Raw genomic sequence first — 72,089 nt, forward strand, 5'->3', positions numbered from 1 at the left:
AAATAATGGCATCAATTACATAGCTGTTAGAGAAAAAAGGAAAAACATATCCAACAGTTAGAATAGCATGCACTGCAGCAAAAATAAGTGGACAAAAATGAACAAAATAAGCACGCCCATTACTTTCCAGAACAAAATTAATGAAAATAGTCGCTTATTTTCCTCCACTTCGCCTGCACAATACGGACATGGCAGCCGGATAAGCTATCTGTAGCTTTGTTGTCGTGGACGTCCATTGCTCCTCACTCCTCACGTATTTCACAATCACTTGCCAAAGATTGGTGAGAGGGGTATGGACTGGGAGAAGGAGTTTGTCAACAGCATCCTCTAGCTCCGCAAAATCTTGACAGTGTAACGATAACGGCCGTGCCCGCGTACATACTGGATTTAATTTGGTCTGGTGCGGTTATGATGTTAAACCGCCATCACTTGTATGTTTGTCTTCTCTCCTTATAAATTTACTGGTAAATTTGTTTGATATTCGGCAGAAACGCGTACGGCGCGGCTGGAGATACTACGCCGGGATCTACTCGCTGGGTTACCAGACCGGGCCAGGCTCTAGTCACTGGGTCACCGGGCGCATAAAAATATGAAGGTCTGGACCCGGGTCGGGCCGAGCCATTTTTCGATGCGCAGGGCTCTACTGGGCACTACCTGAAACTTTCGTTAATGCGGGACTGCATTTTAAAAACTGTTCGCTGTTAAGGGTGGGCAAATGCATTGGACTCTATGGGTATTTGCCGGGGGCGCCGGATTACTTTGTTGCTAGGAGAATATCGTTCTTGCGGGCTTTCGTTATTGAGGAGCTTAACTGTACTACTATAGTGCCTAGAAATACTGACACTATATTGTAGGCACTCTAATACTACTGTAGCGTACCCTGCTCAGTGACGATGATAGTGCCACCATACCAGATTGGTATCCATATATTCCTATACCTATTACCTATATTCAGGACTCCTTTGCCAACCTTCTCTGGCCCCGCCCACTTCAGCAAGGTTGACCTTACTAAAGTCAATTACCAGATACCCACCCGTGCCTCCCGAGGATGTACCTAAAACAGCAATTACTACCCCATTCGGTCTTTTTGAATTTACCTGGGTGTCCTTTAGTTTACTTAATGCAGCTCCAACAATCGTTAGTAATCAGACGATAGATGACACAATCATCAGCACAGAGACATACTTACGATGTGAGATCATTTGGAAGTCGTGAATGTATATGAGAAAGAGACGCGGGCCAAGGACGGCCCACATTGCGTCAGGACAGCCAATGGCAAGCCTGCCTCATCGTCCTGTGCGAGGAGGAAACGTCTTCTTACTTGTATTGTTTTTTGTTCCATGTTTCAGCTGGGTTTCATGTGGAATCTTTCGGTGCTTTAGGGTTTGTGTGAGAGCCAGTAACTCCAGTTGGCTGTGGCATCACGTGGCAGGTGCAAGACACTATCGATCGGCACCAAGAATCCCACCGCTGTCTTCTGCGAGGGTCGTTCAATATGGGGTGCCGTGTGATTAGCTTTCATCGCACGTTAAAGAACCCTCAGGTGGGCAAAAGCAATCCACAGACCGACACCTGTCGCTTATGATCTCAGCTGTATCGCGACGTAAACACCCAATTATTAATTATTACGAGAATCCCAGCAGATAGGGGTCCCAATTTCAGGGTGGCAGCTATGTTGCCAGGTTTGTTTTTGTCCTAAAGATGATGGCCTTGGCAATAGCCCATTTCTTCATCAGAAAGGACAGTGCTGCCAGATGCTAGATGCAAACGTGTCATTCTTCCCACAAAAAGTCACTGGTTTCCTCATTTATTAAAGGGGCACTAAAATGCAAAAACATCCTGCTCTGAAATGAAAGTCCGTCACCGGGACTGCTCCATTGCATCGCACGCGCAGTATGAGCTAAAAGTACTGCTGCACAAGCTGAAGCGTCGCTTACTGCTTAGTGCCGAAGCAAGAAAGAATGCGGTATACTTTTGACTAAGTTCATAACGCAAGTTTCGAATGATGACAGGAAGTACGAAATTAACGTAACGTGTAACGTAATTTGAAGTGAACTTGTTTTTGCATTTTAGTGCCCCTTTAGTCAACACTGCTTAAGTGGTCGATGACGATAAAATAAACAGACCGCACAGTGACATGGGTGACGGAGTACATACCTCTCTTGGCATCACCGGAGCAGAAATTTGCAGCATGCAGACCAACTATGCTGACCAACTAACGGTGGAGCCCTGTTGCCGACTGAGAGTTGCACAACGGGAATCACGGTACTGGTCCACTATTTCATAGAGCTTTTGTTGAGGGTCGACACTGCTGATTCGAGCAAACTCTTCAAAGATCTGAAGCGAGATAGAAATTAAAGGAAGACACGAGAGATAAGCTGAATGTGTACGCAAAACTTTCAACTGACCAAAACCTCAAATCAACTTGAATAATGCTATATAGTCAAATACAGGCAGGCTCCCCGATTCTCATGAATTTGATTTATTAATGCGTCAGCATTAGGAGTGTCAAAATGGTAAAAGCTGTGTGTGTGTGCCCGCGTGCGAGATGGTGATGCCTCACTGAGGCAGAAGTATAAGTGAACATGTAAAGGGCATATAAGAGGGTAAATGTAAATAGAGGTAAGTTATTGGAAATTTAAGTAATCGAAGGTAATTAAGAGGGAAGAGTAATATAAGGTAACGAACGGTAATTAAAGCAAGAATAGGTAATGGATGTAAGATATACGTAATTAAGAGAAGGATTAAATGAAATTAATTATTGGATAATAATAATATATGAAATCAATTAATGGATAATTGAGAGTAATTAGTAAATGTAATTAAATGGTAATTGAGAGTAATTAAAGCAAGTAAACGGAATTAAAGATTACCTTAGGTAGCCTCGGTTACCTTTGGTAATTAAAGAGTAATTACAGGGTAACTGAAAGTAACTGAGGTTCATTAAAGGCTAATTAAATGGACTTAGATATAGTAACTGAAAGTGTTGAACCGGAAGTCAAGTGTACACTGGAGGTGGACAACCGGAAGTCAGGTTAGACAAGTGGATACTAGAAGTCATGTATAGACGGTAAGTGGACAACCAGAAGTCGCGTTTTTTTTTCGGAAGTGAACCGGAAGTTGGGTTTAGACCACGACCTACTCTATAAAAACATGACCATGACACTTGCGCCTCTCTCCAGCGCCGGAGAAAATGTTTCTCTTAGTGGCCGCAGCAAGGTCGTGGTGCCACAAGTAACCCCCACAGCAGATGCCGCTCCACGTGTTGATACGGTAGTTTTCGTTCCTTACTTGGATGCCGTTTTCTACCGTGTGAAGTTCTGGTTAGTCGCACGTCGTCCATTGAGTGGTTTGTGATGGTGTACTGCACCGTCCCACTCTGCAAGTCGAAGCAAGGAGTGTCGGACCCGAGTATTTCGTACCGCGAAAGGCCCTGAAGGTGTCGAGTGTATGTGCAACGTGATTGTAATGAAAAAGCAAAGTAGATGTGGTGATATTTCTGCCAAATAGTCAGCAGACAAAATTAAATGGAATAAAATGAAGTGTCTGTTCAGTTATGTGTGCTGTGTTCTTATTAAAAGTTTGAATTAAAACCAACTAAAACTGCACGCTGTCCAGTAGTGACAATGAAATGACAGCTAACATACTCATTCGCAGAGTCAAGTAACTACGGGCCCACGCATAAATTTTGGAGCACGATCGCGCATGGCAATATCCACGTACATCAATTGCTACATCGTTTGTGGCGCTATATGGCCGCTTTTGCGGCGCTTTTTTGTGCCGCTTTTGTGCTTTGTGGCGCTTTTCCGCCACAAAGCGCACAAGCACTCATCTGGAATTCAACTTCGTATTATCATCGGTTGAAGCACAGTGTGAAGCGATGAATGTTTTACCAAGGATCCAAGTATATTCGTCAAATGGGGGCCCACGGTATACCACACATCCTGTACAAGCACTGTCCCAAGCAAGGCGGCTCTAGACGCGAAAATTCATGTATTTTGCGTAAAGTAGAACTAACTTGCGTTGAGCACACATTACACGTTTTTCGCATCAGGATACACGAAGACAACGCGTAGACACACGCACAAAACAATGCTAATAAACATTGCCGATATTACAGCAGCCGTCTCCCCTTCGCTTGTGGGGTGTGCACGTGGTGCCCCTAGCGAGCATGTTGAGCGCGAAACCGGTTTTCCCCGCTTCGGGCCGCGGACAGCGGACCCATAGGGGGATCGGCGAGTGTCATGGTCGTGTTTCTATAAAGTAGGTCGTGGTTTAGACCGAATGTGGATACCCGGAAGTAAAGTATGGACTGAAAAAATTGCCCAATGATAACGCATTTCTCTCGCATTTACTGTTAACTAAATCGTCACTGAATTTCTGCTCCTCCCCCTAAGCATTCAAACTGATGTAGACAAGAATAGCACCCACTGCAATCACTTCCTAGGTGACGGGTGTAGGCACATGCATACTACCCAATGCATCGATTCCAGTTTCGGTTTCACAGTTGCCTGCATAGCATGTTCTTCAAATTTCGTAGTGGTGTTACTGTGGCATGCCAAAGGCCCCGAAGAGGCATGTCCAAAGGTAGCTGCCCAATGGCTACTTTTAAAAGTACTAATGCGTACAGAAACATGCGTATGAAACACATACAGTAATATCTGGCACCACTTCACCAGCCTACTTGGCCAAGATTCTCTTTCAAAAGCAACTTGCATACCAAATGGATTGGGACACTTTGATAGATGTACAGTAGACTCCCGCTGAGCCGAACTCGCTTACCCCGAATTCTCGGATATGCTGAACAGAGTTAAAACTTCGGACATTAATAGAGATATGACAAATAAAAGACGAAACTCTGGATCATCGGAACATAATGAACTCTGAAAAGTTGTCGTGTTGCGACATGGCCAGGAATGTAGCAGGATGTAACTAAGCATGTTCGCACTTGTCCCGTTTGCCAGAGAACAAAACCTCGTGGTGGTTTACCCCCTGGGCGCTTACAGCCTATTCAGAGCAATAAGCCCTGGCAGATGGTCGCTTGTGATGTGATGGGACCGTTTCCACGTAGTCCTAGAGGTAACCAGTATTTGTTTGTGGTTACTGATCACTTCACGAAATGGGTTGAGCTGTTTCCTCTCAGGACGCTGACTTCCCAGACAATGTGGGAAAGACTACTCGACACCTTTTGCCGGCTCGAGTTTCCTGCTCAGCTCATCACAGATAACGCTACCTACTTTACAAGAAAGGTGTTCTCATTTGATTTGATTCGGGTTTTTTTTGGCGCATCAGCTACAAAGGCCATAATGCGCCAAATACCACTGAAGACTAGTTAGTTAAAAGGTACATGTGTAGGACTAAAATGAGTAACTGTGCATTAGTATTTAAAATCACAGATGCGTTAAAAACCCAGTATCTTTAAAAAACCTATACACGTTCTCAAAAGGAACAAAGCTGCCATCACCCAGCAGAAGCATTGGGTGGAGGGGCAAGAAGGTTCTATAAAAGGGAGCAAAATGACGTTGACGAAGATGTTGGTAAGCTGGACACGTGATCAGGATGTGAATGATCGAAAGCTGTTCCCCACAGTGGTTGCATTCCGGTGGGTCTTCTCCTCGTAGAAGATACCCATGCGTCAAGTATGTGTGCCCCAAACGAAGGCGAGAGGATAGCACTTCATATAGTCGACTGGACATACCAGGTGAACTAGAGCCTACATATGGCTTGATACTGTGTAATTTATTATTGGTTTGCCGGTACCAAGATGTCTGCCAGTCGTTATTGATGCATCTTTTTAGACATAGTTTGAGGTCTTGATATGGAATTTCGAAAGGGGTTATGTCACTTGTTAGCGCAGCCGTAGCAGCATGATCAGCTCGCTCATTGCCAGGTATCCCAACATGACTGGGTACCCAGCAGAAGAGTAGCTGATCATGAAGTTAGCTATAGTGCTTGCCAGGCTCCTTGCACGAGCAACTACCAGGTTTTTAGTGGGGTGTATGTTACAAATAGCCTGCAGAGAACTGAGAGAATCTGTGTATATTACTGATGATCTCATGTGATTTTGTAGGATGTAGTTGAGGGCTAAAATTATTCCATACACTTCAGCAGTAAAAATAGACATGGTGCTCTTTAGACGGTGTGAACGTGTAACTATTCCAGTAACCATAGCACATGAAACCCTGGTATTTGTTTTTGATCCATCAGTGTAGAATTCAATATGGCTGCCAAAGGTTTCCTTTAGGTGCTCAAATTCCTGTTTCAATACAATGCTTGGCGTATCACGTTTGTCGAATCTGGTCAGTGATTTATCACATTTTGGATAAGGTTGCCATGGTGAGATTTTTTTTGCTGCACTCAAGGATCATTGAGTTATATTCTGAAAAGCCATAGTGCTCAATTTCCCGCGACATGCGCATACTAAATGGCAATACCGCTGAAGGTCTGTTCAAAAAGAGCTGTTTATATTGTGTGTCTTTTATAGCAGGGATCGCCGGGTTTTGTGGGTAGCCTCTAATCCTTAATGCATACGACGTACTCAGGTAGAACCGCCGTCTTTCGAGAGACCACTCATTGGCTTCTACATAAAGGCTCTCGACTGGCGAGGTCCGGAACGCTCCAAGGACCAGGCGTAGTCCCAGGTGATGTACAGGGTCCAACATTTTCAGAGTAGAAGGTCGTGCTGACCCATACACCACACAACCGTAATCAAGTTTTGAAAGGACAGTGGAGACATAGATCCGGTGTAATGTATCGCGATCTGCGCCCCATGATCGGTGTGAGAGTACCTTTAAAATGTTCAAAGACTTAATGCATTTTTTCTTGAGAGTTTTCAGGTGGGCTGAGAAAGACTGTTTTTCGTCGAAAATGAGACCGAGGAATTTGTGTTCAGGTTTCACGCTTATACTTTGGTTGCACATAGAAAGGGTGGGCTCTGGAACATTCCCCGAACCTTCGAGAAACGAACACAAACTGTCTTGTTGGGAGAGAATTTGAAGCCATTTTCCTGAGACCATCTAACCAGCTTATTTATTGTTAGCTGTAGCTGACGTTCGCACACCGATAAGTTAGAGGAGCAATAAGAAATCTGAATATCGTCGACGTACAATGAATACTTGATTGATGTAGGGATAACACTTGCTATAGAGTTCATTTTTACGATGAAAAGGGTCACGCTAAGTACGGACCCCTGCGGGACACCATTTTCCTGGATGAATGGACGAGATAGTGTTGTCCCAACTTGTACCCTGAAAGATCTCCCCTGTAGGAAATTGGTAATACATTGGAACATTCTGCCACGTATACCAAGTGCATGCAAGTCTCGAAGGATACCATATCGCCATGCTGTATCGTATGCCTTCTCTAGATCGAAGAAAACAGACATACAGTGCTGTTTCCTGACGAAGGCTTCTCTAATGGTAGTCTCCAAACGCAAAAGTTGGTCGACTGTTGAGCACGCAGCTCTAAAGCCACACTGATATTGATCTAAACAATTATTTTCTTCCAGAAAATACATAAGACGGTTGTTGACCATGCGCTCAAAGGTCTTCCCCAGACAACTTGTCAGCGCTATGGGTCGGTAACTGCACGGATGCGAGGGATCTTTTCCTGGCTTCAGCAGTGGAACTATGATTGCCTCCTTCCAGCCAGAAGGGAGAACACCTTCTAGCCAGACAAAATTAAAGAAATCCAGGAGAGAATTTAATGAAGTTAACGACAGATGTTTAAGCATGGAGTACACTATGCGATCAGGTCCAGGTGCTGAGTTTTTAGGGGATGACAGAGCCCTTTGTAGCTCCGCCATTGAAAAAGGTGAGTTGTAACCACACCTCTCATCTAACCCACTATCAAGTGTTTGCCTTTCAGCAGATGATTTAATCTTTAAGAAATCTCTGCTGTAATGGGATGAACTTGGCACTCGTTGGAAATGTTCCCCGAGGGCATTGGCCTGCTCCTCCATACTTTGACACACGGTACCATTTATTTGTAACAGTGGTACACAGAAACTTGTATAGTCGCCCTTTATTTTCTTTAGTCTGTCCCATATTATTTTTGATGGAGTTGTAGCATTTAAAGATGATACGAAATTTCTCCAAGATTCTTTCTTTGCTTGCTTTCGCGTCAAACGTGCTTTCGCTCTAGCTCTCCTGAAAGCAATTAGGTTTGTTATAGTGGGGTGTCTTCGAAAGACACCCCACGCTCGGTTTTGTTCTTTGCGTGTGCTTTCACAGTTGCTCGTCCACCAAGGCTTGGAGCGCTTGGGGAGTCGGCCGGATGTTTGCGGAATGGACTGTTGAGCGGCATTTATAATGGTATGAGTGATCAACTTATTTGCATCCTCAACATTCAAACCCTCAAAAGCAGAAGATAGGAAATTGGCTTGTCTTTCAAATATGTCCCAATTTGCCTCTTGTAATTTCCACCGTGGTGGACGTGTTCTTATGTTGTTGGTGTGACCGTGAAATTTAATAATGAGCGGAAAATGGTCGCTACCTCGGGGATTCTGTTCGACTGTCCAGTCAAGAAGCTGAAAAATGGATGGGCTGCATAGTGAGATGTCTATGCAAGAAAAATTTTGTGTCGAAGAGTTCACATAGGTAGGTAGCCCAGTATTCAGAAGACAGAGTGACCCCGAAAGGAGGACCCTCTCCAACATTTTCCCCCGTGCATCTAGTTTTGCACTTCCCCACAAAGGATTGTGGGCATTCAGGTCGCCTAAAATCACAAACGGCTGGGGGAGTTGATTGCATAGATTTTCGAAATCTCTTTGCTCTATTACCACTGATGGGGGCAGGTAGAGTGAACATACTGTCAAAGTCCTGTCGAGGCACACTTCGACTGCTACTGCCTCCAAGTCTGTAACGAGTGGAAAGTGTTTTACGGGTATGCACTGCGGAAGGACTACAGCCACACCACCAGATGCACGTGCGCTGTCTGTGCGGTCCTTCCTGAAAACATTATGGCGACGGAAAGGGTTTAAGTTTTCTTCGTGTAGGTATGTCTCTTGTAGGCAGAAGCAGACAGCTCGGTACTTTTCAAACAGATCGTGTACATCATCAATGTTACTGTAGAGGCCTCGACAATTCCACTGAAGGAATACCTGTCCCATAATTAGAATGGAAATAAGAAAGAGCAAAGGGAGTCTGCACATTGGGCGTTAAGGGGGTGTGACCCTTGGCGGGGGAGGCCTCTGTTTCTCCCTTGACTTGCCTCTACCTCGACCTCCACGTTTTTCTCTTTGCTCCTTCCCTTGCGAAGGAGCTCTCTGGTCCAGTGCACATGGAAGACTTGACGATGATTTCTGCGACATGCAGTCATCATCGTCAAGCTCCATTGAGTGTGTGGCAGTCTGCGATGAGCTCCCAGTGAGCCCATCCCACACTGAAAGCCCGCCATCAACCTCCGTGGAGATTGTGGAGGGAGCCTGCGGAGGCGAACTCTCCGTAGACTCCTCTTGTGTTTGGGGAGTGTGGAGTGGAGGCCCACAGGTTTGGGTCCCCACGGATACTCTGAGCGATGCCACTCCCCGGCGCACCGCTTCAGAGAAAGATCCTCTTTTCTGAAACTCCATTTGTGTCTTCGCTGCTTTGTATGTCAGCTTCTGTACAGTTTTAATTCTCAAGATTTCTTTCTCGTCGCTAAAGCGTGGGCAACTTCTTGAATAGGATGGATGATTGCCTTCACAGTTGACACAAGGTAAGGTGTTTTTACACGACTCTGGAGTATGGTCATTGCCATCCCCCGCGCACTTGGGGCAGATCAGGTGCCCACGGCATACTTGGGAATGGTGGCCAAATCTCTGGCATTTGAAACATCGACGCGGGTTAGGTATATAGGGTCGGACATGGCAGTTTACATACCCAGCCTTTATTTCTGTAGGAAGCGTGTGCAACTGGAAGGATAAGATGATGTGCCTGGTTGGTATTTCTTTGTTGTCCCTGCGGATGGATATCCGTTTGGCACTGATCACCCCTTGGTCTTTTAAGCCGTCCTCGATCTCTGTTTCGGAGCACTGCAGTAACTCCTCGCTAGAGATAACACCTCTGACTGTGTTGAGGGTGCGGTGTGCAGTTACTGAAACTGGAATACTACCAATCTGTTTTACTGACAATAGTGCTGAGCTCTGCTGCCTGCTCTGGACCTCAATGTGGATGTCACCAGTTCTCAATTTCTTTGCACTGTACACTTTACCAACTACTTGTTCTAGAGTTTTAGCGACGAGAAAGGGAGAGATAGTAGCTAGTGGTTTTGTCTCATCTTCAGCATGAATGATCAGTATCTTCGGGAAATACGGTTCTGGAGAGGAATTAAAAAACTGCAATGTTTGCACATCGGTGCGGTGCCTTTTGTGCGCCGATCATGTTTTTTAGGGTTTGAATTATCCATAAAGGAGGGAAGTTATTCGGTGCAGAAGTGTGTCACCCACCATGGAGCCCAACGAGGGAACGTGTCCCACACGTTAACACTGCCTCTACACTATACCCGAGTGCAGTTTTCTAAAGGAAGAAGTACTGCCCAAGGTTGACCCTTGCCGCCAAAGAAGGTGAAAGGGGAAAAGGAGAGAAAGAAGGAGACCAAGGAAGAGAAAGTAATGAAAAGGGAGATGACGACTAGCTGAATAATCCTGGCCGGGTATTCCAGGACCACCCGACTATGGGAAGCAGGGGCCAAAGCGGTGTGTTGCTTTCCCGGAGGGGCCCCGAAGGGTCCTAACCAACCTCCGGGTCCGCTCAACCACCAGGATCCCCTTTTCCCCAGACACGGGAAAGCCACGCACAGCTATACGTGGGGGTCTCCCTCCTGCGGCGACCCAACCGTGAGTGCAGGAGGGGGCTACTGCGGCTGCTGCCGGGCGATGGGGGCGCCAAGTTCCCGACGCCGGGTCCAGCATTAACGTTGGAACACTACCAGCGTGATATTAACTTCGGTTTCCTTTCTTCGGACCTTTCTTAAGGCAGTAAGTCTCCATGTCCTCATTGTAAGTCGTCATGTCCTTATCGTAAGTCCCCACGTCCTCATTGTATGTCTCCATGTCCTTACTGTAATCCTCTATGTCCTTACTATGCCAGTCTGCCACTAACATCTCCATAACTAATTTGCCCTAGATTTCCCACTGTTGAGAGGAGCAGGAACCCAGAGATTCTCTCCGCAGTGACAACAGTGGACTAATTGCCCTAAATTTCCCAGTGTTGAGAGGAGCAGGAACCCAGAGATTCCCTCCGCAGTGACAACAGTGGACTAATTGCCCTAAATTTCCCACTTTTGAGAGGAGCAGGAACCCAGAGATTCCCTCCGCAGTGACAATAGTGGACTAATTGCCCTAAATTTCCCACTGTTGAGAGGAGCAGGAACCCAGAGATTCCCTCCGCAGTGACAACAGTGGACTAATTTGCCCTAGATTTCCCACTGTTGAGAGGAGCAGGAACCCAGAGATTCCCTCCGCAGTGACAACAGTGGACTAATTGCCCTAAATTTTCCACTGTTGAGAGGAGCAGGAACCCAGAGATTTCCTCCGCAGTCGCAAGAGCGCAGTAGCATAGCGGTATGGCATGCAGCTGGTAAGGCATATACAGTAAGGCATGTAGCTGTGAGACGTATGGCAGTAAGGCATGCCGCTGTGAGGCATGTAGCTGTAAGACCTTTCTTAAGGCAGTAAGTCTCCATGTCCTCATTGTAAGTCGTCATGTCCTTATCGTAAGTCCCCACGTCCTCATTGTAAGTCTCCATGTCCTTACTGTAATCCTCTATGTCCTTACTATGCCAGTCTGCCACTAACATCTCCATAACTAATTTGCCCTAGATTTCCCACTGTTGAGAGGAGCAGGAACCCAGAGATTCCCTCCGCAGTGACAACAGTGGACTAATTGCCCTAAATTTCCCACTGTTGAGAGGAGCAGGAACCCAGAGATTCCCTCCGCAGTGACAACAGTGGACTAATTGCCCTAAATTTCCCACTTTTGAGAGGAGCAGGAACCCAGAGATTCCCTCCGCAGTGACAATAGTGGACTAATTGCTCTAAATTTCCCACTGTTGAGAGGAGCAGGAACCCAGAGATTCCCTCCGCAGTGACAACAGTGGACTAATTTGCCCTAGATTTCCCACTGTTGAGAGGAGCAGGAACCCAGAGATTCCCTCCGCAGTGACAACAGTGGACTAATTGCCCTAAATTTCCCACTGTTGAGAGGAGCAGGAACCCAGAGATTCCCTCCCCAGTGACAACAGTGGACTAATTGCCCTAAATTTCCCACTGTTGAGAGGAGCAGGAACCCAGAGATTCCCTCCGCAGTGACAACAGTGGACTAATTTGCCCTAGATTTTCCACTGTTGAGAGGAGCAGGAACCCAGAGATTCCCTCCGCAGTGACAACAGTGGACTAATTGCCCTAAATTTCCCGTTGTTGAGAGGAGCAGGAACCCAGAGATTCCCTCCGCAGTCGCAAGAGCGCAGTAGCATAGCGGTATGGCATGCAGCTGGTAAGGCATATACAGTAAGGCATGTAGCTGTGAGACGTGTGGCAGTAAGGCATGCCGCTGTGAGGCATGTAGCTGTAAGACCTTTCTTAAGGCAGCAAGTCTCCATGTCCTCATTGTAAGTCGTCATGTCCTTATCGTAAGTCCCCACGTCCTCATTGTAAGTCTCCATGTCCTTACTGTAATCCTCTATGTCCTTATTATGCCAGTCTGCCACTAACATCTCCATAACTAATTTGCCCTAGATTTCCCACTGTTGAGAGGAGCAGGAACCCAGAGATTCCCTCCGCAGTGACAACAGTGGACTAATTGCCCTAAATTTCCCACTTTTGAGAGGAGCAGGAACCCAGAGATTCCCTCCGCAGTGACAATAGTGGACTAATTGCCCTAAATTTCCCACTGTTGAGAGGAGCAGGAACCCAGAGATTCCCTCCGCAGTGACAACAGTGGACTAATTTGCCCCAGATTTCCCACTGTTGAGAGGAGCAGGAACCCAGAGATTCCCTCCGCAGTGACAACAGTGGACTAATTGCCCTAAATTTCCCACTGTTGAGAGGAGCAGGAACCCAGAGATTCCCTCCGCAGTGACAACAGTGGACTAATTGCCCTAAATTTCCCACTGGTGAGAGGAGCAGGAACCCAGAGATTCCCTCCGCAGTGACAACAGTGGACTAATTGCCCTCAATTTCAGCAGCAGCCAGCAGCAGCCAGAAGCAAGCAGCAGCCAGCAGCAGCAAGCAGCAGCCAGCAGCAGCCAGCAGCAGCCAGCAAGCAGCAGCAAGCAGCAGCCAGCAGCAGCCGGCAGCAGCCAGCAAGCAGCAGGTAACAGCAGCAAGAAAGCAGCCAGCAGCCTGCAGCAGCAAGCAGCCAGCAGCCAGCAGCAGCAAGCAGCCAGCAGCAGCAAGCAGCCAGCAGCAGCAAGCAGCCAGCAGCAGCAAGCAGCCAGCAGCAAGCAGCAGACAGCAGCAGCAAGCACCAGCAAGCAGCAGCAAGCACCAGCCAGCAGCAGCCAGCAAGCAGCAGCCAGCAGCAGCAAGCAGCAGCCAGCAGCAGCAAGCAGCAGCCAGCAGCATCAAGCAGCAGCCAACAGCAGCAAGCAGCCAGCAGCAGCCAGCAGCAGCAAGCAGCAGCAAGGAGCAGCAAGCAGCAGCCCCAGCAGCCAGCAAGCAGCAAGCAGCCAGCAGCAGCAAGCAGCAGCCAGTCAGCAGCAGCCAGTCAGCAGCAGCCAGCAAGCAGCAGCCAGCAGCAAGCAGCAGCCAGCAGCAGCCACCAGCCAGCAGCAGCCACCAGCCAGCAGAAGCCACCAGCCAGCAGCAAGCAGCAGCCAGCAGCAGCCACCAGCCAGCAGCAGCCACCAGCCAGCAGCAAGCAGCAGCCAGCAGCAGCACCACCACCACAACCACCTATGATTAGGTTGCCGCAGCACTCGCTAACCGGGGCCCTATATGAGGGGTCCCAAAAATGTTTTTACAATATGCAAGTTACCTTGATTTGGATATGTATATTTCTGGCAGAGATGGGCATAAATACTGCCGCTGTGAGGCATGTAGCTGTAAGACCTTTCTTAAGGCAGTAAGTCTCCATGTCCTCATTGTAAGTCGTCATGTCCTTATCGTAAGTCCCCACGTCCTCATTGTATGTCTCCATGTCCTTACTGTAATCATCTATGTCCTTACTATGCCAGTCTGCCACTAACATCTCCATAACTAATTTGCCCTAGATTTCACACTGTTGAGAGGAGCAGGAACCCAGAGATTCTCTCCGCAGTGACAACAGTGGACTAATTGCCCTAAATTTCCCAGTGTTGAGAGGAGCAGGAACCCAGAGATTCCCTCCGCAGCGACAACAGTGGACTAATTGCCCTAAATTTCCCACTTTTGAGAGGAGCAGGAACCCAGAGATTCCCTCCGCAGTGACAATAGTGGACTAATTGCCCTAAATTTCCCACTGTTGAGAGGAGCAGGAACCCAGAGATTCCCTCCGCAGTGACAACAGTGGACTAATTTGCCCTAGATTTCCCACTGTTGAGAGGAGCAGGAACCCAGAGATTCCCTCCGCAGTGACAACAGTGGACTAATTGCCCTAAATTTTCCACTTTTGAGAGGAGCAGGAACCCAGAGATTCCCTCCGCAGTGACAATAGTGGACTAATTGCCCTAAATTTCCCACTGTTGAGAGGAGCAGGAACCCAGAGATTCCCTCCGCAGTGACAACAGTGGACTAATTTGCCCCAGATTTCCCACTGTTGAGAGGAGCAGGAACCCAGAGATTCCCTCCGCAGTGACAACAGTGGACTAATTGCCCTAAATTTCCCACTGTTGAGAGGAGCAGGAACCCAGAGATTCCCTCCGCAGTGACAACAGTGGACTAATTGCCCTAAATTTCCCACTTTTGAGAGGAGCAGGAACCCAGAGATTCCCTCCGCAGTGACAACAGTGGACTAATTGCACTCAATTTCAGCAGCAGCCAGCAGCAGCCAGCAGCAAGCAGCAGCCAGCAGCAGCAAGCAGCAGCAGCCAGCACGCAGCAGCCAGCAGCAGCAGCCAGCAGCAGCAAGCAGCAGCAAGCAGCAGCCAGCAGAAAGCAGCCAGCAGCAGCAAGCAGCAAGCAGCAGCAGCCAGCACGCAGCAGCACGCAGCAGCAAGCAGCAGCAAGCAGCAGCAGCCAGCAGCAGCAAGCAGCAGCCAGCAGCAGCAAGCAGCAGCAAGCAGCAGCAAGCAGCAGCAAGCAGCAGCAAGCAGCAGCCAGCAGCAGCCAGCACCAGCAAGCAGCAGCAGCCAGCAGCAAGCAGCAGCAGCCAGCAGCACCAGCAGCAGCCAGCAGCAGCAAGCAGCAGCAAGCAAGCAGCAGCCAGCAGCAGCCAGCAGCAGCCAGCAGCAGCAAGCAGCAGCCAGCAGCAAGCAGCAGCAAGCAGCAAGCAGCAAGCAGCAGCAAGCAGCAGCAGCCAGCAGCAGCCAGCAGCAGCCAGCAGCCAGCAGCAGCCAGCAGCAGCCAGCAAGCAGCAAGCAGCAGCCAGCAGCAGCAAGCAGCCAGCAGCAGCCAGCAGCAGCAAGTAGCAGCAAGGAGCAGCAAGCAGCAAGCAGCAAGCAGCCAGCAGCAGCCAGCAAGCAGCAAGCAGTCAGCAGCAAGCAGCCAGCAGCCAGCAGCAGCAAGCAGCAGCAGCCAGCAGCCAGCAAGCAGCAGCCAGCAGCAGCCACCAACCAGCAGCAAGCAGCAGCCAGCAGGAGCACCACCACCACAACCACCTATGATTAGGTTGCCGCAGCATTCGCTAACCGGGGCTCTATATGAGGGGTCCCAAAAATGTTTTTACAATATGCAAGTTACCTTGATAATAACTCTATTATTCATGCAAAAATGACATTTTGATATGTATATTTCTGGCAGAGATGGGCATAAATACTGCCGCTGTCAGCCAGTCAGCAGCAAGCAGCAGCCAGTCAGAAGCCAGCAGCAGCCAGTCAGCAGCCAGCAGCCAGTCAGCAGCCAGCAGCCAGCCAGCAGCAGCAGCACCACCACCACCACCACCACCACCTATGATTAGGTTGCCGCAGCATTCGCGCAGCAGCAGCATTTTTTTTCCTGAATGCCAAGAGGAACGATTCGACAAAAAATGAAAGGACACATCGTAGAAAAATAATAACTGTGGTCACCTGACAACAAGAAGTTCTTGTTTGAGTGTGGCAAAAAAGTACAGTTCGGCCTCCTTATTATGTGCGACAGGATAATATATGTCTTGTTTTCTTTTTTTAGAAGAATTTCTTAAGCGTAAATTTTTGATTGAGGCAGCGGTCGCGGCAGCGGTCGTTTGATTGAGTTTTTTATTGCTTCGTTTGGAGCAGATGCATACTATAAACAGGATGGAACTAAAGTTTTATATGGCTGTTAATACAATATCTGTATTTTATACTATGGCTATTCCTTCTTAGCATTCAGACTTCGAGTGCCTTTCGTGCACATATCACTATCCCATTTCGGATCCCAGCAACGAAAAGGGTGCCCAGAAGAAGCACAGAGTATTGGCTGCTCCCAACTTGAAGACATTTTCTTCGGTATGTATCCTACAGCTACGGGGGATGCTTCCGCATTGTTCTATTCAATTCAATTCAGTTTTATTCAATTTTATTTCCTTTCGGATGGGACAGAGTAAAAAGCGAGAAAGCTGTGCTGTTCGTGAATGACCAATAAAACCTTTCTGCAAATGACCAGTGGTCTTCCCTCTTAAACTGAAAAAATAGCAAGAAACAAACAAAAAGGACAGGACACTGATTGCCTCATGCTCCATATGTTCGAATCAAAAGTTACAGAAAAAGAGGTGCTAAGGACACGCTGGGAGCTTCGAACTGCCTTCGAAAAAACGTCTTTCGAACAAACGGCGTCGATCAACCGGCTTTCGATCGAACGGCTTGCGACGAAGCGGTCTTCGATCGAACGCCTTCTCCAAACAGCTTTTGGAATAACTCCTTGAACTCAATCTTTATGTATAAATGGACAAGATAAAATGAAAGGAACTTGACGGGCGACGAGGTCTCGGAGCACGATTTCCGTCTCATAACGCTCTGATTATTACCCGGAAACTTCAGTACTATATTTTTAGACACTCCTTGGTTTTCACAGGGTAGTTCACATTACACCAGACCTTTCGTTCAGCGTAGACACTAGTTCAGCGGAGAATCCCCAGTGACCGGAGCTTTTCCTTATCTTCCTCAGAAGACCTCCCTTTGTTCGCCGTGCAAAGACAGACGGGTACAGGTTTTGGGTCATCCAACGTGCAACTGGCAAGGATTGTCGAGAGAAGGAAAATCCAGAGAACCGGTCTCGACAAATTGGCCGTATCTCAAAATAACGTGATCGAAGTCCGCGTTGAAAAATAAACTACTGTAAATAAATGTTATCTGGCTGCACGGAAACTGCCAAAGCCCACTTAGACTAACCTGAACATGAAGATGCAAACACCGAACTTTTACTAACCTAATAATCAACTACCCAGGCAACACGAAATGGTCCGATAAATGTTACTGGGATGTCACATTGGGGATGTTGCGGACATCCCAGGCATGTTCCAAACACAGTCTAAACTTGTCCCAAAAATGAAAAAATGAGACACCGAGAAATGTTTCAGGGAGATCCTGTGGATGTCCCCGAGGGATGTGCATCAGACATGAATGGGACATCGCGGAGAAACCCCCCCCCCTCGTCCCGTCCCCCTTTTAGTGCTGTTCTTTCCACTTTTTAAGCTATATAATGTATTATAAGCACTGCAAGCAATATGCACACACCTTGAGTGAACATGACAACATTTTATTGTTCCTTTGAGTTACATTTGTCATCATCCAGCCTGTTGACTATTAATACTATGAAGCTAATAAAATATCACAGTTCCAACAAATACAAACACTTGTACGGGGTTATAACTGTTTCCTGTAAACACTAAAAATCCAAATCAGGGGATAGCAGCTGCCGCTTCTAAAGAAATTTAAAGCTCCAAATAGATTGTTAAAACTGCCCTCTGTAAAAAACTGTAAAGAGGTTCCCAACCCGAAAAGGGTCAAATGGTGAGGTAGCAGAAGTTTAAGCTCATTATAAGCAAGTATTGGCATTATAATATGCAACTGCAACATTCATGAAATCCCTTCTGCATCACACCGCAGCGTCGGACTTTGATAATGCAACTTGCAGCAAGAAAAGGCAGTACAAAAGTTCAAATAGGATGTTGTAAGTAACGACAGGTACTGAAAATTTTACCTGAAATTTTATTATGTTACCTCGTAGATGCGCATTTCTGGTTTGGATAACTGAGGAAGGAGCGGAAGCAGAGGCAGAGGTGGATGTATGGCGAATACGGCTGACTGCAATTCAATAGAGAGTTTTAATGCACCGTACGCTATCGCCTTTGCGTACATAAGGAATAGCGTGGTGGTTCTGCGCAATGCGCGAAGCTCTCTCTATGTTTTGCGCGTGCACAGAACCAGCAACGCTACCTGTTGCGTACGCATATGCGGTAACGTACGATCCACTAAAACTCACTATTCATACAGAGGAAATGAAATGTACAGGTGAATATGCAACAATGTTATAAATGCAAGATCTACCACAAGCCTGTAGATTAAATCAAAAATTCAAACAAAAATTCAGTGAGTGTGGAAGGAAATTATCCGAACGAAACAACAAACAAGGGTCCAAACTAACAAAAGAGTACAAACTGGAATGTTCCTGGTACAGGATGTGGCGCAGTTCAACTGCACTTCTGGTCTGGGCAGCCGAAGGAAGGGCAGAAGTAGAGATGGAGCGAATACAGCTCACTGCAAGACAACCATACAAAGGGAGTTAAATGTAAAGGTGAATATGCAACGATGCCACAAATGGGAGATGTATTTCAAGAACGCGAAACCTGCTCTCAAACATGATGTGGCAGAGTATAGGCCAAAACTGATCTTTTGTCAGTGGAAGCCCATTGACGTTCATAATTATCGCAATTTCGTGTAGTATTTGGCTTAATCCTTCCAGTGCGCACCTCTGACCAAACCGAAATGGCAATATTTTCGATCTTCTATTCCTTCCACACCGGATGCAAAACGTGGGTCGTAGCAACGTCCTTGCTCAAGCTGGGAGATCAATAAATGACGGCTGCGTCTTCAGCAATTTCAACAGTTTTGTCAGACCTACATATGTGACACAGACGATGCAAGCGCCCACAATCTCGGCCGCTCTTCAAAGTTAGCATGCGGAGGAACACTGGATGGGGAAGCGTGCATCTCAGCTGCATCTGACTGACGTAGTCACGATGGGCCTGCACATGCAAATGACAGTGCAGTTCAAGAGTGCGGAAAGTTTAAATATACTTACTTTTGCTTGCCATTGCTAACGGCAGTTCCGTAGCAGACTCGCAGACACGCATCACAATAATGGACGCCCGAGTGGCCTCCTTCCCGCCGCTTTCCGTACTGGTCATCGCCGAACGTCCCAATTTGGCATCCACAGGGCGATTTCGCGGATTTCAAATGGTGCGTTTCAAACGCACATCCTACCAATGTACGAGAGACATCGTCTGTGGGACTGCGGATGTTGGGACCTGTTTGGGATGTCCCTACAAAGTTTCGTGTTGTCTGGGTAACTAACGTGCTGTTCCGTCGCGTCCGTTTCATTTATCTCCTATTTCTTAATCTTATTTATTTATTTATTTATTTATTTTTGGAGTAGCAAGCCGACGACCCGTTTGGCTGACCTTTAGCCCGTTTTTTTTTTCCTTTTCGTCTAATAAATATATCCCCCTCCCCCGTCGCTGTCGTTGATTGTCGTTGGTTTTCCTCGCTACGCGAACGTGAATTTGGGTTCCCGAAAAGACTGTTGCTCATGGTTACTGTTGCTCATTGCCACAAATAAATAAAATAATAAAGATGAAAATAAAAATAAATCGATCAATAAAAGAAAGAAATTGATTGATTGATTGATTGATTGATTATGTGTTTAATGGCACAAAGGCAACAAAGGCCATAAGCGCCAAAACCATGGTGAGTGTGTCGGAGATGATTATGGGAAAGATGATGTGAGAGAGAGTGTGAGTGAAAGCTGCAGTTCAAGGCGCCGTTATCCTAAGAAACATTTATATATGTGTAATCCGCTTGCTGGCTGTTTCAACATTACGAACATTACAGGGCTGTCCTGTTGAACGTTACTGCAATGTTTGTGAAGTCGGCCTTCCACTAACCGTAAATACGAGAGATTCTCGTTAGCCTTATGAGACAGTTGACTGAGTAAGCACAAACCCGAAATGGCTGTGATGTTCGTGAATGACAAAGGTCTGTAGATAAGCAGTGGTCTCCCCTCTTTAGCTGAAAAAAAAAGCAAGTACAAACAAACAAACAAAAAAGGAGAGGACACTGATTGCCTCATGCTCCATATGCTCGAGTAAAAAATTACAGAAAAAGAGGTGCTAAGGACACGCTGCGACCTTCGAACTCCCTTCGAAAAAACGTATTTCAAATAAACGGCGTCGATCAACCGGCTTTCGATCGAACGGCTTTCGACCAAGCGGTCTTCGGTCCTTCTCCAAACAGAATATCCAGTTATAATGTGATGAGGAAGATGAGATGGACTGTGAACGGTGAACTGTCAAAAACAAGCCTAAACTAACCTAGGACCCAGTTCTAACCGGTCTGGGGACGCTACGTCCAACAAGACGTTACATCCATCGGTGGACGTAACGGCGCATTGGATGCAACGGCTCATTGGCTATAATGGCACGGTATCGATGTACCGACACGTTGGATGCAACCGCACGGTCTTTTGGATGTAAATGCTCGATGGATAAGCGGCTTCAGATCGTGAACTAATATGGCATTGATATAGTTTTGGAATCAGCCACTCCATAACACATATTTCGCGGCGTATCCTCGGAATGTTTTTGTTTGTTTATTTGCATGATGTCATGTGATGTGACAAAGAAAAAAAAAATGGGGATGTGAGTTTCGACGACGTCGAACTGGCTACCCCAGTACTCTTACACAAACACATGATGAGATGATGAAAAATAGAGATGATGATTTTTGTTTTCGTGAGAGTCCGTCAAATTACGATGTTTTATTATTTGATATGTTCACAAGTTACAGACACAGTTGCTGTCGTGAGAGAATAAATTAGGTCAGGTTCTAAATTACGAGGTTGGTCCACAAGTTGAAATCCTCAAATTTCAAAACATTCACGAAATAATATAGTATTAGGTAAAAAAGGTAAAAGCGCATAAGGTAAAAAAGCTGCTGGTCGTGTGTGTCATGTTCTGCTTGTCGTACGTCGTTGGCCTCGCTGAGGGCGGGCCGCTCGTCACGACCAACGCAACAGCGCGCGTCCTAGGCCGACTTCCAAGGAAACCGTACCGGCCGAACCGAACCGTCCAGGATGGCAAGTCGACGTCCCGTTTGGCTGACCTTTAGCCTGCTTTTTTTTCGTCTAATAAATATATCCCCCTCCCCCAATGCTGTCGTTGGTTGTCGTTGGTTTTCCTTGCTTCGCGAACGTGAATTTAGGTTCCGGGAAAGACTGTTGCTCATTGCGCGGGCGGAAATAATTGTGCAGCGGCCGCTTGATCGATTTTTCTTATTGGTTCACGTGGAGCGTTCATGAAAAACAAAATAAAGAAAATAATAACGATAAAAATAAAAATAAATCGATCAATAAAAGAAAGAAAGAGAAACAACAAATAAAGCTGCAGTTCTAAGTACCGTTATCCTAAGAAACATTTGCTTGTAATCCGCTTGCTGGCTGTTTTAACATTACAGACATTAGAGGGCAGTCCTGTTGAACGTTACTGGAATGTTTGTGAAGTCGGCCTTGCACTAACGTAAATACGAGAGATTCTCGTTAGCTATATGAGACAGTTGACTGAGTAGCACAAACCCGAAATGGCAAAATCGAGGAAATTGACGTTTCATGTCACGCTAATAAACCCATCTCACTTCTCTATAAGCGCACCGAAAAAAGAAGAGGTTTATTGGTCTCGGTGGTCTCTTACACGGGCCGCGACAATGCTGGCTCGTCTACCCAACGTTCCCCCCCCCCCCCCCGACAATGCTGACTGACGATAATCCCTTTACGAGCAGCTAAGTAAGCTTTTGTTCTGGTCTCCAAGGCCATGCCCTAAGTCCGCTGTCCATGAAAGTAAAGAGGAGAGAGGGAACACTACAGTGCGCGTGCGCGCCGCATGGTCGGCGGATGGATACGGTCAAAATGTTCCGCGCGGTTTTTCCTGTGCTACGGCTAGAGGGCGACACAGAATGACGCGGTTTACGGGCTTTGAGACGGTATTTATCCGTACTCACGTTTCATGCTTTTTTATAAAAACTGAAAGTGGTAGACATATAAATTTGATGTCTATCGATTCCTGAAATATTTACAGCGAAAGTAAATGGAAGGCTTTTTCGAAATTTATATAGAAGTTTAATAAAACCTGTTCAAAGAGGGAGGAGAAAAATTGTGTATTTTTTTCGCATTCGTGACGTCGCCGTAAAATACATACGATATGTATGAGAAATCCTGTAGGCAAATATCTTCATCTCGTCTTCCTCTTTATAGTGAAACCACCCGCGTCAAAATCTTCGCGGTGGTTACCGAGAAAAAGCATAAAGACTGTTCCATAGGAAATACATTGGGACAGAGAGCTGGTATGCCCTCTTAACGACGCACCCTGGCGAACCTTCAGACGAGTCAAGAGATCCAACATTAGTTAAGAGATCCTCCGAGTCGAGAGGCCCATCGGTGGATCTCTTGACGTGGAATCCAGTTACGGCGTAGTCAGCGTTTCAAAAACAAAGGAAGGCTTTGCTAGGCGTTAACTGTGGCCCATTTAGGGACTCAGCGTCAGAGCAGGATTTAAGTCAGTCAGAGCAGTAACTTAAGCAGCAGTTAAGAGCAGTCAGTCAGAGCAGGATTTAAGCAGTCCTTTCATATCTAGGTGGCGCTGCATGTGGGCATTGTATCAGGAAAGGAGGTTTACAATACAATTTTCATTAACTTGTCGGACACTGACAGCAACTGCAATGTTATAAGAGCCAATGCCCCAATCAAGACTCACTTACATTTGATTTTATGAATGAAGTGTGGGTTTCCTTTAAAAGGCTCGGCAGAGCTACGAAGAAAGCTAGACAGGTGAGATCTGAAAGAGAGTTAAGAGTGAGTGACATCGAAAATCCATTTCAACTATACAGTGCTGAACAGACTGGAGGGTAACAAGTGTACCACAGTTACAGTTGACTCTTGCTAGCACAAACCGGCGACCCAAGCGAGCACAGATTTATTAAGGCTAAGCGAATATTTGATATTTTGGCAAAATACAGGAATTACATATTTGACACTAAATTCAAATAGTATTTTGTCAAACACGACGAATATACTTGAGTCGTCGACCACGCACCGTAACGACATGCACATCTGGCAGTTACGGCTTCTACTGGCTTAATCTGGCAGATTTTCGGTTCCAATATATCGGTCACTGGGATAAATCCAATGCAATCCGATACTACATCTGAAACTTTGTGGCAAGCATTTGTTCTGGTTTAGAGCAATAGTTAATAGTCAAAAGCAAACTTTTTTGCACCGTGCACCCCTTTTGCCGTTCATCAAAACGTTATTCCCCCCATACACTGTGAACTTTTTCACACCTTCAAAGGTGTGCGCTATGAACATTCAACCTGGTTGCGTAACATTGCATCTCCAGGGTGATATTTTACAAAATTTGGAAAGCATTACTAAAGATCAAGTGTCAGTGCAAATCTTGCTTTCATTATGTCTTGGATATCGTAGGTACGAGCTAATGCATATATGCATCGCTAACGATAATCGAGCACGCGCAAGTGTCTACAATACTGTTGAACAACGTTGAGATGTCGCAAGACTGAATTTTTGGAGGACAGACAACACTCGAGTAAAGAAAATTTGTGCGAAACCGTGCTCCATTATGATGTTACCAAAATTACACCTAAAAAGGCGTGCGCCATGCACGTTGTTACACCTTTAAAGGTGTGAAAAGACTTAGAGTGTATTAACTCCAAGGCAATACACGCACAAAAAGAAAAATCTGAAGTATTTTGTTGCTTCTTCAGGGTTTCTTGAAAGCATTGTTAGTGGTGAGCGACCTTCCTGAAACATACTCCTTCCAGTACGGTGCACTCCCAGGGGCGACAATGACATACCATCGAGGCATTCCTGGCAAGGGGGATGTGCTGGGAATGATATACAGCCCCACAATAACGAAACTGCCGGGGAAGGAAGTTTTTTACTTCTCGTGAGAACTTTGCTATTGCAAAAATTCATTTGCATGCAATTCATTTTATTTCTCACCAATCAGGTGTGGAGTAACAGACAAAAAAGCTGTAAAGTACAGCTTGACAAGGGCCCAGCCCCCGTACAGCATACAATCGGTACAACGTAAAAATAAACTAAATCTCTAGAATTAATAATGCATCCAAATAACACATATTGAGCACATGTGCTCAATAAACTAATGCGCTAAATAAAACTAATGAATGCTTATACTACATAAACTAACCTTACACACAAATAATGGCATCAATTACATAGCTGTTAGAGAAAAAAGGAAAAACATATCCAACAGTTAGAATAGCATGCATTGCAGCAAAAATAAGTGGACAAAAATGAACAAAATAAGCACGCCCATTACTTTCCAGAACAAAATTAATGAAAATAGTCGCTTATTTTCCTCCACTTCGCCTGCACAATACGGACATGGCAGCCGGATAAGCTATCTGTAGCTTTGTTGTCGTGGACGTCCATTGCTCCTCACTCCTCACGTATTTCACAATCACTTGCCAAAGATTGGTGAGAGGGGTATGGACTGGGAGAAGGAGTTTGTCACCAGCATCTTCTAGCTCCGCAAAATCTTGACAGTGTAACGATAACGGCCGTGCCCGCGTACATACTGGATTTAATTTGGTCTGGTTCGGTTATGATGTTAAACCGCCATCACTTGTATGTTTGTCTTCTCTCCTTATAAATTTACTGGTAAATTTGTTTGATATTCGGCAGAAACGCGTACGGCGCGGCTGGAGATACTATGCCGGGATCTACTCGCTGGGTTACCAGACCGGGCCAGGCTCTAGTCACTGGGTCACCGGGCGCATAAAAATATGAAGGTCTGGACCCGGGTCGGGCCGAGCCATTTTTCGATGCGCAGGGCTCTACTGGGCACTACCTGAAACTTTCGTTAATGCGGGACTGCATTGGGCAAATGCATTGGACTCTATGGGTATTTGCCGGGGGCGCCGGATTACTTTGTTGCTAGGAGAATATCGTTCTTGCGGGCTTTCGTTATTGAGGAGCTTAACTGTACTACTATAGTGCCTAGAAATACTGACACTATATTGTAGGCACTCTAATACTACTGTAGCGTACCCTGCTCAGTGACGATGATAGTGCCACCATACCAGATTGGTATCCCTATATTCCTATACCTATTACCTATATTCAGGACTCCTTTGCCAACCTTCTCTGGCCCCGCCCACTTCAGCAAGGTTGACCTTACTAAAGCCAATTACCGGATACCCACCTGTGCCTCCCGAGGATGTACCTAAAACAGCAATTACTACCCCATTCGGTCTTTTTGAATTTACCTGGGTGTCCTTTAGTTTACTTAATGCAGCTCCAACAATCGTTAGTAATCAGACGATAGATGACACAATCATCAGCACAGAGACATACTTACGATGTGAGATCATTTGGAAGTCGTGAATGTATATGAGAAAGAGACGTGGGCCAAGGACGGCCCACATTGCGTCAGGACAGCCAATGGCAAGCCTGCCTCATCGTCCTGTGCGAGGAGGAAACGTCTTCTTACTTGTATTGTTTTTTGTTCCATGTTTCAGCTGGGTTTCATGTGGAATCTTTCGGTGCTTTAGGGTTTGTGTGAGAGCCAGTAACTCCAGTTGGCTGTGGCATCACGTGGCAGGTGCAAGACACTATCGATCGGCACCAAGAATCCCACCGCTGTCTTCTGCGAGGGTCGTTCAATATGGGGTGCCGTGTGATTAGCTTTCGTCGCACGTTAAAGAACCCTCAGGTGGGCAAAAGCAATCCACAGACCGACTCCTGTCGCTTATGATCTCAGCTGTATCGCGACGTAAACACCCAATTATTAATTATTACGAGAATCCCAGCAGATAGGGGTCCCAATTTCAGGGTGGCAGCTATGTTGCCAGGTTTGTTTTTGTCCTAAAGATGATGGCCTTGGCAATAGCCCATTTCTTCATCAGAAAGGACAGTGCTGCCAGATGCTAGATGCAAACGTGTCATTCTTCCCACAAAAAGTCACTGGTTTCCTCATTTATTAAAGGGGCACTAAAATGCAAAAACATCCTGCTCTGAAATGAAAGTCCGTCACCGGGACTGCTCCATTGCATCGCACGCGCAGTATGAGCTAAAAGTACTGCTGCACAAGCTGAAGCGTCGCTTACTGCTTAGTGCCGAAGCAAGAAAGAATGCGGTATACTTTTGACTAAGTTCATAACGCAAGTTTCGAATGATGACAGGAAGTACGAAATTAACGTAACGTGTAACGTAATTTGAAGTGAACTTGTTTTTGCATTTTAGTGCCCCTTTAGTCAACACTGCTTAAGTGGTCGATGACGATAAAATAAACAGACCGCACAGTGACATGGGTGACGGAGTACATACCTCTCTTGGCATCACCGGAGCAGAAATTTGCAGCATGCAGACCTACTATGCTGACCAACTAACGGTGGAGCCCTGTTGCCGACTGAGAGTTGCACAACGGAATCACGGTACTGGTCCACTATTTCATAGAGCTTTTGTTAAGGGTCGACACTGCTGATTCGAGCAAACTCTTCAAAGATCTGAAGCGAGATAGAAATTAAAGGAAGACACGAGAGATAAGCTGAATGTGTACGCAAAACTTTCAACTGACCAAAACCTCAAATCAACTTGAATAATGCTATATAGTCAAATACAGGCAGGCCCCCCGATTCTCATGAATTTGATTTATTAATGCGTCAGCATTAGGAGTGTCAAAATGGTAAAAGCTGTGTGTGCGTGCCCGCGTGCGAGATGGTGATGCCTCACTGAGGCAGAAGTATAAGTGAACATGTAAAGGGCATATAAGAGGGTAAATGTAAATAGAGGTAAGTTATTGGAAATTTAAGTAATCGAAGGTAATTAAGAGGGAAGAGTAATTTAAGGTAACGAACGGTAATTAAAGCAAGAATAGGTAATGGATGTAAGATATACGTAATTAAGAGAAGGATTAAATGAAATTAATTATTGGATAATAATAATATATGAAATCAATTAATGGATAATTGAGAGTAATTAGTAAATGTAATTAAATGGTAATTGAGAGTAATTAAAGCAAGTAAACGGAATTAAAGATTACCTTAGGTAGCCTCGGTTACCTTTGGTAATTAAAGAGTAATTACAGGGTAACTGAAAGTAACTGAGGTTCATTAAAGGCTAATTAAATGGACTTAGATATAGTAACTGAAAGTGTTGAACCGGAAGTCAAGTGTACACTGGAGGTGGACAACCGGAAGTCAGGTTAGACAAGTGGATACTAGAAGTCATGTATAGACGGTAAGTGGACAACCAGAAGTCCCGTTTTTTTTCGGAAGTGAACCGGAAGTTGGGTTTAGACCACGACCTACTCTATAAAAACATGACCATGACACTTGCGCCTCTCTCCAAAATGTTTCTCTTAGTGGCCGCAGCAAGGTCGTGGTGCCACAAGTAACCCCCACAGCAGATGCCGCTCCACGTGTTGATACGGTAGTTTTCGTTCCTTACTTGGATGCCGTTTTCTACCGTGTGAAGTTCTGGTTAGTCGCACGTCGTCCATTGAGTGGTTCGTGATGGTGTACTGCACCGTCCCACTCTGCAAGTCGAAGCAAGGAGTGTCGGACCCGAGTATTTCGTACCGCGAAAGGCCCTGAAGGTGTCGAGTGTATGTGCAACGTGATTGTAATGAAAAAGCAAAGTAGATGTGGTGATATTTCTGCCAAATAGTCAGCAGACAAAATTAAATGGAATAAAATGAAGTGTCTGTTCAGTTATGTGTGCTGTGTTCTTATTAAAAGTTTGAATTAAAACCAACTAAAACTGCACGCTGTCCAGTAGTGACAATGAAATGACAGCTAACATACTCATTCGCAGAGTCAAGTAAGTACGGGCCCACGCATAAATTTTGGAGCACGATCGCGCATGGCAATATCCACGTACATCAATTGCTACATCGTTTGTGGCGCTATATGGCCGCTTTTGCGGCGCTTTTTTGTGCCGCTTTTGTGCTTTGTGGCGCTTTTCCGCCACAAAGCGCACAAGCACTCATCTGGAATTCAACTTCGTATTATCATCGGTTGAAGCACAGTGTGAAGCGATGAATGTTTTACCAAGGATCCAAGTATATTCGTCAAATGGGGGCCCACGGTATACCACACATCCTGTACAAGCACTGTCCCAAGCAAGGCGGCTCTAGACGCGAAAATTCATGTATTTTGCGTAAAGTAGAACTAACTTGCGTTAAGCACACATTACACGTTTTTCGCATCAGGATACACGAAGACAACGCGTAGACACACGCACAAAACAATGCTAATAAACATTGCCGATATTACAGCAGCCGTCTCCCCTTCGCTTGTGGGGTGTGCACGTGGTGCCCCTGGCGAGCATGTTGAGCGCGAAACTGGTTTTCCCCGCTTCGGGCCGCGAACAGCGGACCCATAGGGGAATCGGCGAGTGTCATGGTCGTGTTTCTATAAAGTAGGTCGTGGTTTAGACCGAATGTTGATACCCGGAAGTAAAGTATGGACTGAAAAAATTGCCCAATGATAACGCATTTCTCTCGCATTTACTGTTAACTAAATCGTCACTGAATTTCTGCTCCTCCCCCTAAGCATTCAAATTGATGTAGACAAGAATAGCACCCACTGCAATCACTTCCTAGGTGACGGGTGTAGGCACATGCATACTACCCAATGCATCGATTCCAGTTTCGGTTTCACAGTTGCCTGCATAGCATGTTCTTCAAATTTCGTAGTGGTGTTACTGTGGCATGCCAAAGGCCCCGAAGAGGCATGTCCAAAGGTAGCTGCCCAATGGCTACTTTTAAAAGTACTAATGCGTACAGAAACATGCGTATGAAACACATACAGTAATATCTGGCACCACTTCACCAGCCTACTTGGCCAAGATTCTCTTTCAAAAGCAACTTGCATACCAAATGGATTGGGACACTTTGATAGATGTACAGTAGACTACCGCTGAGCCGAACTCGCTTACCCCGAATTCTCGGATATGCTGAACAGAGTTAAAACTTCGGACATTAACAGAGATATGACAAATAAAAGACGAAACTCTGGATCATCGGAACATAATGAACTCTGAAAAGTTGTCGTGTTGCGACATGGCCAGGAATGAGGCAGGATGTAACTAAGCATGTTCGCACTTGTCCCGTATGCCAGAGAACAAAACCTCGTGGTGGTTTACCCCCTGGGCGCTTACAGCCTATTCAGAGCAATAAGCCCTGGCAGATAGTCGCTTGTGATGTGATGGGACCGTTTCCACGTAGTCCTAGAGGTAACCAGTATTTGTTTGTGGTTACTGATCACTTCACGAAATGGGTTGAGCTGTTTCCTCTCAGGACGCTGACTTCCCAGACAATGTGGGAAAGACTACTCGACACCTTTTGCCGGCTCGAGTTTCCTGCTCAGCTCATCACAGATAACGCTACCTACTTTACAAGAAAGGTGTTCTGAGATTCTTGCGCTGTCTTAGGCATTCAGCACAAGACGACTTTCCCATATCACCCTCAGGCTAACATTACCGAACGTGTTAATTGGAACCTGAAAATGATGTTGGTTGCTTTCACTAGTCAGCACCACCGTGATTGGGATCTTCGCCTGGCTGACCTGGCGTTCGCTACACGAACAACAGTAAACAGATCTACAGGCTTCACCCCGGCGTTCCTGAACTTGGGACGAGAGGCACCTTTTCCAGTGGAGAATGCTCTGGGCCTCCGGGATGGCAGTACTCGGCCTCCTTATTCAGGGTTTGCTGAGGACCTTCGGAGTCAACTGGACGATGCAGCCCGGACGGCTTGGGATACCCTGGACGTCGCACGGTTGGACCAGGCTCGCCAGTACAACCAAGGACGACGGAACCTCACCTACAGCGTCGGTGACCTCGTCCTTCGACGAACTTACCCGCTAAGTGATGCGGCACGCGGCTTTGCAGCTTCACTTGCAGATAGGTGGGATGGCCCCTTCGAGGTAAGTGCGTGCTCCTCCGGCCTCACTTACAGGCTTCGTCGCTATGACACTGGCGAAGAAACTGGGCCAGTGCACATCTCGGACCTGAAACCTTACCACCTCCAAGACCCCGAGAGCGGAGACTCTGACTTTCCGCCTCCTCAACACCTGGACCCGGATCCCGCTACCGGACCAGCTTCCAGTCGCAACAACTTGCGTCCCCGCAGGCGGCGCACGTAGTAGCCACTATCTCGGTCACTAGGACCTAGTGCTCACGATTTATGTGATATTAGTGTGATTTCTGTTTCGCAGTTTTCCACAAAGCCATTTTGGTGAAGAGCCCTTTCGGGCTCTCACGATGTGTAGATAACCTCTCACCGTATTCCCTTTTTCTCCTCTCGGCAGATACCATGCCAAGACCACGCCGACAGAGGACGGGCGAGCCCCGACGGAGCCGCCAAGAGAATGGAGGACGCTCCCGAGCCAGGTCGCCCGCGGAGAGAACGTCTCCCCTTCCGCAGTAACGATCGGCAGCAACGTGGACGGTCGTCCACAACGGACGACCAGTTGGCTGGGCTTCGCACAGCCGGTGGGCCGCCCAAGCTCGCCCCTTCCGAGGATCCGACCCTTTGAGGTCCGTCTGAATGGGGATGAGCCGTCATCGTCATCCGCCTCGGCTATGTATCTGAACAGGATGCCATCCTCGCTCAGCAGATAGGAGTCGTGCCGTCCGTCAGTTGTACCGGTGCCTGCCGAGCCTGCTCAGCTAACCATTTGAGACACCCGCTAACAAAGGCCGTCCGCTCTTTGAGCGTGTAGGAGCTGCTAGGAGCTAGGATCCGTCTAGTGAGAGTTGTGGGAACCAAGGTTCCCACAACTCTCACTAGACGGAACGCGGTTAAGCAGAAATCACGGATAAATAGAACGATGAAGTCACCTTTGGTTGGTTTCCTACATATGCGATGATGAAAATCTTCGGATAATTGAAAAGACCTGTTTTGTGTATCCATGAAGAAGACCGAGAGACACGGACACAGAAGACGACACACGTAGGTTCTCAGAGAACCTACGTGTGTCGTCTTCTGTGTCCGTGTCTCACGGTCTTCTTCATGGATCTATACCAGCTAGCCTGCACCCTTTCCCTTGTTTCTTTACTGTTTTGTGTAGTTCGGATAAACTTAACAAAGTGACGGTACAGAGATACCGGCGAACATGCAAGACTACCATTCACGTCTCACGACCTGGGAATAAGCCATAGCCAGTAGAACCCAATCCGTTTATCACTCGTACAATGTTAGGCTCAGCTCGCGTCCACGTGTGTCTTCACGAAGCCTTCACAGCCATATAAAGCGCTTTCGCTTGCATCAATCTTGCTGATAAATCGAGGACATGATTGCGAGAGCAACTCAAAAGTAGAAACTGAAATCTGATATGCCAAAGTCAACGTTGTCGTCATAGCAGGCCGCACACTGAATGAGGATGTGAACCATATCACATGATATGGACAGGTAATAATGGTATAAGAGGATGCACAGTTTTTTCAAGCCTCTGGCATACATGCATATTTTGTCAATACAAAATCGTAATATGCGAAGAGAACAGCAATTAACTCATTTTTTTTCCTAGCTACCTACAGTAGTGGAAATTTATCATCTTAAAATAAAGTTGCGTTCCGTGAAATCTGTGTACTTTGCTTATGTCGAAAAGGGAAAAGAAAAAGACACACTGTCAAGGTATCCGCGAAGAGGGAATCACACACGTAACATGAAAAACGGTTAGGAGCAACTAAGAATTATAAATAACTAAGATAACTAAGTGCTCCGAACCATGTTTCATGTTACTTTGCCTAAATGAAACTTCCGATAAATGGAACAAGATTTCCTTTCCCTTTTAGTTTCATTTAAGAGGAATCCGCTGTATTCCCCACTCAAAGATAGACATATTGAAATATAACTTCTTGCAAGACATCTGAAGCGGTGGGAGGCATTCTGACTTGGTCGCGTGCAAGTAAACTCCAACTTTACACACGCACTCATCTACGTGTGCGTCATGTCGGGAATGGTGAAGTCCATTTGTGCCGTAAAAGCAGTACGAAACATCGGTCACATCGGGGGTACATTTTCCTGCCGCATTTCTGGCACTCAGGACATGATAAATCCCAATAACCGTGCAAGTCTCAAGTGAGACCAGTACGAGTACATAATCGAGCAAGTCTACCAAGTAGCGGTCCGAACTATTCACCACGGGAATAGACGTTGGTTCTGTGGGGCGTTTGACAGTGCCGGCAGTTTTGTCCGTAGAGTTGGAAAGAGTCTGAATTATTACTAGGCTGCTGTTCCAAATCCACAAAATAACACTGTAGGTAGAGCCTGAAGTTTTCGGGAAATGTTTTTTTTTTTTTTCAAATTCGAGGGGTAAAAATCGGGTAAATAAACACGCGCTCGAAATTCAAGCAAATTGGGGCGGAAAAACAAAAACTTCCTGTATGCTAAATTCAGGAAGAAACTGGGCTCACTTACTCAAAACTATCTGTACTGGTTCGGTAGAAACACTGATGTAATCGTATTTGCTGCTAAACGGGTTAGTGTGCATTCCTACGGACGTCTCAGTGAGGGCAGTTTGCCGGGTAAAAATCGGGTTTCACCCTGAAGAGGCAACCTGCAATTCGGGGTGCAAATTCGGAGAATCGGGTTAAACCCAGAAACTTCTAGCTCTAACTATAGGTAACATAACAGCACAGTCGTTGTCAATAACATACCCGATCCTGTCTTGCAAGGGCTGGGTACCTTTCTAGAATCCCACCTACCGATGGGTTCTGCTCTCGTAACCACAATCGCCTGCTTTCAAATGTTGTCTTCATAGACTCAGATGCCCTTTCTATGTCTGGACAGACCTTCTTCAATTCACTGTCCATCCACTCGATGTGACCAGCAATACAAAAATCAGACTCTGGTCCCGTAATAACTTCTGGAAGCTGCAACGATAACCGAGTGAGAATTATAAAAATGGGCACAAAATATCCAGTCTACAGGGAAGGCAAAGCCACTGCTACAGTGGTTAATGTGCAGTAAATTGCAGAAAGACACTGTACACATCTTCACTCTTCGGAGGAATGATCATGTTTGTGTTAAGTTTTACGTATTTCTGCGCTGTGCATGGCTATTGGTTTTGGCAATTAAAAAATGCTGTTCCCCGTTACCACATTGAGTCGCAACAATTCAGAAATTGGAGATATCATCTGTTACCAAAATGACAGTGATTAGCAGCGAATGAGCTGCGAATAGCGAAATTTCTATTGCGAATAGCTTAAGAATATTTCGCTTGCACCACGAATCGAATCCGAAGGTTTCCTTCAGATGGCGAATCAAATTCGAATAATCAGAAAAAGGCCAATTCGAATAATTCTGAATACCTCATGGTGAAATATTTTGTGGTGTTGTGCTCATTCGATGATGTTCTGCTCCAAACTTGTGAGAGTTTTCACTCAGCGTAACATATCATAAGAGAAGGATCCAGAAGGGTCCCTCTGAATTGTGTATGGTAGCCTGCATTAGTGGGATTAACTTCATTAAGAGTTAGTCAACATGTTCCATGCAGCCTGCTTCATGTGCATCTCCTCATTTCTATGTTCGCATTGTAGATTTGCCGCACTCTTTTTAGAAACTGCACATATTTCCATCTGTTAGTGAATATGCTCCAAAGGCCAGGAGGTGTCATGTTTATTGGTAAAAGAACTCAGACTGCCACTACAACATAAAGAAAAACTAAAAGTTTGACGTTTCTGGAACAGTACTGGTCTTGGCTGAAATGCTTACTTATATATTAACTATAGGTAGCAGTCCGCAACAGGGCCAAGGTGCTTGTTGACAGAATTGCTTATCTTTTTAATGAGCAAAGATTCAAGTTGTTTACGCACTTCCCATCGCTCTTCACGGGCTAAAATGTCAAGGTTACCTAGGTCAACTTTGTGTCCGGTTAGCCGCACGTGGTCACATGGTTCAGTTGGATCTTTGGTCGATTTGGTCCCATCTATGTTCCTTCGTTCTTGTGCTTGTTTTTTGTCTTGTTGCACTGGCAGAGGCGGCTGGCCATTTTTCGCAGCATATCTGGTAAACAACACCAGGTTCGTTGTCAAGGGTTGTCTTGTCATTTGGATGGCTCAGACGAGCTTCTAAGTGTCCTCTCTGGCTCAAAACTTGTTCTTACGTTCGATTGTGATAAAATTCGTCGTATAGGTTGGAAACCCCTTTTATACGAGGAATTGAGACGTAGGAACTTTCTGGCGCTTGCTGCGTTTCTTTTTTGTCTTCCCGTTGGCCTCCGGTGGAAGGTGTCGTTGATGAAAGTCTCGGGGTAACACTTGGGTCGTAAATTGTACTCTATAATTTCCAGTTCTTTCGTTTCTTCTTTGTGGGTAGACAGAATGTTCAAAGATGGATCACGGATCGGACCACGGACCGTTTATGTTCCAAAGGGCGGTCTGATCTGTAGTGGAGGACTTGACCCGAGTCACAGGGTTTCCTGTATACTCACGTGCATATAGTACCATCCGGGTTCCCGTGAATCATGACGTCTAAGAAGGGGATGTTTCCCTACGAGTCGTGGTCATAGGTTGCAGGGGTGGACGTTGTTGTGAAAGTCTGAGAAGGTGTCGGCGTAATTCTTCTTAATGATGACAAACGTATCGTCCACATATTGTCGATAAAAAAACCCTCTCGGTCCAGCTTCCGAAAGGGCAAGAAATGGTGTGAAGCCGACTTGCTGAACGGAGCCGTACACCAAAAGAACAATGGCGGCAACGTGAAGTGGGCTTCACCTGACTCTGGAGTGTAATGAGGCGAAGCAGACTTGCGAAATGGAGACAGCAAAACCTCGCTTCAGTAATATACGAAAGTTTTGAATACTGAAAATAGGTTGCAGATAGAATAAGATATTAAATTCGTATCCGAAATATTCGTACACCTCTAGTGACTAGCGTAGGTTGTTGGGTGAAAAATACGGGAGAAAAAGGGAAAAAAAATAGGTAGGGGAAAAAGCAGTAGCTCACGAAAAACTGAGAGGTGCCTTCAACATGTATTTACCAACGTGGTCATTCCACACGGATTCCCGAATGCAGAGTAAATCTTCTAGTACAGCGGTCCATTTGACAAAGACACGTCTGAAACACGTCTGAAAGAAGTAGTCCAGACAAAGTCTGGACTACTTCAAACATGTACAGCATGGTACTGAGCACTGACTGAGAGCACCACGACTCCAGAATGTTGAACGTGTTGAAAAGAACTGAAAAGAACTTGTTCAAGTGTCACAACCCTTTTAAGGTCGTGACACTTCAATGAGTGCTGTTAACTGCAGCATGCATGCATTGTATGCACACTAGAGTATTGAGGAAATATTTTTTTTCTACCTGTCATACTTGGTAAGATATAAGTCTCAAACATATGCACCAGTCAAGCTCTGATGTCACAGCTTTCACAATTACTATTGGTAGTTGTAAGAATGTGACCTTCCTCACTGGCGGAGACAGCTGTCATGATGTCAGAGCTGCAAAAGTTTTTGCAGCGCCAGTTGTCTCCACATAGTTTAGTGTTGTACACTCAGTGTTGTTCGACACTCAGTGTTGTAGAACTTTGCAATGCAAGTTCGCAGCGATGTAAATAACTGCATTTTATATACAGTAAAACCCGCGGATAGCGATGTGGCGTATTACGATATCACTCGTAAAACTATGGTTCATGATTTTACCGTCAAAATATACATACGGGCAAACGACCCTCGTATAGCGATGGAGACTGCGGTTCCGAGTACACGTAAAACAATGTTGGACGCTGTCCCGTGCGCGTAAGATACAGTAGAATCTCACGGGGATAGCGGGAAAAAAGCGTATCATCCGAAATCACATCAAAAGAATTAAACCAAATAAAAATTGAGGCAGGAAAATAGACAGCGACTGTTCATTTTCCGATACTGTCAGTGAAAGGGTAGGTGGTAACGCTTTTGTGTCTCCGTATTTGGCCAAAGCTGCTCAAATTCGCGAGATGATTAGCACTAGCCCGTGCTTTCCACCCGCGAGTTGCGCGACAGTGTTCTAAGGCGAGCTCCTCCTAAAGCACGCAGGCGTTAAGTGAAGCCGACTTGCGGAATGGTGACGTGTAGTGTTGCCAGAAGTTGTCCCGCTATGTTCTCTGGTACCCTCCACGAGTTCTGATCGCGGTTTTCCGAAGCCAGTGCGCTGTCACACGGCTTCGCGTTTTTTTAAGCATCTGTTTCTGTTTCTTTTCCTACACGCGGGGTGGCGCGCCACTTTTCGGGGACGCGCTACTTAGGTCAGTCCTCGTTTAACGATATACCCCGTATAACGATGGAATTCGCGATTACCGTCAATATCGTTATACGCGGGTTTCACTGTATATCCGGAATCAGTTGAGACCAAACGTCGCAACTCCTTTAAACTGCCCTACTATAATGTTGCTGGTCACTCAATAATAAATTATTTTGTGCCAACCTTATGTGACACCTTCCGGCTTTGCAGATCCAGTACATCTTTATTCGACGCTGGCTGCCATGATCGATATTTGAATATGATCACTTCTCCATGCAGCCGACTATAAACAACAAATTTATTACGAGAAGATGAATGGGGTGTTTCATCGCCAGAGGCGATACTCTACCCCATTGTGGGGTGGGGATGTGGGGAGTGGAAGAATGAGCCCCTTCACAATAAGGATCGAAGTCCTATGGTGTCCAGAAGAGCTTTGAGGGCAGGGTGTTTGGGGGGACTATCATTAAGGTTCCCAATACACCAATAAATTTTAAAGTGATTTGGATTTATCCAAAAAGCTAATTATGGGTTCCAGTAGCTCAGAGCTCGGCACTGACGGCCATGCCCTGATGCCTAGCAGGACGAGGTTAATTTCCTTTTGCGTTGAGATTGCCCCACGTTATATGGGACCAGCCCTCGCAACAAGGAACAGCGGCCCAGTTGATCTAAATGAATTATGCAGCAAGCCTAAAAAAAAAAAAACACTGCAAAGCATTTGTGTAATGTGCAAAATTCGGTCCTTGCCATGAAGCAGCTCGACATCGGAGCCACTCAATAGGGTACCTTATTCAGTTAGTAGGGTATTTACTATGTTACAAAATTCAATATGAGCACATCCTGAGTTCATTTCGACCACTTACCAGGTCTCCCCTGAAAATTTCGAGCTCCAAGATAAATAATTGGGGGTTGACGCGAGACAACTGAGATGATCAGCGACGCCACAGCAGTCGATCTGTGGATTGCTTTTGTCCACGTAAGGGTTCTCTAAGGGGCGATGAAAGCTCATCACACGGCACCCCGTATTTAACGTCCCTCGCCAAAGACGGCGTGTCTAAGCAACTTGTACCCTGCCACCAAGTTGCTGGCGTTGTCGGCCGGGTTCGAACCCGCGATCTCTGGATCAGAAGGCGAACACGCTACCGACTGAGCCACCGAGGCCGGTTCCAGCTCCTAGAGCTGGATGTACTAAACCTTTTTCTCTGAATCATGCCCCCAGTCCAAACTAAAAGCGGACAAAAAGGAGTACAGATAACACCCAAACTGCGTTCCTGAAAGGGCACATATTGGTGCAACACAGGCAGTAAATTGGAATGGAAGGGACAAGGTGAAGGGATATCCTGATTTCAAAATGTTCACATCGAAAGGGGATCACACAGACATTGTTGTCTGCAAGTGAGGCCAGATAACCGCTTTTGTGCAATGCAGCTTCTCATTCATTCTGTGAGTATTATGTGACGACTCTCAGTCATCTTTTTCTCTCAAAGTGCCGGATATTACTTCAGTTGAAGAAAAGAAACTATGAAAAACTTTCAATTATCGGGCATCCTCTGAATATAACTGAATAACTAAGCTCCGAAAAACTGGAACCGCCACTATGCAGTCTCAACTGTATCTTGAATGAATAGTGAAAACAGGACTCTCCATGGTTACAATATTGGCGCCATAGAAGTTGTAGGCACACAGCATGAACGAAAATCAATTTTTTTAATGGACGTCGATTTGACAACATGTGTGCTGTCTATCGTATCCTCCAAACACCTCAGTATTACGACACACACCAACGGAAGCCGATGGAACCCAGACTGTGACGAACCTGTCTACTAGCATTGTACATGTAGAACCCCCTCACAACCACTGCAAAGTTAATTCACTGCCCAGAAGGATTTATGGCAATGTTAACCTTGTACCACATGTAAAGTTTGTCGAACCGTTGCACAAGGAAAGTTGAACTCACATTAGAGTCTCTGCAGATGTGCTTCGCGTTAGGTGACTGCGCAATAACTCTTTTACCGTACTTCATCTTGTGGGCCTTGACGTCTTCTATGTTGTGCATTTTTCTCCTCTCGTACTTCGCTTTGAATCGAAGTGCGCGCTGCACGAGTCCTGCAGCAGATTCCAAGGATCCAACATCAATGGTTACAATTTGATTTGTACATAAAATGTGTATTCACGAGAGCAGCATTACTCAGAATATTCTGCGGGGATGCGCAAAACACCATAGATGTCCTCGCTTCCTGCTGCGTCATGTCTTTTTGTGCTCTTCTAACGATGGGGAACACTACTCAGCTCAGCGACAAGACTTATTCCCTGGCAGACAGCACAGCCAAAGGTGTCGTCTGCTATCTGCGCAGGATGCCACTCCCTATACAATTGAACCTGGTTAATATGAGTAAAACCTCGTCAATGCAACATCCCTCTTTATGACGCTTTTTCTCGGGTACCTTTTCCTCGCAATAACTTCCGCATGTACGTAATCCCTGTTCGTTAATATGACATTTCATTTATATGACAATGACTGGTATTTTCCACATAACTAGGGTCGAACACGTGTACTTTACCTTCATTACTGTGACTATTGGTCATTGAACCGGCAGTTCTCCCTACCTATAACGGCCAAAACGCGGGCCCGTGTTTGGTGTGATTTATGATGCCCCTGTCTGACATGCTTACAAGCAGGGATTCAAAACTGGAATGTAACCGAAAACCGCTTGGAACCCAATTTTTTTCCAAGAACTGTAACCGAAAGGTAACCATAATTTACCATGGACAATTAACTGAAACCATAACCTGAACCGCCAAATGTGATTTCAGTTACCGGTTCATATGAATCAGTTCAAGCGTAAACGCGAACAACTTTGGATATGATATTTGAATCGCTTTACAACTGTGATTAGTGGTGCAGTATGTGCTTCTATTCAAGTGAGATCTCTTCGCTGTGTGTTTTTCATTCAGAGGTTTTAGACAGCATACGCGCTTGGACCCATAATCGGACGACATATATTGCGTACGCCCCTAAGAGTTATGAACTGTATTATCGTGATCATTGGAGATACACAGCGCTGCACACTGCTTGTTTCCGCATCTGTTTGCTCAACTGCTGAACGCACACAGTTTTTCTCGACTTGTAGCTTGTTACAGCACGAGCGAAATTAATGTGCACAAGATAACAGACATCGCAACAAATTATTTTACGGGGAATGTCGCAAACAGTGAAAGAGTGTCCAAGACAAGAGCGATACTACTACTCTTTCACAGACAGCGATTATCTTTCTTCGAACTCGCAGATGGCATTGCACCTCTCTTTCGTAGCGCAACAGATGAACACATTCATTTTCATCCGTTTGCAGTTCGTGGCTCATTTTGTGAGATCCATGCAGCCTGTAGATACATCCTAAAGAAAACTGAAAAAAAAAAGAAAAAGCACTGGTTCAAGTGTTTGGCTACCGGTAACTGCAATTATTAAAACGGCGAATCCTGTAACGGTAACTGCTTTCAGAATTCTGACACTGAACCTTAACCGTAACCAAACCGATATTCATTTCAGTTTCCGTCCCTGCTTACAAGAGCTCGGTCCCTGGTCGCATGGTCATAGTGACCAGCTGTAGTCATACGGCGTTCATCGACCGTGTCTCAAAAGCGCTAAAGAATAGCGCTGATTGGCGGAATGAAGGAGCGGATACATGTGCGTCACATTCAAGAGCGACCGTGCGCCCACCAGGATCTCGCAGACTCCGACATTTTCAAGGAATAAAGCGTTATATATTCTTTTAAAATGCTTCATTATTCATCTGTCCTTACCAGTTTACGTAATCCTCTGCTTTTTGAAGCTTAGTAAAGGGCAACTCGTAACACCATTAATATGACAATTTGATCTGTGACCAAAATCCAAGGGAAGGACATGAGATACTGAGGAACATCCGCCCTGTGAGCAGCTTTTCGCCTTTCCTTCTGCTACGGTATATCCGTGGGAACGCTGCTCGTGTGAATGCACAGTAAGCATCGGAGTTATTTCCTGGAATATGTCCCCAAATTATTCAGCTTGTCCTTTACGAGCTAAAAACAATTAGTACATCTTGGAAGAAAAGTTTACGGAACACGGTACTAGCGTATTCTTTCATCGGATCGGCCTCCTGCTGGATATCAAGAAGAGTTTGAATAAGAAACGGTGACTGACTATTCTGTCCAGCTCTCAGTGTGTGTGTGTGTGTGTCTGCTCCTGCTTGCTGCTAGGGTGTTGCCCCAATGGAGAAATGAGACACCCCGGTGTTCTGTAAACTCTTGTCTCAAGGTGTACTAAGGAGACTATTATTCAAGAATCAGACATTCAGTCTTGGCTAGACTAAGCCACAAGTAACTTGTATTTGTAACAAGTTGCCACTTCTGCTGAAAGTTGCTGCAAGTTACTCAGGTAAGTTCTGTACATTTCCTACGCATCAATCTTCAAGCAACGTGTTTTGTTTCTTCTTACATTCTTAAGAAATGTGTAGCAGGAAATCTCCAGCCCTTAAGCCCTTAAGTGGTCTTAATGGTTTTAAAAGGATGTGTTCGACTCAGTACCAACGAGCCTAAAGAAGCGTATTGACAGACAGACAGCATATTGGAGTGCTGGATCAAAAACAAATGGCTATCATGGCTATGCTTGTTACTTGGCAAACAAATGCATGTACATAAATATGCCGATGACGAAAGATGAAAGTCACTGAAAAGGTTAGCCAGCTAAGCATAAATATGCATGTAAGCAAAATATGCTTACATGCACAAAATTACATAGCTACACAAAAACAAATTTAGTATGTAACATTAATGGCCCAACTTTTTCTACAATTATTAAAAATATACGAGCAACTAAAGGCCTCCCATGCTGAAGTTAGGGAGTAATATTTTGGTTAATGATTAGTATACAAATGATATATCTTACATATCCAACAGCGTCACGGAGCTGGCCATAACGCAGCACCAGTAGACGAGCTGCTTCACCATACAGTTTCCCAGGGTACCTTCAGTAACAGTACATGTAACAGAAATATGTGTCCCAATGGCAATGGCACCTGTTTGCTTCCTCAGAATCCAATGACACAGAGTCCATGACAGAATATCTATGCAGGACATGTATGCAAAGGTTTAGACACTGCAGAATATGAAGTAACATATTTCAGTTTCTTCTATACACCTGTAATATAGATTAATGGGCGAGCTCTTTACATCCTCCACTTCACAGCAATGAGAGATAACGCAAGATAGCGCTACGAATAGAGCCTGAAGTTTTCAGGAAATATTTTTTCCTGAATTGAGGGTGTAAAAATTGGATAAATAAACATGCGCACTAAATTCAAGTGAATTCGGGTGAAAAACCTTCCAGTAGGCTACATTCGGGAAGAAATCAGGCTCAGTTACTCAAACTAACTGTACTGATGAAAGATGAAAGTCACTGAAAAGGTTAGCCAGCTGTAGGACTCGAACCCACATCTTCTGGATTGCCTGTACTGCCTGGAACTGTACTGGTTTGGTACAAATGGTGATTGAACTGTGATGGAAACAGAGCCGTGTTTGGCAGCAACGAATGGGGTCCCCAGGAGGCAAAGATTGGTGGCATCCAATTAGACAGCAGGAGAAGCATGCGCATGCCTATCGTGGCCGCGTGAATTTGGAGCAGGTCCGATCGTAGCGTTCTGTATATTAGCGGCATGATGCGTGCTGGTGCATTTTCCAATACAGATTTACTGAGCTGTAGTACAGAACAGTTCTACTGAATGTTCCATCGACAGCATTTGTCTTCACGTCCTTCGGACAGCGACGCCAGTCCGCTCCTCAACATGCACTATGTTTTTCACCGGGACTGCTCCGTGGCATGGCACGCGCAGCATGCACAAGATGAAACGACATTCATTGCTTAGCACCGAAGCAAGAAAAAGTCCGGAATAACATCGATTGTAGTTACGTAACAGAATCAAAGCTTTATATTATGATAACAACGTCAAAATTCACATAGCGTGTAACGTAATTTGAAGTGAACTTCTTTGTGCGTTTTAGTGCCCCTTTAACCTTTTCTTTCCTCGCCACCACCAGTAGTGGAAACTGATTATCTCGAATAATAAAGTTGCATTTCATGAAATCTACATACTTTGCTTAAACAAAGCTTCCGACAAACGGAACAACTTTTCCATTCCCTTGGAGTTCCATTTAAGAGGAGACCACAGTAAACGTAACGTGAGGTACTTACGGGGAATTTTGAGTGTATAGGGGTACTTACAGGGTATACTGGCTTATGTCACGATTGAGCCACAGCACAGTCCTGTTCCTAAATGTGTTCGGAACGTCGGCCGCGGACTTGAAGGTGTGCAGCGCCGCGGCTATGTCGTAAGCAAGATCGAGTAAGGTGTAGTTCAGAATGGTGAACCTCGGTACCACGTCCTCGAACGGCACCGTCCCTCCCTTTTGCGACGGCGGCAGCGCTCGTAGCTGTGCCACTAACTGCGGCTCACCTTGTCGCTCGGTCGGTGGGGCGTGCTGCACTTGTACTGCACGCTGCAGGGTAGGAGCAGTTGATGATATGGCCTGGTAATGATGATGGGGTTGTGTGGGCGGTGCAGTCGTGTGCGACTGCAGCGGGAGCTGTGGAGCGTCCCTGAAAACGTACAAATAAATAAATAACAATAGTTTATTTTACCAACGACTTGGCAGGAGGCCCAGGCTAAAAGCTGTTATGAAAGCAGCTTCATGGGGCCCGTTAATCTGACATACTCGCTTTATGAGCGTTTTTCTCGGGAACCGTTCCGCTGGCACGTAAATCCCTCTCATTAATACTGCAATCCCTTTATCGGACAATGAGCAAGATTTCAGTCACAAGTACGGTCAAACAGTCATTATCTTCCGGCTATTATAACCGCGTCACACGACACTCAGAGTAGCCCCCCCGGGAGAGGCTATGTCGTACCTCGCTCAAAGGGTGAAACGTGTTAAAGAAGGGCATCAAGGTTTGGGATGTCCCCTGAAGTCGCTGAATTATACTCATGTCACTTTTCAAACCACCGAAGTGCTCTAAAAGGCGGCGACCAGATGTCCAGTCTTTATCACTTACAGCTTCTTCGATAGATTTTGAAGCGCTGTTCCCCGAGCATCACTGTCGATCAGCAGTGTTTGATCTTCCACGAGCCATGTCGTACCCTTCACGTGTCCGTACCACACCGCGCAGACGTGTCGTTTCTACTTTCTTTCTTGGAGTATGTACGAATAAATAAATTAATCGTGAATTAAACTTGTCTCTAGTCCAGCATGATTTGTTCTCTATCTTCCTAACTGAGCTCATGCTGGAGCGAAACTACTTCTTCAATTTCTCCCAAAAACTTCTAGAAGGTTAAAATTTGCGGGAATTTTTCACCTCTCTCCCCAAGAGCTTCCTGTAGGTGCGCACTAGCACCATGCAAATATTCAATTTTTTCTAATACTAGGGCAAATAATTTTACATTTAACTCAATTTGATTCAAACTGACAATGGAATTATCTATTTGAACTGATGTTTCTTCCAAACCGAACAGATTCAAACTGTTAAAAAAGTGAATAAGGCTAAAGAGGAGCGCTACTTGATATTCTAAACCGTATGAACGTGTCGTGTAACAGAGAACCCTCTTTATTACGACAACCGCCATTCCCGTGGATTTTGATCGTAAAGCAAATTTTGATGCTCACAAGAAACACATCGCCACGTAGAATAAAAGTCTACGTAGTTGCGAAGATTCTGAAGAAGTCTGTCACGTATGTCTACTTAGAGCAATCCCGGTAGTCAAGTTTTCTAAATGGACAATAGCGCCGTTAATAGGCCTTCTGCAAAATGGGAAGCGCCATCTCTGGGACGCGGTTGCAACTGGGGCGGCCATCTTCGTGTTGTCGACGGCGCAAGTGCGCGGTATTGTCTGATGCTTCACAGATAGCTCGCTTGCACGTCGTGATTCTCGTTAGTGCAGCAAAAATGCCTCCGCATTGCTCAAAGAATAACGGCGCAACCTTTAGCGTTTTGCTTGCTGGTAATCGATGCAATCCGTGGTCGCCCCTGCTGTGCTTTGGCAATTCGAAAAAAAAAATGTTACGCATAATCCCGAGGTCAGCAACTTCAATCCTTGTCGGCCTATTTAACATGCGTCATCCTCAGCCTGAAGTATGTGGTAGCCTGAAAAACGGTCACAGAGCTAGCATGTCAGATTAACGGGTTGATACCAACAAGAGTTCACGGCACGGGTCCCGGACCTAACCTTGGTAGGTTTCTCTGGTGAGCTGTTGTCCGCCCCCGGTGAGAATTTGTCCGGTGGCTTTCGTCCGCACTCCTCCCTGCACATGCTGTATGCGTGTTTATATCCGTACATGCGTCGCATGTGTGCCCGGTAGCGCAGGCACCTGTATATAGTGGGAGTGGGAACTGACATTTCCATGGTTTCGCGACTCAAAATCGCTCGAGCTGAATATGGCCTGAAGAGCAATGCACTTACATTCCTACTGGCGCTCCACATTTTCTGCATTGTCCTTGCTGTGGATCTCGCTTCGAGTCGGTGACAAGGATCAAGTCCTTGTCTTTGAGCATTGTAGTTTCATCATAATCCAGATAGCACCTAAATTCTTCATTGTAAAAAAAACTATCTATGATGCAAACGAAGTGAAGCATGGGCCAGTCGTGCTTTTACTGTTTAAGTTCTTTTTGAGCCACTTTTTGGTTTTTAAGTGTAAAGGACTCACAAGTCGCATCCAAAGAAAATCTACACGAACCCGAAGATCAAAAACGAAATCGCCAAACAAATTAGGAAATGAAAAGTATTGATCCTTTACCTGAATCAGAGACGAGCTCACATCAAGGATTTCTTCGAACGTAAGAGAAATGGCTACTTTCACATCATCGAGTGTACAGTTGAACGGTAATTCTATCAGTCGCTTATGATTTTCGTAACAAGCCACACACCGCAAAGACATGTTTTGTAACGGGATAATTGATTAGACAATCGATACTGGCTCAACAGAACGAAACCCATAGAGTGCAGATGCGACAGACTACATTAGCTTCCGAATGTAGACGTTCCCCTCGATCCATGAGGAGGTCGGAGAAACTAAGCAGCGAAACAAACCAACGACAAATCTGTCGAAAATAGACCACATCGAACACCGCACTGTTCCAAACACACACCACTCCCGTTTGTTTGGTGTTTTCACGAAGTTTTCCGACGCCTCCGCGAGACGTCACCCGCATCGTTAGCTACGGGCACCGTGCGCTAGAGTTTTCTGTCGACGGCAGCGGTCCCTCGAGGGGAAACGCGGCTTTATGCCCTGGTACCAGACCGCAGCGTCTAGCAGTGCTGTGCAAATACTTGGTCAAAAGAGCTGTCTCCTCGCCGTGTGGGTCTGTTGACTGTTCCTCATTACGCCGGAGCTTCCTCTTCTCCTCGACAAGGAGTCTGGCTTTCACTCCCTTCGTGAACGAGAACGAGAAGCGCCCAATATCGAAACTCTCAAAAGCTGTTAACACTTCCCTTCTCCATCGACGACTGGGACACCTACATCTGGACGCGGTACATCATACCTACGGAGGAACCCAGTCCACAGACGACGATAGATGCTCGGTCTGTCTATTAGGGAAATTGACAAGGAAAAGCTTTCCAAGTACTGCCGTCACTTTGCGAGCGAAGTCACCACTGGACCTGGTGCACTCAGACGTTGCGAGTGTCACCCCGACCTCTAAGGAGGGGTCAAACCTGGGCTGTTCGGAGGCAACATCGAAAGACAAAGCTGGACCCTAAGGCTGTGGAGTGCGTTTTCGTCGGGTACCCAGAGGGTGTAAAAGGTTATAAGCTCTGGGATAAGGAAAACGACAGGTTCTTCGTCAGTCGCGACGTAGTTTTTGACGAGAACAGCTTTCCGTACCGAAACGCCCACCCAGTCGACAAGCTGGAAACTACGCACGGAAGGGTTCCGGGACAGCATGACCAAGGTATCGCATTGAGCTTTGACGACCTGGTCGACGAAAACGAACCGGAGGACACGCCAAAAGGGGGCGACGTGGATCCCTCGGATGACTACCCCGAAGCAGTAAGTTCCGGACGTGAACGGCCAGTGCAGGATGCCGCACCCCTACTCAGGCGTTCCGAGAGGTTAGCCTCCAAGCCAAGGCCGAACTACTCGTGTTGTGTCGTTAAAAGGACAGATTTTCCCCCCGACCCCAAGACTGTAGAAGAAGCGCTTTCAGCGCCAGACGGACACAAATGGCGAGAGGCAATACAGGAGGAGCTGACCAACTTGAAGAGAAATGGCACTTGGGAGATAGTTCCTCGGCCCGCAGGTCGCCGTGTTGTGAAATGCAAATGGGTACTCCGCAAGAAGTATAAGCAAAACGGCGATCTAGAGAGGTACAAGGCCCGTTTGGTTGCTTGCAGGTATTCCCAGGTGGAAGGGATTGACTTCAAGGAGACTTTCTCGCCGGTGATAAAGCTGAAGTCACTTCGTATAGTACTGGCACTTGCTGTCGAGAGAAGCTGGCCGGTTCATCAAATCGACATCACAGCTGCTTATCTCAATGGGTCACTAGAAGAAACTATCTTCATGGAACAACCAGCTTTGTTCCATGAGGGAAGCAGGGATGACGTCTGCCTATTAAAGAAGAGCCTCTACGGTCTGCGGCAGTCCGGAAGACAATGGAACGTGAGGCTTGACGAATTTCTAAAGAGAGATGGTTTGACGAGGTCGAAGGCAGACCCGTGCGTCTATTTCGACAGCGAAAGGGGCATCATCGTTGGTGTCTACGTGGACGACATACTTATTGCTGCGAAAAGTGAAGAGGACATAAACACGTTCAAGGGGAGCATAGGAGCTGAATTCGAGGTCAAGGATCTCGGGGAAGCGCACCATATTCTCTCTATGGGGATCCGACGTCATGGTGATGGGAGCTTGACTCTGGATCAGACTAGGTATGCCGAAGAGATTGTGGACCTCTTTGGAATGAGAGACTCAAGGGGAGCCTCCACACCACTGGATCCAGGGATGAAGTTACAGAGAGCATCTCAAGAGGCCCATCCTTCAGAAGACTTGTCCCTCAAGTACCGTCAATCAGTAGGTGGCTTGCTTTACCTTGCGGGAGGCACGAGACCGGACCTGGCTTTCTCTGCTTCCTACTTAAGTCAATTTAGCGAACACCCTACAACAGAGCACTGGAATGGAGTAAAGCACGTCCTACGGTACGTCAAGCAGACAAAGGAGTATGCCTTGACGTACACGAAGGCAGAGAAAGTCGTGCAGGCCTTCAGTGACTCAGATTGGGCGAGCAACAAGGTTGATAGGCGCTCTTTTAGTGGCTACACGTTCATTTTTGCGGGCGCGGCGATCTCCTGGAGCAGCAGGAAGCAAAAATCAACGGCACTATCCACTGTGGAGGCCGAGTATCTGGCGATGTGTGAAGCGGCCAAAGAAGTGTTGTGCCTTCAACATTTTGCTCAGGAGCTCGGTGCACTTCAATTCGTCCAGGAACCGCATCTACTACACGTTGACAATCAAGGCGCCATCGCAGTAGCGACCAATCAGGTAACGTCTGAGCGGAACAAACACATCGAGCTGCGGCATTTCTTCCTTCGGGAAAAGGTTGAAGAAGGGAAAATACAGTTGCAGTACGTCAGGACATCGGAGAATACAGCAGATATTCTGACGAAGGCTTTAAACGGGGAGAGAACTCGTAGACTATGCGACTCCCTGGGCCTTCGAAAAGGTGTGTAGACATCATCTCGAGGGGGTGTGTTAAAGATGGACAATATGTTGTCTACTTTCAGTTTCGTTTTGTGTTCACGCGCTTCTACCGCATACCACCGCACGTCTCGTGTTCACATTCTCTTATCATTAAACCTCGGCGGCCTTTACCGTCAGCTTCGACTTGCCTGCTCTCTTGTTGCTGAACCCTGGGGTTACAGTGTAACATGACCCGCTTCGGTGGCAGATTTTTCTCTAAAAGGTGTCCATTGAAGGTCTCAAAAGGGGTAGTACCCATTTTAATGCCGACAGCGCCCTGCTTCAGAAGTTATGCTTTTTTACGAAACTGATTTGCATTTTTATTTTAATAATGAGCGCCTCCCACTCATTCACACGGTGTGCAGCTTGTAGGTGGTATCGGACAGATACTTGTAAAAAAGAAAGTTCGTGGATTGGTGCATCCGTTCGCGAATTATTTAGCCCGGGGATTTAACTGAAACACCCGGTATAGTATATGTTTTATCTGCGAAAGAAAATGCCGCATATTTCTTTCAAACTGGACTACCTTAGACGTAGTGGCACAGGACCTTCTATATTTTTGCTTTTTATACCGCGGCACCCATTCTTCGTCATCGAAAACAATCGAAGGGGAGCAACTGAAAATGGCAAGCTGGTGGCCGAGGTTGAAAAACTGAAAAAAAGATGGTTCGTTTCTACTGTAAACGTCTGGTCCCTTCTAAATGAGAGAAATGAAAGATCCACTCTACCTACATGCAGAAGAGCATGATCCTATAGTGCTCCTGAGACTATCCCATTTTTGATCCCAGATGTTGTCCCTAGGATCATCTCTGGAGTCTCATTCTAACACTTTTCTAACAAATTGAGGATCCTTTGGGGATATTCCCAGGATGTCATTTCACAGTGACATCATCAGGATGAGTGAGTGATGTCAACTTGTTCTTGGGGGTGATGGGGGTGAAAGACGAAAACAATCCGTTGTTCAAATGAATAATGTGTTTACATAAAGAAAATCTCATAAGAAAACGTTGCTGCGCTCCCATCCTGTTCAAGGCGCGAACTCCAATCTCAGAAAGCGGGTTAAGGTATGTGTAATTTCACTAACTTTTATTAGCCATATGACGCACTGTTACCGAAAGTGATTACTTTTACCACCATAGTAATAATAACGGAAATCAATCATCTTTTTCATGTAACGTGTACGACTCTAGTCATGACTAAATCGGTACCCCAGTACATCTATGTATAGGGCTTTTCTTCTGGTGGTTTTCACTGGTTTCTGGCTGGTTTTCACCAAAAACCTGGGTTTCTGCACTAAAATGGGATACCGTGGGACTGCCAATCTGGATTGCGATGTTGTGGGACTATATCCATGTACACGGATATTACGCATGCTTTCCATTAGGTATGCGGGTTTCTGCACTGTAATGGGACACTGTGGGACCGTCAATCTGGATTACGATATTGTGGGATTATTGTCTATTGGGACCATGTCTATGGGTATTACCCATGGTTTTCATTCAAATGCAGGTTTCTGCAACGACAACAATAACTTTATTTTTGGCTTTGGAGAGTGGGGAGGTTCATCGCCACAGGCGATACTCTACCCCATTCCTGGTGGGAATGTCGGGAATAAAATAACGAGCCCCTTCACAATAACGATCGAAGTCCGATGGTGTCCAGAAATGTCAGAAGAGCTTTGAGCGCAGAGCGTTGCTGGGCTGGATTAGGCCAGCGACCAAGCAATTTCGATAGGGAGAAGAGGCGACAGTCCAGCTGACGAAGAGACTCGGAGAGTGTGGTTCAGGAAGGCTGGTAGTGGGGGCAATGAAGAACAATATGCTCCAGACCCTCAAGAACACCACAGTGGCAGCAGGTGGGAGAGTCAGCTTGTCTCAAGCGGTAACGCCACTGAGCTGTAAAGGCCACATCGATGCGCATTCGGTGGATTAATGCAGCATCTTGACGAGAGGTGTTTCGTGGCATGCGGAAAGCGAGCGTTGGATCAACTCTGCTCAACGTGGAGGGGAGAAGAATGTCGACTGTCCATTTATGCCGGAATTTTCAATTGCTTGAAGTGCAGAGTTGGAGTCTGTGAAGACTGCCCATTTCCGCGGTGTAAAATCAGCGATGTGTTGTAGGAAGAAAAGGATGGCATAGAGTTCTGAAGCTGTGGAGGAGGTTGGATGTGGAAGGCGTCTTCCGTGCACTACGCCTTCAGATGGGAAATTGGCTATAGCTTTGCGCGTGAAAGGGAGCTCGACACACTTTTCGGGTGAAAGGTCCATCCCAAGGTGCGTGAGGCACGTATGGATATTATTTAAATCGAGCTGCAGGCGGCGCTGTATGGCTGTGCGTGATTTTCCTACTGTCCAGAGGGCGACGTCATCTGCATAGACGGAAAACGACACTTTACGAGGAATTACTGATTGTAGGCCGGCCATCACCACGTTAAAGAGTGTCAGGCTGAGAATGCTTCCTTGGGGGACTCCTTGTGGAACAGAATGCTGAGGGCTTTGGCCTTGGCACGTACGGACAGCGACGGTTCGGTCCGTAAGGAAGTCTTGGAGCCAGATGAAGAGCCGACCGGATACCCCAAACGAGCGCAAGGCGTGCAGCACACAAATGTGTGAGACGGTATCATATGCGCGCTTGATGTCGAGGAAAACCGATAGGACGATCCGTCGATGGGCACGAGCATGTTGAACTGTAGAGACTAGGTCGAGAACTGGATCCATGGAGCTTCGGTGGCGACGAAATCCAGCCATTTCGTGAGGGAAGGCACGTTGTTTTTCGAGCCACCAGTCGAGGCGATGAAAAACCATTCTCTCCATCTGTTTCCCCATACAGCTTGCCAGTCTCACAGGGCGAAAGGAGGATAGGGCATTTGGGGGCTTGCCTGGTTTCAGGATGGGAACATCAGGATGTCTCCTTCCATGTATGTGGTAAAAATCCTTGTTGCCAATACGTATTATACACGTGAAGGAGAGCTTGGAGTGACCGCCCGTCAAGGTTTCGCAGGGCGGCATAGGTGATTTTATCGGGTGCAGGGGACGAGCCGCCGTTCACGAACGCTGCCTTTAGCTCGATTAGTGTGAAGTCGCGGTCCATAACTTCCGGGGGACGGGGCCAGTCTTGGTGAAGTTCAGCTGTCAAACTGTGGACAAAACTGCGGTGTAGTGGCGTGGTCGAGGCAGCCGCCGGAGTCGTTAGTATCACACAGAAGTCCGTCGCTAGCGTGTTTTCGTCTACACCCTTAACGATAGCCAAGGCCGCGAGAGGATTCTTTTGAGGGGGCGCCTCCTTCAGAGATCGGATTGTCCGCCAGATCTTCGTGGCCGGATCAAACGATGAAAGGTGGTGGCAAAACTTACGCCAACGCTTCCTGTCCTCTTTCTTAAGTTCTCGTGTTACTTTAGCTTTCATCCGGCGGTATTCCACAATGTCCGTAAGTTGCCCTGTCCGACGAGCCGTTCTTTCTGCTCGGCGACGTAATGCTCTAAAGTGGTTAATTGCTGGGGAATGACCGACATGGCCTGTTACCCTTTTAGACATGACCACCGCTTCCTGAATACCGCGGGTAATTGCATGAGAGAGAGCCTCTGGGGACATACCGGTGTGCACAGATGATCTGAGGCCCGCACGAAAACGTCTCCAGTTTGTGAAAGACATCAGTCCAGCAGTTGCTGAGAGAGGCAGTTTGTCGTGCGAAATATATAGAGGAAAATGATCGCTACGTCTAGTGTCGACGTCCGTAGCGCACGACAAGTGGCGAATTATGTCGGTTGGGCACCACGAGAGGTCCAATACATCGAGTGACATTGGGGATCGCGGTGGGCTCGCGGTTGTTCAACAGGCACATGTTATTATTCTCCATTGCCTCCAACAACCTCCTTCCCCTACTGTCCGTCCTTCGGCTTCCCCAGACCGAATTATGTGCATTGAACTCACCTAGCACAAGCGCCGGGGCTTCCAGAGAACAAAGTAAGCGTTCGAGGTCACTCCACGGGACCTGTACCGCGGGACGGATATAGATACTGACGACCGTTAAATGGGGCCAAGGCCGACCCTGCAGGTGACGTAATCATAAGAGCGATGACAAACTGACCCGAACTTTGATGAGTGAATTTTTCTTTTTTTTTTCTTTTTTCATAGTGCATTCTAGTCGAATATCTGTTAGGTAGTTTGTGCTGTGCGCATCGTATTGTTTAATTGCATTGTATTTCTTCTTTTTTTTTCCTTTCTTTCTTTTCTCTGTACGTAGTGCTCCTCTATGCTTCCCCTGTTTCTGTGCATCCGCAACTCTCCATTGCAACTGCCGCATTGTCACTGGGGTCCTTGGCCTCTGTCAAGCAGCTTTGCTGCTTTTTGCCAGGCCCTCAGTATTCATGTACTTTTTGCATGAGTAAATAAAAACATCAGATCAGATCAGAACGAGGTCATTGCGAACGTATAGCGCTGTTCTGCTCTCAGGCGATTGATGAGATCGATAGATTGTGTATCCATTGACGGCGATGTGTAGAATCCATGCCGTGTTCGCATATAGCTATGAAAGGGAACTTGTACTGTTGTAGATGCAATTTAAATCAGGGAGCTTGTTACGCAGGCTTCGAGGACTCCACTGCATTGCCATGGCCTTTCTATACAATGCCGTCATGTTGATGCGAAGATAATGCCTCCAGTGCAATTGCAAGGGCCCGAAACTCGCCAGTTCCTTTGCGGGATAAAGTGAGGCGCTTCATGCGTTTCGCGTCATCGGACGTCAGAAAACGTCATAAATTGAACGTCATGGAGATATCCGGTGGCTGGTGATTACTGACTGGTTCCCATGAGGATGAATTCGTTTTCTGAGCGATGATTGGCCGTTTTCAAATTTGTTCGCGAGCGCTCAAACCAGGGTGTCGGAGCGAATCGAAAACCGGAACCGAAAGCCGAAAAAAAACGCTATTTTGCTGCGAACCGGAACGGAATCGAAACCGTATACCTTTTTTTCGCTCAGGGGGGAAACCGAAAAATTTATTTAACGGTTTTCGGTCCAAGCAAAAACTTCGGCGGTTTGGACTACGAGTAGGCGACTGAAACTGTCGTCGTGTGTTCTGAAGTCATGCCATGGATACTTTACGAGGGTTACGGTTACGGTGCAATGTATGTCGGTATACTATGACCCTTAGGCTCCTTTTGTAACGTTTTATCGTTCGCGCACATAGACTTAGATGTACATGTGACCGGTTGTGACTCTCTACCAATGTGCGACCCAAGGGTGCTGCGAAACGGCTTCTCCATCGGTAATCTCGCGCAACGTGTCCCTTGTTTGAGAGCAGCGAAGTTGAATACATGTACGTATCCGCGAGGCATGCGCGTGCGAAGTGACGCGTCTTTTGTGGACAGGAAACGAAGAAAAGACAACGGAGCCGTCGAGCGCGTTTGTGAATGAGTTAAGGTGTTCCTCGATTTGCGTCGTACTCGTGCGGTAGTGCTTGCTGGCGAGCAAGCAGCAACAGGCATTCGGATTGGACGCGATCGCACCAATCCAGCAAGAAAGTACTTTACGTATGGCATCACGACAAACAAATCCGTCTGTATCATGCGCTTCAAGAAAAGAGAAAGCCTATTTGAACAGACAGTCACCTACAGGAACCAGGAGCTACCAATTTCACAGCTGCCTATTAATATTAAATACGATGTATAATCGGTTTTACATTTTGCAGCATTGATTTTTTTACTAGGAATGAATATGTCACCGGAAGCGGAAACGGTAACAACCGGTATGAACCGTTATTTTTTTTGCTCCGGAGCAGAACCGGTACCGGACACGTTTATGATAGAACCAGAACGAGAACCGGAACGAAAACCGGAACGAAAAACGTTTCGGTTCGACACCCTGGCTCAAACAGGCGACAGCGCGGCGGCTGTGCAGGTTGGAACCGGCGTCCACGGAGTAGCCAGCGTCCGTTTCAGACGGCTCGTGTTGTGTAGCGGTTGGGTTGGAGTATGAGTTGTAGTGATGTGTCGTTCGCGAATGAACAGTTCGGAATGAACGAATCCCGGGCACAAACTGAATGAACTCACTCACTATTGTCGGTCGTACTCGTTCACCAGTTCACTTAGAAGTCCCCGTTTTGTCAGGTTTCGCTGCGTTCGCTTCACAGTTTCTCATTTCTCCACTCTCCAGTAGATGATGCGCGTGTCGCCATCTATGTTCGCCGCTGTAAAGCACTGTTGAACGCATGCGTTAGCCAGGCGAAGCTCGACGCACGTGGCCCGAATATCTGATGTGTTCGTTCAAATCAGTGAACATTAGGAACTGGTTCGAAAGATTCGTTCGGGAATCATTGACGCCAGTGGGTCAAGTGACCCTGATCATTACTAGTTTTCTATTCGAAGCCTCTACCGTAGCCACTGAGGTGCAAAATTCGAAGTAGGCAGGCACCAGGGACTGGTTTGAGATTTCTAAGTACTGATCGTTACTAAATACGTACATGAAAAACATGTTCGCCATCTCATATACTAGCCAGAAAGGGCCTTTTCCGGTATACCTGACAAATAACTTGGATTTATCGACTGCAGATCATCTCCAGCGATATTTAGAGCGAGCCGATCATAAACAAAAAATCCGAAAAGTCATTTTTGATTCCGAATACTTCCACCCATACGACGTCTGCCACAAAGCTCGATATCGACGCGCCGTAGTGAACCAATGCTAAGATTCCAAAGGAGAACCAGCAAGAACAGCGCAATTGTACGCAGCGAGTCGCGGAGAGCCGAAGAACCAGTGCGGCCATTTGAGAGCAAACGATTCAGCTCGCGAGTGAACGGTTCTCCTTGTTCTCCTATTCCTTCGATTCAGTTGAGTCAGTTGAGTTCTCTATCGGTCTTCGATCCCCGGCTTTGCGACTCGCCTTCAGCGCTCTCCGATTCATCCGAGATCGTGGGGCTTGGCCAATCACAAGCCGGTAAGCTCTCAGTGTGGCCAATCGAGCTGGTGGCCTGTCATGTTCAAACTTCAGAGGAATGCCGACAGATGGCGCCCGCACCGGAATAGCTGAGTGTTGATTCATTCGACCGCCGGGAACGGCGGAAACACAACCTCGAGCGGGAAGTAAGCTCGATCGTGGGTGGCTTCCGATTCTTACTAACAGGTCGTAGTGAGTCTCGCTGTTTCCCGTAGACTAAGTTCATTCTTTTCGAAAGACAAGTGCTGCACCGGTCCATCACCAGTTCTTAAATGCATGAGAGGTCCATGGCGAAAAGAATGTGAGAGGGTTGCACTGCTTGAACTAGTTCAGGCCCGGGGTGCAGGTGAAAAGAATGGACCTACTATGAAGGGGAACAAAAAGTAACTATGAAAGTGAAATTGCGTGACCAAAGAAAGCCCTGCTGAGAGGCGGAAGCAAGCGAAAGTGGACTGAAGAAAATGTAAACTACAAGAGAATTACAGTGCGGCAGAATGAATTGTTTAGTTTCTTCATGACAGCGAAAGACCGCCCCATAAACATGCATTCGCTTATCGCAACATATGATCAATATGGCCGGCAGGTGACTGTCAGATTTAGCGCCGTAATGCGTTGTACGAAAACATCATGGAACACAATCGCCCACAAAACAGAACTCTTACTCAGTTACTGTCTACAACCCTGCACATAAGTGGATGCCGGTTCGCAGTTGAGATCGGTCACATGAAGTTATGACGTCACGGAAAGATGAACGAAAGAACTCATCTTTTGAACGGTTCAGTGAACCAAACTGAACTGTATGAACGAGTTCACCAAAGTGAACTAGATTGCCCATCACTAGCGTGGTGCAAATTCCATGACCAACAGTACAGGTGTGTCAGTTGAATATTTCCAAAATTAGCTCACTAGCTCACTTTCTCTTTCGTAGATTTTCGGAAGCACGAGGATAGCAGAACTGTAGTCACGTATAAGAAAGGCCGAATTGTTTGGTAAGCGTCCTGAAGCTTGCACGACCACCTGACATCCCTTTTAAAAGCCGCTAGCAAATTAGCTTGCTGCAACGTGGGCAGAACTCAATATCCCCGTTTTTTTATACATTTTTTTTAAAGATTGTTTTCGGGTCCGGATATAACACGCGCTATGTCCCCATTATGCACTGCGACGGCCAATGCGCATGCAGCCCTGCACGCGAAAATTCTGAGAACCAGGATAACGCTAGCTGTGTGCAGTTCATGATTAGGCTTGTGGTGGGCTTTTTGTATTCTATCCACCTATGCCGTCAACGCACCTTGGGAGATATTTTCGGTTTTTATGTTTTGGAGTATGGTTTTCGGTGTTTATTGATTTTCACGAAATCGGCGTTTTTTCGATGTTCTTCCTGACGTGTACATGGTTTACCCGACAGTTATCGGCGAATAGAAATCACAACGTCATTTCCGCACGACGTGCGTTCAACATGGTGTTGTTCGCTCCGTTGGCGTTCACGGCTAACGAAGAAGTAAAATGGCATTTTTCATAGCCACCGTGTTTCTGTACGTTTTTCTGATCTGTATCGACAACTTGGTTGTCACGTGCAGCAATTTATCTCTGTCATCGTTACTGGAATTTCATCGTTGGGTGTTTTTCGATTAAAACCGAATGAATGAAAATTTACGCGGCGTATGTTTTTCGGTGTTTTTCGATTAAAACCGAAAACGCGGGACCCCAGTTGTAGCGTTTCTCTTCGCCATGACATTATTTCGTAATTATTCACTATGCGAGCTTCTGATGTAACACGGTATGCAACAGTGCGGATTTGTTAACTTCTTTCTGTGTCATAATTTTATACGTATGGATGGAACGGTAACGTACCCACAAAAAAAAAATGATGCGGGTTGAGGAGAGGATTATTTCCAAGAGATCTAGCTTCTTCTCCCGTTCAAAATGCAGTGTGGTTTCAGGGCGGTGAACTCAACGTCGCTATGCCAGCGCTACATGGGGTGGACGTTGAACTGCAGTGTGTAAAGAGAGTATATAAGCAAATATCGCCTAAAGCAATTCACCCAATAAAACGCAGGAAATGGGAAGGTACAGCTCGAAGCAGACATCTCAAACAAACCCAAACAAACGTCGCGATGATAACAAGAGCTGGTGGTAACGCAATGCCGAGTCAACAGCTTAAGGCAAGGCAGACACCCCCGCAGCACAAGTGGGACGATCGAAACACTGTTTTCCTTCATTTCGCCTGAGTGCCGCTAGGGTGGCTCTCATCCAGTTCCGCAGGTCGGAGGCGCGTTCAAATTAACTGTGTTTCGAGCTGTACCAGAGGCGGGAATTGGACCACAAGCACCCGATTTCTGAAAACAGAACTTGACGGTGAACTTGAACTAGCACGCGCTGCGCCAACCATGGCCAAGAGCGTTCTGACTCGAAGAGAGGATCTTTGTGTCAATTATCATATACCCAGAATGGCACAAAAAGGCTACGCCCCACTCTGGCCTGGAATCGGTATGCTGGAAGAGCATGCTATGCGGCTAAGCTGTGTGCTCGAAAGGTTACTTCACAGCAGTCTCAGCCAGGGCTCCATGCCGTTATTTTTTTTTTTTTTTAGGTTCGGTTTGGGTGCAGGGCAACCAAAATGACGGTTTGAAACCGCTATTGATCGGCTCGAACCGGTTTACGTGTGCTGTGCTAGTCAGTGTACCACATGTGAGAGGTAACATCAGGTTGCTCCTCCTTCCACCCTCGTCTCTGTAGTTCATAGGTAGTGTAAAAAACCATGCATTTCAGAGCAGGTCATCCTTTACTGTGATGAAAAGTTGTGGGAAATGGTGTACAGTATACCATTGAACTCCAGTGCAAAAAGCCCATTGCTAAAGAAAAAGGACGCGTCCTTGGTTCTGCGTCGGTTGCAGTGCTCGACGCCCATCACCATGCCCTGGACCACACGCCGACCTCTTTCCATGTGGTCGCCAGTTGTCCGCGTTGCTTGTAACGGTCAACTATTAAAATTTAAGAGTGATATTAAACGGTAGGTTAATGGTAGGTAAGGTAAAGTAAAATGAAAGGAAGCAGCCGAGGTAATAAATCTTTTGTTTTTTACTCTTCGAATCACCTTTCACAGACGAGGTTGTAGGAGGAATCGCCACTTCGTGGTTTACCAGTTTGTTATATCTGCCTTATGGATTCGGCAAGACTCCGAGCCATGCTGCAGGGAGGTGGTGGGCGGCAGTAAAATGTTTTTTACCGTTTGCAAAACCGGCTACCGTATATATATATATATATATATATTTTTTTTTCATTTCCGGTTTAGACCCCTGTTTACAACACACTCAACACCGTCAAACTGCTGCGGAGTAATGGTAGAAAACGGCGACACACAGCTTTCGTGACATTTCTAACACTTTCTCCTACGCTCTTTCTCGCTCACTCTCATTTACGAATGGCATTTAGGGGCATGTTCAAGGGCACATAACTCAAAGGAAGGTTACGGAAGGACGATCACTGGCTTGTATACTGTCCCGCATATTTGTCTCTACCCTCCTTATGCGCTTTGCTATGCGGAGCATAGTGCATAGTGCGGATGGTTGCAATCGCATCCGTTTTCAAAACCTTGCACATGGGTCCTCGTTTCGTAGCTCCTGTAGGAGGCAGACCATACTCTTTCCTCAGCATTTTCTTTCCATGGCGTCAATGAGAACAGCTTGCTTTCGTCCATTGCGCAAAAAGCACCGTGCTCATGAAATTAATATCGGCGACCTTCAACCGCAGCGCGAATGCTATCCCCAGCCGGCCGCACCTTCGAACACTACCTGTGCAGGCATTCCAGAAGCGCCTTATCAATTACCCTCCTTCAGGCTCTGGAAAATACACGGTTCATTACCCAAGAAGCTAACCGGCTCAGTGACGGTCATGGCAGTCTAGCCACGGGGAGAGAAGACAACCCAGAGAACGCGACCAGAGAATGAGAGAGAGAAACGCTCACTTTACGCGACAGATGGTGGGGCAGTGCTGTCTTTTTCCCAGCAGCCTCTACGGATGAAAACGAACTGATGAAAGTGAACGATGTATGTCTTGGCAATATAGCTCACGCTTGTCAACAACGAGGGGTGTTCAAGTCAAGCCGGAAGTTTTCATTTTTCGCAAAAGTAAAATGAACTTACAGGCGAGAAATTAGTTTTATTTTTCAACGTAATCTCCAGCTGTACTAATGTACTTGTCCCAGCGTGTCAGCTGGGATGCCAGCAGCGCAGAAATCCCTACCGGCGCGTAGCAGCCATGACCGGACCACATTCTTTACCTCGTCGTCGCTGCTGAAGGGGCGGCCCCCTTCAGCACTGTAACGGGGTTGTGGCAGCAATTCCAAGCCATTTTCCTGGAAGGAGCGTGTGTGAGATGCGCGGCATGCTGGCGTGCATTGTCCTGTAGGAGGGGGACTCCTTTGGGGATGAGGCCCGACCGCTTTTGCTTCAGCGCCTTATGTATATCCCTGAGAACCTGGCAGTAATGTGCACTATTGATGACGGTACAACTGGCCAGAAAATCAACACGGACAACGCCAGCCTTGTCCCACAAAACCATGGCCATGAGCTTACCCGCAGACGGGGTGCTTCGTGAGAGTTGTACGTAACGCGTTACGTGGAACTGGTTACTTGGCAACGCGTTACTTTTTCTGGTAACGAAGTAACGACTTCGTTACTTTTAAAAAAATGTGTAACTGGTAACGGAATTGGTTACAAAAAATTGGGAACGTGCCAACGCGTTAGCCGTTACTTTTTCTGCATGTTCCTCCAATGTACGATGGCAGGCGGCGTGGCACAGCAAAATTTTCCCGCGTTCCGCGGCCTGTTAGCACGTGGCTGGTGCGTGTCGTTGTCCACGGGGCCTTCTGGGATGTTTTTTCTTTACGGCATATCACATCTGTGCATGACAAACAGCGTGTTCAGAGAATAAAAGACCAGCATTCTGGTTGGTATCTGTTCAAGGTCGGTTTAGCTCAATTTGGGAAATGTTACACGCTGCTACAATGGCCAGCCTTTTGTAAGACGCCCTTTCTTGCTTGTAACCTGTGACACAACTCAAGTAGGGATTGTCAGGGACCTCCTTCAGAGGGAACTTTGCGACGCCCCGCCAACGTCAACGAAGACACCTGGGAAGACAGCCAGAACATCAAGCTCCTGTAGAGAAGACCTTTTCATGTTTGTACGTGATCCTGGACGGTCGGGTTGTGAAGATGCTGGGCACCCCGAGCTCACTGGCTTTCTGGAAACTCCGGAAAATTACCCTCTCCAAGATGAAGGTAGACTTCCCGCGACTTGACGACCTATTCTTGAGGGTGAACACCGCTGTTCCTTCGAGTGCGTCCGTGGAGCGCCTCCTTAGCTGTGTGGCAGATATTTTCACAAGGAAACGTGCAAAACTCTCTGACCTCAATTTTGAACATCAGTTATTACTGAAATGTGATGGTTCATAAATCGCCTACTATGAACAACATATGAGACGCTGGTACAGTCCCGCTCATGCTTCTTCAGTAACGCGATGAGTAACGTGAATGTAACTCATTACTTGCGAGTAACGGGAACGCGCTCTTTATGCTTGTTGGGTAACGGGTAACGCATTTCGTTCTTTATTTTTCGACGTAGCGAGCAACGATATTCAGTTCTTTTTTTTTTTCTGTAACGTGTACATGTCTGTAATCGGAACTTCTTGGGAGCTGGCGAGCCCTGATGCTCCCACTGTTTTGATGCGTGTTTAGGCTCAGGAGTGAAATGATGCGCCCGCGTTTCATCGCATGTGATGATCTGATCAAGAAACGGCTGTCCTTCAGTGTTGATACGGTACCATAGCTCTTGGGAGATTTCCAGTCTTCTCTGCCGGTCAACCACGGAGAGCTGCCTCGGGGCCCAATAGGCACTAACTTTCCGAAACTGGAGGTGTTCATGAATGATAGTGTTCAACGTTTCCACAGAAAAGTCCGTTCTATCGAGCCAGTTCGAGACATGTTGTCCATCGGTCCTTGAGGATTAGGCGCTCCACAAGTTGGATGTTCTCAGAATCTTTGACACTGGGCACTGGGCTCCCTCACCCCAGCTTCAGACCTTGTTCCGTGCGGAACTCATCGAATTGTCCCGTCTGAAGCTTCGCGCAAGTGCATAATCGCAAAACAAGGTCATCATTTTCAATTGAAAGCGGATTACACTTGTCATGGGAACATATTTTTACGTGTTGTAATTTTAATGGTGACTCGAATGTTTCAGTCTTTCCTAGAATTGCGCGACACATCCTCCTCAAGTTGACCTAACCGCAACTTCCCTTCACTGAAACTATGCATTTCAGCTTGGAATATCCGCTGGCCCTGAGTTATAGAAAGGCGTGTCCAGATCTATAAGAGGTCCCACGATGGTATACGGCTGCAATGGGAGCGTCAGGATTTCCTTTTGTGTGTGTGTGTGTGGTACCCATTTTCGCCGTCTCAAATGCGATGGCGTGCCTGTGTGTTTGTATTTCGAGAAAGCAAAGTGTTCCACAGAAAGCGCCGTCCTCTTCGAAAGTGTTCATCGCTGGAGTGAAAGATGAACCTGTCTTGCACGGTTCTTGTCGTACATCTGTAGTGTGCCCCAGTCCTTTTGTCTTTTTTTTTACACGACGACAGAAGTAACAACTGCCTCAGTGAGCCCTCCGAGAATACGTCCTCGCCCTTCAAGATGACAACATATTGGGCTTTTGGTTCAGTGGTGCGAATGTCGATTCTGGCTTTCATGTACCCTGGTTCGATCTGAGGGCCATGCCTTTCGTCTTTTTGAGGCAGAGAGTTTTGAGATTACGGCAAGGCGAGGGCACACTTTTCTTCCTGAACGGGCTTATTAGTGGGCACAATGACAAAACGTGACTGGTATGTGAAATGTACTTTCCACTGCATCCGGACCTACTTCATCGTTACAAGAAGGCCTCGTGTTGTATAATGTTAAGGCGTTAACATTACAGAACAACAACAGAGAGAGCATCTTTAACCGGTATCTTTCCAAGAGCGAGGCGTGTGGGGTCAAAACTCTTGTTCCTCCTTTTAGGTTTCATTGCTCGATCCTTAGCAATAGGCTCTTGTTCGCGCTAACATGGCTTTCTATGCATTGTTATCAAACTTTCATATCAAGTAATACACGCAGCACGAAGAGTGCGGATTAAGCATCACCAGTGCTTCCGACGGGTGAGAAAACATGTACTTGCATCCCTCTCTTCTTCTTTTTTTCTTTCTTTTTTTAACGCTTTTCGCATATCACGCATATGGTACTGCAGTGTCTGCCGTCGCTGGCTAGTTCGTGCGTGCGGTGTAATCGCAGTCGCATAGTGGAGTCTTTTATGTCACGTTATCAATCGCAATACGTATAAAAGCAGTTTCTGAAGGCCGTGTGTAAGGTTATTGATCGTGCTGGTCAACGCCAATTTGCAGTTAGGTATCATTCGGAATCTCCTCCACTGACTGTTTCAGGCTGTTCGACGCGAGACACGTTATGAACGGTTGACAGAAACCCTCTGTCATCTTCACGTGGTTTCACACCAAAGCGCTCAAACGGCCTCCAAAAATTTCCAGAAGAATCATATGCGAGAAACTACGTTTGCGCGACATTATACTCATGGTGCGATGACGTTGCAGAATCTTTCCTCTGCCTACGGGAGCTAATCCGCAACTTCTGGACTTATACGTGCGCCGCTACTTAATTTATTTGTGCCGTTTAAAAAAAGGTTCCTTCAAGCTGCTCCGTATTCTGAATTTTTTTTCTTGTTGCTTTGGAAGAGAATCTTATTTAGGATGTTATAATGGGAAGCCGCTTAAAAGGAAGCATGTAGGAAAAATTTCTCACTTGCTGAGACTCGGAGAAGACCACGCAAGCAACATAAGCGGGTTTTAGTATATACCGTACACGAACGGCGCACGCAAGACATAAACACCACCGCCGTAACGCGTAGGTCCGCAAAGGCGCAGACATACTAGAGCTCCATATTTACGGTTCGGCATAACACGGTCGTCACGCGTTTGTAACGCAATGTAAACAGTCCACGAAGCGAAGGTCAACGTGCGTCAGTCACGTCTGCAGTTTCCAGCTCGAATACAATAGTTGACGTGAACGGCAAACGAAAAGCTTCAGATAGCACGTTTTGTGTGCACCGAAGAGCACATATTTATTACTGGCGGACAGTCAGCAGAAAATACACAAGGATTACTTCTTCCCTGCTTTTTATTGGATTGCGTTTGTTGGCGAAATTGTTCTTAATTGAGTTAAAGCGGATATTTGGGCAGGTTGATTTGAAGTACTTTCTTTTTAATACTGTGAAAGAAGAGCATTCACTATTGTTCACTGAAGGCTCACGAAATAGGCAGGCAACTATAACGTAAAATCTCTAAGCACACATCTATAAAGGTATCTTTTAACAGGATATAAACATATCGCATTGTAGCTGCTATAAAAGCGCAATCCACAGGATCTCAAGTCCTTGTACTGTGACCATTCTGTTCGGGAATCATTCCGTCCCAAAGTCAATTCTATGCGTGTCATGCTCGTTGAAATCGTTTATAGTACAATAACCGAGACGTCCATTGTACTCTAGATAATGTACCTGCAGCGGTTATCTGGTCGTCGAGATAGAGCTAACAGGCACAACTATATGTGGCACTGAAATAAAACTCGGGAAAATTAAAATATCGAATTTCGCTATGAGTTCATGAAAATATGCGACTAAAGTCGATTTTCTGAGTGCCTAGATAGCCCCCTGCTCGGTAGCAGAAAGTTCCTCGCTGAGTGTATTGTTTCTTCTTCTTGAACCTATTTCCGCTCAGTTTGGACCAAAATTGTGTAGTGAGCGCTCAAATACAAGACCTTATCGAGGGCAAAAAGAAGAAGAATTTGCGTTCTAATCGTCTCTGATTGGAATTACGAGCAATAAATTAGAATTCAACGGGACGAACTTTTGAGAGGACTTCTTCTCCGGAAACGTTTTCCCCGACGACGATTCTGCTTGGGACGTTTTCTCCTAGACAGGCTTGCACGTAACCCGTTACGAGCAATTGCGTTACTTGTAATCTATTACTCTTCTGAGTAATTTTTCGAGTAATCAATTACATTTCGGACTAATAGATTACCCAATAATTGATTACCTTTACCTTTTAGCAGAGGCGTCTTTCAGATAAAGTGCCCCATGTCGCTTCGTCAGCCTTTGTTTTGCGGAGGTCATTGTATTAACGTTCTAAAATCTCATATTCCTCTCTTCCTGCAACAGCAGTGTGCTGGTACACCTGAAGCTGTACTGGTTTAGCGAGTCATGGACTAGTTCCTCATGAGAGAACTGATGTTCTGAGGCTGGAAACAACATAGAAGGAACAATCACATACAAGGCCTCAAGTTGTCTAAAAAATTAACGATGAAAGATCAAAGTCACTGAAAAGGTTAGCCAGCTGTAGGACTCGAACCCACATCTTCTGGATTCTGGACCGGTCCAGGGCTCTACCAATTGAGCTAACCTGGAATCCAGAAGATGTGGGCTCGAGTCCTACAGCTGGCTAACCCTTTCAGTGACTTTCATCTTTCATCGACAAGTTCCTCGCAATGCTCTTCACAAATCGGGCCTTCTCGAGCGATAAGCACAGTAGGCCTACAGATTTTAGGCCTACGTTTTTGTTTTTCCTCTTCTTGCAGCTGTTCTGCTGCTCAACTTTTTTTTTCTTTTCCTTTCTCAAGCACAGAAAGATAGGTATCATTTACATGAACGACCGGAGTAACGCGTTACTTTTCTACTCGTTACTGAATTACATTTGGAGCCGAGTAATTGGTACCGGTAATCAATTCGTTTTTGTTTTTCTTTTTCGAGTAACGGGCACAATTGTGCTAAAAGAATGGTTCCTCGGGTTCCCAGTCTGAAAACATCACCTTCGCTGAAGTACAAACAATTTTAAGCATGCCTGTTCCACGCCGTGTGTTTAATTCCATTGTTTTTACGCTGAGTTGTTGTCGCGTCAATGCCCCCGCTGTGGAAGGCTTGCTTTATCAATGGAATAATAGTGTTCACGTTACGAAGCCCGCGTGAGCTTTTCTTAGGTCGACTTTGGTCACGTGGTGTTCAGCGCACTACTTTGGAATCGCACAATACAATTACACACATCGGGACGTGCGGTGTTTCCACTCAGCAAGAGACAGTCGGCTACCTGCGCGACGTACGAGCAAAAAGGAAAAGAGAAATAAACCTCTCACAATTCGCTCATCCCGGGCATGCCTCTTCATTCGTGGCCTTTATCAGCATGCTGGATTAACATTGGAACCGACGTCCCTTATCTTGTCTTTAACTCACTAAAAGGGTGTTATTGTTCCTGAAACATTCACTGCGTCACCACCTTACGTTTACGTAAAATGATTTCTTTCAACGCTTCATTTCGGCTCAAAGTAGACCAGGGTTAATGCAACGGTCTCCATACCGCGGTCTGCTGAGTTATTTATTTATTTATTTTCAAATACTACGAACCACGCCGTGGCCCAAGAAATGGGGGGGGGGTTCACAGTTTAAACAAAGAATCAACAAACAACTTAACACACACACGCACAAAAGAGAACACTCTTACAGCAACTTTAACAATCGCAACCAGCGCACATGTCGTAAACAGGGTCTTGGAATTCTATAGTAATTCGCTCCGAACAATACCGATTGGCAAAGAATTCCACTCAGTAAGAACGCGGACAAAAAACGAATACAATCAACCCTCGATATCTGAATGCCCTCGTTTTACGAACAGGCAGCAAAGTTTTCACATGCCACCTTCGCCTCGTTTTATGAACCTCGATATCCAAATAACGAATGGAATTTCTTGGAACCAACTACGCCATCCCCAGCGTTTTTGCCTTGAATTTATCAACGGATCGTTCCCAGCTCAACATAAATCTTCAAAATGATGATTCCGTGGTCTTGTGAATGACGCCGAAACGGATGAAGCTTTTTAACTTTTTCCCACCCCTGGAAAATGGGAACCCCAAACGAGTTTTCCGGGGATAGACCAAGTGTTCCTGACCTCTATTTATGAGTTCGGTAGCCCTAGTCGTAGGTTAACAAACGCACACCAACAGCGAAACTGTGGGGTGAGAAGGACTTGAGAGCGTACCATCATTGACGTGGTCCCCGTTAGAGTCACATAATCGGGTACAGAGCATCGCATTCCTTTTCCGCGCCGGAGCCACCGTTCAGTGTCCGCGATTGGGCCGATCGTGTCACGTGGTTTCTTCTTCCAAGAACACGTCGCCATGTTGAGTCCCCTCCATCCGAAACCGGGTTCCCCTGTTGCGAGCTGACTCCCCTGCGTAGAGGTGTGCGCCGAGGGCAATTTTGTCGGCGGCGGCGTACCTCCTATTTTTGTGCCGGCGGCGGCAGCGCCACGCCGATCTGCCTCTATCGCCGTGAGCCATAGAAATCATAAGGAGAAATCATATCCTTATGATTTCTATGGCGTGTCCCCTCTCCGCCCCATTCCGCTTCTTTAACTGTTATGTAAAAGTGCGGCATGAACACGATGCCTTCGTTGTATAGTGTACTACGCAGCAAACACTACGTTTCCAAGCTTTTAAGTTAAGTTAAATTATTACCAGCATGCTCTGAATGGACAACTATCGGAAAAACAACAACTTTATTTTCGACCTTGGAGAGTGGGGAGTTTCATCGCCGCAGACGATACTCTACCCCATTGCTGGTTGGGATGGGGGGAATAAAATAACGAGCCCCTTCACAATAGCGATCGAAGTCCGATGGTGTCCAGAAATGTCAGAAGAGCTTTGAGCGCAGAGCGTTGCTGGGCTCGATTGGGCCAGGGACCAAGCAATTTCGATAGGGAGAAAGGGCGAGAGTCGAGCTGACGAAGCGACTCGGGGTCGCTTCGTCTTCTCCTCTTCGTAAAGAAGAGGAGAGTGTGGTTCGGGAAGGTTGGTAGTGAGGGCAATGATGAAGAATATGCTCCAGATCCTCAAGAGCACCACAGTGGCAGCAGGTGGGAGAGTCAACTTGTCTTAAGCGGTAACGCCACTGAGCTGTAAAGGCCACATCGAGGCGCATTCGGTGGATTAATGCAGCATCTTGACGAGGGGTGTTTCGTGGCATGCGGAAAGCGAGCGTTGGATCAACTCTGCTCAACATAGAGGGGGGAAGAATGTCGGTTGTCCGTTGGCGGGAAGCCAGGGGTGTCACTAGGCGTCGCAGAATTGAACGGCGGTCTCCTCTAGGCAGAACAATACGGGTCCGTTTCCGGTACGAGAGTGCTGCTTCTGCGGCGCTGTCGGCCTGCTCGTTCCCCACGACACCACAATGTGCTGGAACCCACTGGAGAACTAGCCTGTGGCCTGCGACGTAGATAGTGTGGTAAGCCATTAACACATCTGTGACTAGGGGTGCGGATGGGCCTCGTATGCCGGAATTTGCAATTGCTTGAAGTGCAGTTTTGGAGTCTGTAAAGACTGCCCATTCCCGGGATGTAAAATCAGAGATGTGTTGTAGAAAGAAAAGGATGGCATAGAGTTCTGCAGCTGTGGAGGAGGTTGGATGTGAAAGGCGTCTTCCGTGCACGACGCCTTCGGATGAAATGACGGTATATGCTGCCGTAAACGTAGAAAACTTCTCGTCTACCAGAGCATGAAAATGGGCTCGGAGGACTTGAGGGGGGACCTGATCTCTTCTTTCCAGAAGGTTTGGGAGGCGTAGACTATCGGAAAAAGCAGAGTTATGTTTCGGATTTAACCAATACAAAGAACGTGTACGCGCTCTTGTACGGGCTCTTGCCCATGCCAGCTCTTGCGGTATCGGCGGCGGCGCCGCGCCGATCCCTCTGCGCTCTATTCTCCGGCGGAGAAGGGGGCGGTTGTCGTCCCATTGGTATGCGACGCAGCCGCGGCGTATGGCTGTCTCGCTCGCCGGCGTGGCTCAGTGTCGCTACTCTGCTCCCTGTTTAGTGTATCTAGTCCCCGTCTACGTCAGCTATTGTGCGAAGCGTGCAAGAGTGGCTCAGTTGTTCACCGGACGCCTGGGAGGAATACACGGTGTCAGTAGCGACTATTACCACACTTGGAAATGATGCCAAAAGGGTGTCAATGCGCTTACGTCTCTACTTTGTAAAAATGATACAGCAGGGGGCATGGTCGACTGCAAAATTACACAGTGTATTGCATTATTAACACAGTCCGAACTCGCCAATACTGTTGCATCTGCCTGATAGTACTCACTTAACGGAATTTTCCCTTAATTTATGAATCCCTCGATTTATGAAAGATTTTTCGGGAGGTGTTCATAAATCGATGGTCAATGTTCAAGCACGAGCGAATATTGTTTGAAAAGAAAAGGATGACGCATATACCGTGTGGGGGGTTGTAGAGTACTGAAATACAAAGTTGCTCTTCGATGTGTCAAATAAGAGCTGGATTTTTTTCTTCAAAGTCGTTTTTACTCATAAGAGCGGGTATTTAGTATCGTCTATTGCATGCATGATTGAGACAAGGTAATCGCTTCTTTATTTATTTATTTATTTTATTTATGACAATACCTCACGTGCCCTCGGGGGGCGTTGTGTGAGGGGGAGGTTCATCAGCATGTATATAATACAGAACAGAAGCAATTGAACACTTTGCAAAAAAAAAACACTTATGTGAAAACGTTAAGAAAACATATGCGATGATAGGGAAATTAGACACCAAAACTGGCAGCTAGCTGGCTGCGAAAAACTGAAACGTCGGAGTTAGCTACGATAGACTGGGGAGGGTCGTTCCAAGCACTGATGGTTTTGGGGAAGAAAGAAAATTGGAAATGAGATGTACGACATGGAATGTGGTCGATTTTATGGGCATGATCGATCCTAGAGGAGATGTAGTGGGCCATAGTGATGTACCCTGGACGGATGGTTGTGGTGTAGTAGAATTTATGGAATAAACACATACAAAACTATTTCCTACGGTGTGCAAGAGGAGGAAGATTGATAGAGGCCTTTAAAGATGTAATACTGGACGGAAAAGAATAGTCTGACAAAATAAAGCGAGCTGCCCGATTCTGTAAGGATTCAAGAAGGTCCACAAGTGTTGACTCGTAAGAATCCCAGATACTACTAGTTCCAACTTCGGCCCGACTAGTGTTTGGTATGCAAGACGTTTCACCTCAGGTGGAGCAAGTTTAAGGTGGCGACGGATGAAACCAAGTTTGCGATTTGCATCGCGAACAATGGTATGAATATGATCTGACCAAGAGAGGTTTGATGAGAAATGAAGCCCCAAGTACTTGTAAGTATGGGACTCACGGATGACATCCTGGCCTATGTGATATCGATGTGTTAGTGGTGACCTAGACCGTGAAAAGGGAATATAACAACACTAGAAAGCATTAAGAGGAAGACCCCAAGTAACACACCAGTTAAAGAGAGCCACAAGGTCCTGCTGGAGTGCTACTTGGTCAGAGGAGGACAGTATGGGGCGGTACAATAGACAGTCGTCAGCGAAGAGCCTGATACAGGATGAGATAGAATGCGGGAGAACATTAATGAAAATAAGAAATAGCAGGGGCCCGAGGACAGATCCCTGTGGGACGCCTGAAGTAACAGGAAGGAAGTCAGAAAGGGAATCATTCACAATGGTAGCCTGTGTTCGATTAGAGAGGTAACACGCAATCCAGTTGTACACGTGGGGATCAAGGTTTAGTAACGAAAGCTTGTAGATGAGGCCAGGATGAGAAATAGAATCGAAAGCCTTTTTAAAGTCAAGAAAAATGGCATCGGTTTGGTTACCTCTGTCTATGTTAGAGCTAATATCAAAAGTAAATAGCGACAGTTGGGTTTCACAAAAGAAACCCTTGCGAAAGCCGTGCTGTTCAGCAAAAAAGAAAATGTTCAGTTTCAGATGAGATGAGATAGCCGAGTAGGTAATGTGTTCGAGGATTTTGCAGAGAATACTAGTCAGAGAGATCGGGCGGTAATTAAGAGGCGATGACTTATCACCGCTCTTAAAAATTGGAACGACCTTGCCTTGTCGCTAGTCCTGAGGCACGTAGCCATATTCGAGACATTGCGTAAAAATGAACGAGAAAAAAAAAGTGACGAAGGTTGTTTGGTGTTTTTGAGTACCTTGGTTTGAGTACCTTCTTTCGTTCTCCTTTTGCTCCACGAATGGAACACTCAATGCCAACGTATTTTGGCAACATGTTTGGCAAAAACGACAAAAAATAGTACTTGATCCAATGCATCACAAGAGGAGGTTCTATTCATCTTGTTGTTTCTTTTTATCCGGCCAGAGAGCGCGTACTTTGAATCCTAACATATTTCACTTGTAAAACAAATCCGCGCATCGGAAGCATGGACGCCCAGCGCCCGCAAAAATTGCTGTCCCAATGGAATAGACAAGGCATCACGACGTTGGCGGACAGACAAGCGGACATACTGTAAGTCAGAAGGGGATGGCCGGGTTTCACGAATGGGCGCTATTATGTGGGCTATTTTCACGGGCCATCGCAATCCCCCAAAAGCCGTGACCTCGTTTATTTATTTAGCTTACCTTGGAGCGGCCTTAGGCCATACAAAGGGGCACTCATAACACACACACGGAAGAAGAAAATACACTGATACATACGGTCAAACTGAAACAACAAAATAAAGCACACTTGTATCGCGTAATAAATATTGATACTGCTACTACATAGAGCCAAGATGATACATATAATAGAACACACGTCTACTACTTAGTAAATGTTGACAACTATATATGTTTGCCTCTAACTTGGAGCAACTTTGCCAAATTGGTGGCGCTGTCCAACACTATAACATCATCTCTTTACACACAGGGAAAGCTCTATTCGCCATACAGGATAATAGGATAAGTTATAGACTAAAAAGATTGTTCCTGCCGATAAGGAGAAATCTCCGCTCGCATAGCTGGAAGGTATCCATGTCACCTTGGAACTGTTGGAATCCCCGTAATGGTCTTCCGGAGACACAGATATATGTCGGCATAGTTCCTTAAAAAATCATCCCAGGACTACCTTGGATACCCATTGTGTTATGACGTCACATCGTTTGTCAGCTGTACAGTTCGCAGGTACTGTGAAATGTATCGAAGCTTTACAATTTGGCACAGCATCCTCATCTCAAGGCGAAATTAACCGATTACATGTTATTCACTTGGTCATCATGTATTTCTCTCTCTCTCTCTTGGTGGTGAAAGGGCGGTCGAAGGTGACCATTGTCACGGCTATGGAATATGCGTCCTATGCCTTCTAAGCGGCCTGAAAGTGTATGAGGAAAACCCGGAATGGAATTCGAAGCCTCCAGGTCTCGACGTGACATGGCCATCTTTGCAGCATAGCAAGCCGACGACCTGTTCGGCTGACCTTTCACCTATTTTTTTTTTCTTTTTTCGTCTAATAAATATATCCCCCCTCCCTCTTAGTGTAACAAGCACGCAACCTGCACCGCGGTCTCACTTCGCGATGGGGTCGTATCTGCGAGATGACGCGTCGTGCATGTAATGGCACTTGGATCGGTCGTTTTGTTCGAGCAATTAAAATGACAACGGAAGCCACAGATCAAGTAAAACAATATTTGAAAGAAAGACCGTCTGCTATGTAAAGCCAGGTGCCATGAAATTGCTGCGTATGTCCGTCACTGTGACAAAAGTGTTTCGCTTCACTTTACATTAGGAGCGGGTTCGAAGTTTTTGGGTCATATGTACTAGTGCAATCCCAATAAAAGTTTTCGAGAGATCTCAGCCATTGCTTGGATCCTTCAGCAAGACACCTGTCCTTTCTTTCTAGGACAAACGGGTGCTTTAATGCGATAAACCGCAGACCCATTAGAAGGTTTGCACAATAATTTTACTGTTTGTGGTGCA

At 46.4% G+C, this 72,089-nt stretch overlaps 1 protein-coding gene across 3 annotated transcripts; it reads right to left on the reverse strand.

The window, feature by feature from the left end:
• Nucleotides 1-1,241: 1,241 nt before the first annotated feature.
• Nucleotides 1,242-45,158, reverse strand: LOC135369205 (uncharacterized). Of its 3 annotated transcripts, none has more exons than XM_064602838.1 (8): nt 45,031-45,158; nt 43,033-43,175; nt 42,801-42,900; nt 41,469-41,547; nt 38,505-38,653; nt 32,990-33,205; nt 2,158-2,337; nt 1,242-1,477 (listed from the first exon to the last, which is right to left on the reverse strand). In XM_064602838.1, the coding sequence occupies exons 1-5, from the start codon at nt 45,120-45,122 to the stop codon at nt 38,591-38,593; spliced, it is 477 nt and encodes a 158-aa protein (XP_064458908.1). In that variant the 5' UTR covers nt 45,123-45,158; the 3' UTR covers nt 1,242-1,477; nt 2,158-2,337; nt 32,990-33,205; nt 38,505-38,590. The 3 variants fall into 3 exon arrangements, with proteins under 3 accessions (XP_064458908.1, XP_064458907.1, XP_064458909.1); XM_064602837.1 differs by lacking the exons at nt 1,242-1,477; nt 2,158-2,337 and adding exons at nt 25,798-25,970; nt 26,651-26,829; XM_064602839.1 differs by lacking the exons at nt 1,242-1,477; nt 2,158-2,337; nt 32,990-33,205 and adding an exon at nt 35,054-35,134.
• Nucleotides 45,159-72,089: the final 26,931 nt, after the last annotated feature.

This window comes from Ornithodoros turicata, chromosome 9 (genome assembly GCF_037126465.1).
Source record: "Ornithodoros turicata isolate Travis chromosome 9, ASM3712646v1, whole genome shotgun sequence".
Classification (NCBI taxonomy): Eukaryota; Metazoa; Arthropoda; class Arachnida; order Ixodida; family Argasidae; genus Ornithodoros; species Ornithodoros turicata.

Bases quoted from the DNA above. Each gene is read 5' to 3' on its own strand.
- LOC135369205 (XM_064602838.1), bottom strand. From the start codon at position 45,122: ATGCTCAAAGACAAGGACTTGATCCTTGTCACCGACTCGAAGCGAGAT. The intron at 43,176-45,030 runs GTAAGTGCATTG...GTACGTTTTCAG, and splicing joins TGTGGAGCGCCAGTAGGAAT to GGACGCTCCACAGCTCCCGC. The intron at 41,548-42,800 runs GTAAGTACCCCT...CTGTTACTGAAG, and splicing joins GACATAAGCCAGTATACCCT to GTACCCTGGGAAACTGTATG.